At 39.2% G+C, this 72089-nt stretch overlaps 2 protein-coding genes and 1 pseudogene across 3 annotated transcripts in view; 2 read left to right on the forward strand and 1 right to left on the reverse strand.

Moving 5' to 3' along the window:
- The first annotated feature begins 6353 nt into the window (after nucleotides 1–6353).
- Nucleotides 6354–13376, forward strand: LOC127662457 (protein FAM167A-like; annotated as a pseudogene).
- Nucleotides 13377–27843: 14467 nt separating this feature from the next.
- LOC127662441 (XK-related protein 6-like) lies at nucleotides 27844–53254 on the reverse strand. Its single transcript, XM_052153612.1, has 3 exons — nucleotides 52671–53254; nucleotides 31501–31697; nucleotides 27844–28811 (listed from the first exon to the last, which is right to left on the reverse strand). Exons 1-3 carry the CDS (start codon nucleotides 53252–53254, stop codon nucleotides 27844–27846), a joined length of 1749 nt encoding a protein of 582 aa, XP_052009572.1.
- Nucleotides 53255–63594: 10340 nt separating this feature from the next.
- LOC127662451 (L-threonine 3-dehydrogenase, mitochondrial-like) overlaps nucleotides 63595–72089 on the forward strand; it is a 9732-nt gene continuing 1237 nt past the window's right edge. Inside the window, exons 1-9 of one of the 2 annotated variants that reach the window (XM_052153626.1) lie at nucleotides 63595–63731; nucleotides 64995–65179; nucleotides 65384–65426; nucleotides 65575–65645; nucleotides 67675–67824; nucleotides 67939–68111; nucleotides 68804–68894; nucleotides 69009–69278; nucleotides 71680–72089. The exon at nucleotides 71680–72089 is cut by the window's right edge and continues 1237 nt beyond it. In XM_052153626.1, coding sequence (XP_052009586.1) covers nucleotides 65002–65179; nucleotides 65384–65426; nucleotides 65575–65645; nucleotides 67675–67824; nucleotides 67939–68111; nucleotides 68804–68894; nucleotides 69009–69278; nucleotides 71680–71819 — 1116 coding nt within the window. In that variant the 5' untranslated portion in view covers nucleotides 63595–63731; nucleotides 64995–65001 and the 3' untranslated portion in view covers nucleotides 71820–72089. Of the gene's footprint in view, nucleotides 63732–63907; nucleotides 64250–64994; nucleotides 65180–65383; nucleotides 65427–65574; nucleotides 65646–67674; nucleotides 67825–67938; nucleotides 68112–68803; nucleotides 68895–69008; nucleotides 69279–71679 lie in introns of those variants that run through there. The other variant, XM_052153625.1, reaches the window with a different exon arrangement.

Consider the following 72089-nt stretch of genomic DNA (forward strand, 5'->3'; position numbering starts at 1 on the left):
TTCGCTCTCTGAACATTAAATATGGATAATAAGTTTTTAGGGGAGAAAAAACTTTGCGAAGTGCTGTTCTTAAGCAGTATAAATGATCGTTTATAAAGAAATGTTCATATTATTTCCTTTCTAAACAAATCCTGTTGGTTAGTTAGGCTACTCTTTCATCTATTTAGAAAAATAACCATGGTTCAAGTCAGTTAGAGTTGGCAGGTGTGTGTGAAAGCTATTAATTAAAACTATTAATATGATCGTTTCAACGCACTCTCGGCGAAATTGTAAGGATACATACGACTTTTCAAAATTTGGCTAATTCGTATGATATCGTACGACTTTTCGTATGACTACAGCTAATGACGTCACTGGACATCGTTTCCATCTAATATCAATTACTTGCTTCTATCACACACAACTTGGTTGCACCAGCTATATGTAAGTTACAACTTTGCATAGTTGTGGCAGGGGCGAAAATTTCATCAAAATGTTGGGGGGGACAATAAACATAACAATTCTCATGAGCAAATTTTGAAGGGGACACCAAGGTTTTTTTTGTTGTTGCCCCGTTTGTATTTGTATTATTTTATTTCTTAAACAATTATTTTAAGAATATATCATTATATTATTTACAATACACATATTTTAATGATATTTTAGGGGGGACAACCCTCAGATGATGGGGGGGGGTGCAAAACGAACTCAGATGCGATTGCTCTGTTAGTGCAGTTCATTTGAACAAGTGTGAACTGCCATCCTGAACCTTGGTGCCCACCAAACAAGCAGCTCGAGACCACCTGAATCACCTTCCAAATGAACTCTGGTGTGTCAGGATGAAACCGGTGCACTTTCCTGTGTACACCACCCGGTGTCAAGATTCAACATACACAAAATATTTAAGATACACACTCTAATGATTGGTTAAGTTTAGATAAGGGGTTTGGGTAAGGGCATAATATTAATAAGCATGTCCTTAATGCCTTGTGCGTGCATTAGCACGTGATGAAATCGTACGTAATCATACGAAATAGCCAACTCGTAAAATATGTACGTATTTTCATGAGACTGGACTGGATTTTTAGGAGCATTATTTACTTTTATTAGGGCATTAAACTCTGCGTGTCACACTTTTATGTAAAATACATACTTTCTTCCAATTTGGGATGCCCAATTCCCAATGCGCTCTAAATCCTCGTGGTGGCGTAGTGACTCGCCTCAATCAGGATGAATCTCAGTTGCCTCCACGTCTGAGACCGTAAATCCGCTGTTATTATCACGTGGCTTGTTGAGCGCGTTACCGCGGTGACCTAGTGTGTGTGGAAGCTTCACGCTATTCTCCACGGCATCCACGAACAACTCACCACACGCCCAACCGAGAGCGAGAACCACATTATAGGGACCAGTAGGAGGACCCCATGTGGCTCTACCCTCCTTAGCAATTTTAATTTTTTGTTTTTGGCATCATGACAATGGTCTACACACAGATTTAGCATGCGCTCATAAAAGTCATGCCAAAATACAGATGTGTGGCAAACTTTCCACTTTCAGAGACAGCGTCCTGTTGTTCAGTTTGACAGTGGCTTTGCTATGAATCAGGACAACTTAAAAACACAGAGCAGTGGGAAACGTTTTGTGTCCAATCCGTCACTTTTCAACAGTAGACTCTCTTGGTTAGGGCAACTTTTTCACAAGTTGGTCATCCAAATATTTTTTCTTTAAAATGCATAATTTTTTCATTGTAAAATACAATATCCTGAGACAACTATGGCTACATCCACATCAATCCGGATAAACTTGAAAACTGTGTTTTCGTTTTTTTGCTTTTGTTTTTTCTCGAAATGCTCTCTGTTCAACTGGCGTTTTCAGACATTTTCCAAAAGTTGCAACTCCACATTGAAAAATGTCTAAAAACGCTAAAATCCCCTTACTACACATGCAAAAAAAAATAAGAAGCGTGGCTTTGTGTCATTTCCACATATGGTCTAATACAAAACTGTCCTTGTGTTCCCCGCCCCACAGCAATTCCAAGTAAATTTTCCCGTCGCCTTTGAAGGGATGCAATGTGAAATTTGTACAAAGTTACATCTATTTTTTAACAATGCTATCAAAGTGGATAACAACACCGCTACAACATGGGCAGCCATCTTGTTTTGGGTTGAATGGATCACATGTCTGCATACCATAACAACAAATACACAACTGTTTTCGAATATCTCCGTTATCCCTGTCCAAATGTATCCACCTGAGAAAGCACTGGACATAAACACTGTCTCAGGATGGAAGGCCAAAATGTAGTGAAATGAATGTGTTTTCAAACAGCAGGTCAAAGTGAGCCATTTTTTTGATCGACTTTGCCAAAAAGTGTTAACATTGTGGCTCACTGACGATATCAAAACATTGCTCTGTTTGAGCATCCCAGGCAGCCTGAAACATTCGCTTAACTAATGGTGTGAGTTCTAATTGGACAGTCTGTTTTCCCTACAATAATCTGATGGGATTGTTTGGTTGGTTTGAACTGGAATCAGACAATGAGACGGAATGGACTCAAGGGGTTCCCAGATTAGCAGGCAGCTGCTGTCCTAGTTCCACTGCTCAACCTCAACCAAAGCAGACTGTGACCAATTTCACATGTAAACAGTTTGTTTCCACATAAGAATTTCGAATTTTGAGACATTTCATGTTGTGGCAAATGTAAACAATTAAATCATTGTACCTAATTCCCACAAGTGCCACAAGTCAAAGCATCCTAAAGGAATTTCTATCATGATTTTCAACCAATAAAGAGATCAAATAAGAATCTGTTAAAGGTGAAGTGTGTAATTATGTTGGTACAGACCTTCAGACTGTTCTAGAATAGTGTGCTATGTCTTTGCTAACTGATCAGACTTAAAAATCTGAAAAATCTAGGGATGCACCGAAATTTCGGCCGCCGAAAATTTTCGGCCGAAAATGGCACTTTCAGCACTTTCGGTTTTCGGCCGAAAGAGAAAAAAGGCCGAAAATATGAGCCGAAAATATATACCTCCTCGCCCCGCCCCTCAGTGCTCAGATTTCAATCTGGATCGATCTAGCCCTTATCACGGCGCTACCAAACAAAGGCCGATCATGTCAGCGGTGTGGAAATTCTTCAACGTTTCTGATAAGGACATCAAATTTGCGATCTGCAGTGTTTATTCAGCAGAACTTTCAAGATATATATATATATATATACAGAGTACAGCAAGAGATTCTACAGGAAAATGTCACAACTAGCGCAGCTACAACACAATTTGAGACGTATAGCTGAACTACGCCAGAAGCGACAATCCCCTTGACTACGGTCGCATAAACAAACACCGCTTTCCTTTGCTTGCGCGGATTGCGCACAGGTATTTATCTGCCCAAGCACAGAGAGTGAGAAACTGTTCAGTGCAGCATCTCATGTTCTTGATGAGCTTTCTGACAGGAGAGACTGTCAGAAAATTTAGCAACTTTTGTTCTTGAAGAGAAACCTGTCACTTGTACTTAAATAGAAAGCGGTCCAATATGATGTGTAGCAATTACATTACACTTGTTCTTCACTTGAGGATACATCTGTCATTTACAGTTGAGGTTGGATTTAGTTCAATTACTGCTGTTTTGCACAATCATTTTCACTTAAAGTGTACATACGTTTATATAAACAGAATAGAGCACTGATCTATATATATAATTATATATTATAGTTATATATATATAGATCAGTGGAATAGAGACCCTCTGCCATTCTGCCTGTTGTTTTAATTAAAATTACTGTTGCATATTTAAACTTTTTGAAAGATGTTAGCTAAGTTAATTTCTTGACTCTTGTTTTGCATATAATAGTTTTCTAAAACTTTACATTATTTGGATAATCGTTAATAAAATCTGTTTAAAATTAGATTTTTACAGAACTGAAAGAAGAATAATATTAATATAGTTTTAATATATTTTTTTGTCCAATATTGGTGTTACTTTCAATAAAAGTGTGATTTATTTTATTGGTTTGTAGTTTTTCAATTCAGATTAATTAAATTCATGAAATTAATGAAAAAGTATAAAATGAATACAATTATACACAACATTTTTTTTTTTTTTTAAATAGGTAAAAATTTCGGTTTCGGTTTTCGGCCAAGTGCATCCTGGATTTTCGGTTTCGGTTTCGGCCCAGAATTTTCATTTCGGTGCATCCCTAGAAAAATCCCATAGACATTCATTGACGGAATGTTCAAATGGAATGGAATGCTTGTTAATTCAAACTCCAATTGACAAAAATGCAAATGTAAACAAACCTACAGAAGGCCTTTAATCTGCTTTAAATCTATCTGAGAGTTTGTCTGACTATCTATTTGACATTCTGACTATCTAGCTAACTAGCTAGATGGCTGTGTGTCTGACTGTAATGTCTGTAACCATCAATCTTCAAACATTAAAAAATGTGTTTTAACTTTTAGACAAGGCTTTGTCAAGCCAACATCAATGTTTGACTACAAACTTTATCTATTTAGTTCAATATAAAATACCTCCTTCAATCCCAGTATAACATGTAGATAAATAAAAGACTAAAGTTGATTTTCTAAAACGGCAATGAAACATTGCTCTGTTTGTCAGTGCAGCCCCACAAGGAATTTCCAAAATGTAGGATCGCAGGGAGTCATTTATATTCATGAGAAAATAAGTAAGTGATGGGACGATTTTGTATGACTGATAAAGGTGCGTACACACTGCCAGCGACATCGCGCGCGACAGCGACTCAATACCATTCATTTTCAATGCGAGCACAGCGACTTCCGACGACACGAGCTGTCGCAACCGTTGGCGCTAGACGTGGGCGTGTCCAGCGACGCGACAAAGTTGAGAAAAGTTCAACTTTGGAGCGACTAACGGAAGCGACAGTCAATAGGAGAGACGACGGGAGAGCTCACGTGATCCTTCTCTCTCTCTCTCTCAGCTCCTGCAGTAACGGAAAGATGGATGAAAGGCTAATTCTTGCTGTTAGAAATTTTCCAGCGCTCTATGATATGTCTCTTCCCACGTACAAGGACATTTTTAAGAAAAATACTGCGTGGAAAGGTGTATCTGAGATCGCGGGGATTTTATGGACCCAGACAGAACGGCATTTGCATTTTCGCCGCAGATAAACAGCCGCTCTGGCAAACAGCACGCCTGGTTTCTCATTCATCTTTGATATAAAGCATTTTATGTACTGATTCCATTTATATTTAGTCTTTTCCCTCCAAAATGTTTGTTTTTAGTGGCAAGAAAAGCGATTCGCTGTCAACAGCAATGGAATGACATCCGTGAATGTCATTTATAAATGTTACTAGGCAACCAGTCGTGGGAACACCCACTAGCGACTTCACCGCCAGCCACTGGCGACCTGCAGCGATAAAGTCGCTGGCAGTGTGTACACACCTTAAGGACTGTGCTACATGATTGGTCGGAGAAACTATAACCCAACCCTAACAAATCTGCAGCCTAACCAACCAGTTCCATATAGTTTTGGACCAGGCTTTGTTTTTATTTATTTATTGACCAATGGCAATTCTTCCTCAATTCAATTTAGTCTTTTTGCAATTCCATTTGGTGTGAGTAATGGTGCAAAAAAATGACACTTGATCTTTAGGCATCAAATAAGATCCTACTTGATAAAATGACATTCCCATTCATTATACAATCAACTCATTCTCATGCTGTGTCCACGCTAATATGTTTTTCTTTGAAAGTGCACTACATTGTCAGATACTTGGAAAAAGATGTCTTTAGTAAAGGGAAAACTGTGACTTCAAACGGATTAGGATGTGGCCTCAGAATGTCAGTTTTGCAGATTCTTAGAGGATGTATCATTTTTAGGTTGGAGTAAATTCCATTTGCATTTCTTCAAGATTTTTGGACTAAAGTCATACAGTCACCCTAGAGGTATACAGTAATGTATTGTTTGGAAGTGTTGACCACTTTGGTCTAATTGTGATGATTATTGATTGCATGATGGCTTCACATGCATATTGAATAACCCCCCCCCCCCCGTATAAAACAAACAAATTGTTGTCATCACCGTAAAAACACTGTGTGCAGTTATAAGTGTTATTCTCCAGACAGTTTACAATGGATTGGTTTGTCCATTCATACAAAACACATGTTGTATCATGTTACCGATTCTTAAGGTCTCTCCTGGCAAGTCTTGTTGCTTTTGTCCCAGACAACTTAAATACATCCCATTTATGTTTCTTAGATTTATTTACCCCTTTTCATGGTTTCCTTTTTGTTTGCTCTACATGGACATATTAAGCACAAGGATTAGTGCTCGCCATTCCTCAAGAGTCAACTCTTGAGTCAACAAAAGAGTTATGAGGAAGTTGACAATATGAAAGGAGACTAACTTGTAAAACAAGTTGTTGGTGCACTTCTGTGTTGATATAAAAGGTGCCCATTACGGAACAGCACAAGTATGTACAGTTTCCTTTCAAGTAAGATTTGTAGATTTTGTTTGCAAGCCAGTGTAGCAAACTCAAGTTCAATATTTCAATGGGATTTGATATTGTATGTATTTTCTATTGGATTTCAGATGCTTCATTTTGACATTGTTCTCAGAATTTAAACATTGGCTGCAAGTCAATATTTTGGACATCCTCAAGAGAGCTTCAATGGAAAACATCAACAAAACTTCATGGAATCAAAGGGAACTAAATATTACAGAACTGTCTACAATAATACATCATAACTGCTGTTTGTGATACGAACATTGTCTAAACTAGAAGGTCTTCGCATATGCATTAAAACTTGCATATTGGATAGAAAGCTTTCAAGTATTGGGGCTAATGCTGGAGCCGTGCCGCTTTCCTGAACAATTTCCAGTGATGTCAGACTGCCAGGTAATCTCACTTCTCCAAGTTTTCCAGTAAACTCTTTTTAGTTTTCCTGCTAGAAATGTCAATGAAGCCAATGACTTTGTCACATGGAGCTGAAACCTCAAAAAATGAAGAAAGCCTCGCTGCATCTCAGGATGATCTATCCAGTTTGAAGGCTTTGACTGAAAAGCTCAAACTCGAGACCAAAAAGTCGTCTTACCTGGACTGGAGAGCACAGCTGGGGGCGATGCTAGCACAGAGCCACAAAATCTCAGAGGCTTTAGCTGTGCCTAGCGAAGCACAAGAACAAAGAAGCTCAGATCCTCTTAAGCGGGCAAAGCCATCGCTGAGCACTGGGGTGTCCCATGGAGAAACACAGATGGGATTTGAAAATATAGACCAAGCATTGGTGTGGATAAGGAAAGAGCTGGTAGGTTGTGTTTGTCAACTTAGTTTCTGCATAAACTGATGACTAGTGCTCGCTTGGGAAAGTGCTGTGGCAACACGTCAATGAAGCCTGTATGTGGGTGCTTCTTCAACTTCGGGTAACTTAATGTGCCAGGGGTTGATTTTTATTAAAAGTAACGGATTTCAATTTTCACAGATTTTTGTTTTTATAATATGAAGGTCTCATTAAAACTGACCTGGAAACATTTTACCAGGCCTTCGTCATTTATTTTTGGTACTTTTTTCCATCACACCAAACTATTTTGCTCCAAATAAAGTTTATTTTAAAAGTACTTGTTAACCGAGTGGACAAAAGTGTCAGTGAAGAGCATGCTTGAGATGTAATATGAGACAAGTGATGTTTGAATAAAACATGGAAAAATAAAAGTAAATATCACTTGTGAGCAGAATATTTTATTGGGCATCATTTGTTATAGATCATTGTAAATGGATGTAAACAAAAACAAAGGATGTAAAAAAAGACGTATTTCCGGGTCCTTTCAGCAAAGTTTCTTTTTCAAGGTAAGTCAGTCCACTTGGCGGCCGTTTTTGGAAAGTTCTTGGGCAGTTTTGGCAGCTATTTTTTTACATAAAAAAGCAGCATGCCATGAATGTGTAACTTTTATCTACTTGTATGGGAAATTACCGAAATCTCCAAAATGGTTGGTCAAGATTACGATAAAAGAACATATTTCAAATAGGCAGTAAAATCTGACAACATTGTGCAGATTCACTCAAGCGGTCCGGATTCCCTCGGCATTTGAGGGGAATAGCGGCCTGGCATCCTGGCCCATCGGCTGCAATGTGTGCTCCAACTAGCGCTGGTGTTCCGGGGTGTGGGTCCAGCAAAGCATCTAGCTCGCACCGGACCATCTCCAATCCGTTCCTGGTCCTGTAAAGACACCAGCAGGTAGAGACCGGTCTTAAAGGCAGTGGTATTGAGGTTCTTCATTGGGATCAAGCAAACCCCATCAAACCCCATGATCAACGGGAAGGGCGTGTCGTTCCATCACAACTGGTGTAATAAATTATGTTTCTTTACCTAAGATTACTCTAGAAACGCAATTATACCATCTTGTATAGCTAATGCGCATGCATGTTCTTGAGTTGATTGACAGGCAATTTCTGTATCTTAAAGGTGATTTGTTATTTTACCTGTAAATCTGCGTTCACACTGCCAGCGACAAAACAACGTCATCTCATTCATTTTCAATGAGAGCTGGCGACTTCCAGCGACACGAGCAACGGCGACCGTTGGCGACAGGGTGTGGGCGTGTCCAGCGATGCAACAAAGTTGAGAAATGTTTGACTTTATGCAAATGAAGAGCGACTTTCGGGAGCGACTGCCAATACGAGAGAAGATGGTTGAGCTCACGTGATCCTTCTCTCAGTGACGTAAAGGCTAATCCTTGCTGTTAGCAATTCACCAGTGTTATATGACATGTCACTGCCCACGTACAGGGACATATTTAAGAAAAATGATGCGTGGAAATGTGTATCTGAGATAGCGGGGATTCCAAGTAGGTTTAAATCATCAAATTGCCTGTAAAATTAACTATTAAATAATTTGTTTTGAAAATGTATTACATGTTTGACAGCAAACGAACCATATAAATGATCCGATATAGTGAATAAACGTACCATATTAATAACCTTTCAAATATTTTAATAATAATAATATTAATTGTAAAGAAACAGTGCTGTTTAGACTCTCCATACACACCACTAGCGACCTAACCGCCAGCCATTGGCGACATGCAGCGACAAATTAGCTGGCAGTGTGAACGCAGCTTAAGGCGGGTTGACCGTTGGCTGCCATTGGGCGATCACATTTCTCCCATTCATTTTAATATAAGTGGCCTGTCTCTGCTAAATGGTCTCTGTTTTGACAAGCAGGAAATTTTCATGGAGCAATGACGTCCTGTGAAATATTCACATTTATAAGGCCTTTTTCCAAATGATCCAAAACGTGTGAAAATATAATTTAATTGTGTGTATTTATGATACATAAAATGATAGCTATGATATTAGCCTTAGCAAGACAAAGTAGTCAACCAATTATATATATATATAAATGCCATTTACATCATTGTCATTTCCACAAAGAAATTCCATGTTTGGACTTAAATCTCCTGTATTGCATGAACATACACTGTTGGTCACTGTTAATAGACAATTTAAATAAATGATGTGCAAAATGTTTTAATGAGAGATTGCTTTCTAGAAGTCCATTGTTTTAAAAGTGCCTGAAGTTGAAGATACACCCATATGTATAATGCACTAGAAAACTACTAGTTGCGATCCATGATGCTGATTAGTCAATACATTGGGGTGTCTAATCAGTGCTACAATACATAATATATAGTAACAACTATGACGTTAAACACTTTTTACCAACTACTGTACGTATCACTGTACAATAAATCACCTCCACTTGAGGTCATGCTAATGTGTACTTTGAATACATTTTGTTAATGTAATTTGTAGATGTTTAGAAGCATCTTTCTATACCAGTTTAATATGCAGTCAACTTTTAAGTAAGCTATTCGTAGGTTAACTTCCTGATGAGTGTAAACGATGTACAGTAGATCTGTGGTGCTTTCCAAAAATTGCTCTGTTTGTTTAAGTGTCATGTCAACTTATAGCTCAACTTCTTGTTCTACGTTTTGAAATGCTGTTTGTTACCGCTAGTGGTGCAGAAATTACACACTCCACCTTTAAGTATACATTTATAATGCATTATATATTCAGACCTGATGGAAACTGTTGACATTCATAGTACTGCAACTGTTTACTTTCTCTCATTCCTCTGTTGTAGGTCGAGATGCGTTTGCAGGACCAGCAGCTAGCACGGCAGCTAATACGTCTGCGCGGTGACATTAACAATTTGCGAATTGTGCAGACGTGTAACCAACATCGCAAGATGCTAAACGATGCCACGTTTGAGCTGGAGGAGAGGGACAATATGTCCGATTTGTGTGACGTCCCCATGTCTCCTGGATTAGGCCTCTCCACAACGCTCAAGGAGTCACCAAGATGAACATCAACACCCGACGCTTCTCCCTGTGCTAGTAACATGCGCTGATGAACAATGCACAATGACTTTTCCATGAGGTGTTTGTGATTACTGGTTACATATTTAAAACAATTATTTACATTCAGACTTATTTGCTGATGAATCATTTAATCCAATTTGTAAACCATTTTGAGCTCAGTTCTGACTCGAAAGAAGGATTCACGATGGCTTGAGGGCAAGTTTTAGGATATACAAGCGCATTAACTAGCCGATTAGATATTTTTAGAGCAGAGGAAAACTAGAAAAATGTCAATGCGCTATAAAAATCTCCATTACCTTTAGGACTTCATACATTTTTCATTATTTTCACAAAAATCACAATTTAAAAATTCCCTGATATTTCCAGGTTTTCCAGACTGTGGGAACCCTGGAATAAGACCAGGGTCAATTTTGACTTCATGTTTACTTTTAAAATTCACACGTGTACTGAGAAATTTGTCTTTGTCGTTACATGACATTTTGTTATAAGTTGAGAAACCGTCATTTTAAATATTCTGCACAAAAATGTTGTTGTCAGTTTTTAATACTGGACAAATCCTTCTGTAAAAGAACGAACTGTAAATTAAAGCTAATTATGATTACAAATTAAAAGTTAATTAATTAATAAACTATGATAGAATAATTGCATTGCATAGATATAGATTGCGTAGATATAGATGTATGTTATACTAGATATAGTATAACAATATAAATATTAAGATATTTGCATATATAATTTTTTGTTTATTATTATAATTTGTACTATTTACAAGTATTTACATTGATTTGTAGAGCACATGCTAAAAATAGGTACTGTCTCTTTAAGAAAACCAGCAGTTCTGTAAAGAGCGTCTTCTGTAAATGAGCGCATATTTATGAGTGAGTACTTGAATGGCTTCTTTACCTCATCCGTGCTATTAAAATTAAATGTTTATGTATTGTTGTTTTTGGGTATTAAGAGTACATTATTCAATGCAAAATGGGTTGTGTGGATCTCGTCTTTGGACATGCATTACACGGGACGAGTCAATCTAAACTTTTACTCTCAACAAGCAGTGAAAGGATGCTGATCCAAACACTGTTTAGCCCAAGACAGAGCACTTGCATGAAAATTAATTGGAAAAATTAAAATACCCAATATGGCAGATGAAGAAAAATAAGTCCCACCTTACAGGTAAAAAAACCCAATCACCTTTTAGATACAGACGTCAGTCAACTCAGGAACGTGCATGCGCATTAGCTGAACAAGCCTGAAAAAAGCTGGGTTTTTTAGCATGATCAGAGCTAAAGATGCACAATTTATGATACAATTGTTTTTTAATTTTTGGGATTCCCAATGTGCTCTAAGTTCTTGTGGTGGCGTAGTGACTCGCCTCAATCCGGGTGGCGGAGGATGAATCTCAGTTGCCTCCGTGTCGGAGACCATCAATCCGTGCATTTTATCACGTGGTTTGTTGAGCGCGTTACCGTGGAGACCTAGCACGTGTGGAGGCTTCACATTATTCTCCGCGGCATCGAAGCACAACTCACCACGCATCCCACCGAGAGCGAGAACCACATTATAGTGGCCATGAGGAGGTTACCCCATGTGACTCAACCCTCCCTAGCAACTGGCCAATTAGTTGCTTAGGAGACCTGACTGGAGTCACTCAGCACACCCTGGATACAAACTCGTGACTCCAGGTGTGGTAGTCAGCGTCTTTATTTCCATTTTAGTTTTTAAATGATCGTTATCTTGACCAACCTTTTTGGAGATTCATTTATTTTCCCCATTCAAGTAGATAGGAGCCTGGGAGCATTCCAAAGGAGCGGCTGAATGGACTGACTTGCCTTGAAAGAGGCTTTGGCTGAACTGAAACAGTCAGTGAATAACTTTGAGATCTGTTTTAGACAAGTTTTATAACTAACAGAGCGATTTGTGATCGTAACAAAGCTTTACACTTTGATAATTACCTTTGATGAGAGAGACGGCGGCTTCACAATGCAAGTGCCGTAGAACTTCAGATTCGGTATAGTCGTTCTTGCAGACTCGGCTGTAGGAGACTCATCACTTCTGCGTCGCTTTACCAAAGGGACGTTTGATGAATTCAGACAGACTCCTCTGGGAATTTATTTTATATGATCATTTTATCCATGTCCATACGTACTCTGAGGTGCTTAATGTTTATAGTTGATGTTTAATCCAAACTTGCAGATTACAGATTACAAAAGTGGGACAACACACTGTAGATGAATTAGTGGAGACTGGGTTTAGCTGTCACATGGTGATGTCACACGGGCATCTGTGAGATGTTTAGACCTTTTCATCTGAAAAGCATCACATTTTAATGAACATCTGCTAAACATCTTAAAAAGATCCTATTTACAATCTTTCAAAAACATCTGCTGGATGTCTTATTGACATATTTTGCAGATGAGCAAACGATCTAAAAAAATACGTCTTTCAGATGTAAATGCACATTAAAGGAATATTCCGGGTTCAACACAAGTTAAGGTCAATCGACAGCATTTGTGGCAAAATACAGATAACCACCAAAATAAATTTTGACTTGCCCCTCCTTTTCTTTAAAAATAAAAAAGCAAAAATCTTGGTTTCAGTGAGGCACTTACAATGGAAGTGAATGGGGGCCAACACTGTAAAAAATGTCTGTAATTTTAACGTAAAAGACTTTAGAACTGCTACGGTAAAACAACGTAAATTGGATAGCGATTAGTTACATTAAAATTAGGGCTGTCAATAGATTAAAATTCAAATCTGCTGCTGGATGGTTGTTTTGTTCACTGTATAAACTGCACGTTGCAACACAGCTGAAATGTGACTTACTGCCCTCTGGAGTAAACAGGCGGTACTACAAGCTTGCATTTCTCAGGAATCTTCAATATTACGGTCCGGGGGGCATTGCGATTAATTGCGTTAATTTTTATAATGTGTTATTTTTTTGTAAAATTAATCACACTGAATTAAAACGTTAAATTGACAGCCCTAATTCAAATATACGCTAACATTTTTTAGTATATTTAAAAAAACAATATATGTTTTATGGTAAATCATCTTTTCATGTGACAACACTGAAGAAATGACACTTTGCTACAATGTAAAGTAGTGAGTGTACAGCTTGTATAACAGTGTACATTTGCTGTCCCCTCAAAATAACTCAACACACAGACATTAATGTCTAAACCGCTGGCAACAAAAGTGAGTACACCCCTAAGTGAAAATGTCCAAATTGGGCCCAAAGTGTCAATATTTTGTGTGGCCACCATTATTTTCCAGTACTGCTTTAACCCTTTTGGGCATGGAGTTCACCAGAGCTTCACAGGTTGCCACTGGAGTGATTTTCACTTAAGGTGTACTCACTTTTGTTGCCAGCGGTTTAGACATTAATGGCTGTGTGTTGAGTTATTTTGAGGGGGACAGCAAATGTACACTGTTATACAAGCTGTACACTCACTACTTTACATTGTAGCAAAGTGTCATTTCTTCAGTGTTGTCACATGAAAAGATACAATCAAATATTTACACAAATGTGAGGGGTGTACTCACTTTTGTGAGATATATGTATATACATATACATACACATATATATATACACATATGTATATATATATATATATATATATATATATACATATATGTATATAGGATATATATATATATATATATATACACATATATATATATATATATATATATATACATATATACACACACACACACACGAGTCACACACACACACACATACATATATATATATATATATATATATTCAATAACTCACTGTTATTACTTACAATGCTCACTTACTGTTTAAATGTGATACAGTTATTTTACATCCTAAACATATTGTGGACCCCTATTATCTTACAAACTCAGCAGGCACTGTAACATGAAATTATATTCATGTTTTTTTTTAAATAGCACTTTCCTACCATGCTGTTTTCAATTTGAGATATGTAATATATTTGTATTATCTGTCTATACTGTATACAACCCCAATTCCAAAAAAGTTGGGACATTATGGAAAATGCAAATAAAAACAAAAATGAGTGATTGTAAAATTGATTTGGTGTCTGTATGGCAGTATTTATTACTCCAATGTTGCCCTCACAGATGTGCGCATTGACCATGCCTTTGGCACTGACACACCCCCATACCATGACAGACACTGGCTTTTGGACCTGACGCTGAAAACAACTTGGATGATCCTATTCCTTTTTGTCCCGGGGAACACGACGGCTGCTTATTCCAAAAACTATTTGAAATGTGGACTCATCAGACCACAAAACACAATTCCACTGTTCTACTTTCCATCTCAGGTGAGACCGAGCCTAGAGAAGTCGCCGGCTCTTCTGGACAGTGTTGATGTATGGCTTCTCCTTTATTACTTGCATCTGAGGATGCAGAGCTGAATGGCGCTGACCGATACTGAGCCCAAGTCGTGATATCCATTACAAACGAATGACGCTTTTTAAGACAGTGACATCTGAGGGATCGGAGATCACACTCATTCGGAAGTGTTTTTCCAGTAGGACAACGCCAAACCACATACTACCCGGATTACAAATGCATGGCTACGTAAGCAGAGAGTGCGGGCGCTAGGTTGGCCTCCCTGCAGTCCTGACAATCTCAATTGAGAATGTGTGGTGCATTATGAAGCCCAAAATATGGATAAAAAGCCCCGTACAATGGCTCAGCTGAAGACCTGCATAACGGACGAATGGGGGAAATGATGCGTGCTAAACTTAACCAACTTGTGTCTTCAGAGCCCAAACACTGAATAAGTGTTATTAGAAGAAATGGTGATGTTACACAGTGGAAAACACTTCACTTACCCAACTTTTTGGAGAATGTTGCAATCATCTCATTTGAAATGAGCATATATTTTCAAAAAACATAATTACATTCATAAGGTAAAACATCAAATAATTTGTTGTAGTAGTGCTTTCAATATATAACAGGGTGAATAGAATTTACAAATTACTCCTTTTTGTTTTAATTAGCTTTTTCCATACTGTCCCAACTCTTTGGGAATTGGGGTAATATTTTGTGTCAATGAAATTGATGTGACATAACATTGTTTCTCCAGCAAAGACAATGTCTATTCTTTAAAATGAGTGTCTAGCTAACAAAGTATAGGCCCACATGCAACACATAATGAACCGTTTCCACAGTTTTCATTTTAGTCACATTTTATTGTATTAAAATGACAAAGATACAAAATTTAAGCCTTTGTGTACATTTGTATCTTGTTAACCTGTGGAATCTGTACAACACATATATGCTTTGTATCATTTTCACTAACAAAACTTAGCTGTTGCATAACGTTTTAAACATGACAGAACAGAGAAAAAGAGATTATAACAAAAAAATGGCATGTATCTAATATATATATATATATAAAAATAAAATAAAAAAACATTAAAAAATCTCACACATTCCCCAAACAAAGCAAAGAGACAATATAATTATCGTACGTCCCGCTGTGGGACTAATGTAGGATGCATTTTTCCTTGTTTCCCGGAGACAACTGTATTTATACTCTATTAAACAAGTTTAATTATGAGAATCATAACAATAATGAACTCTGTAACACAATTAAAAAACAAAAAATAATGCTGCTGTTTACCCTGAATTGCCCTGTACACATCCTGAACACTGTGTGTACCGGTCAGCGTATGTTTGTCAATTAATGTAGTTATAGGTTATATGGAGAAGCTGCAATGAACAATATTGTACAGACGGTAAATAAAAAACAAAAGCAGAAGAATCAAAAGCAAATCAAAAAAAGAGAGAAACAACAGTTTATTACTCATTTAAAAAACAAAACAAAAACAACAATATTTGACATTTAAATTCAAAATGTTACATAATTGTTTTTGCTGGTGATTATTAAAGAGCAGCCTCATGAAATCTGATACTTTCACTATGAGACAACATATGATGGGATGTATCAAAACAAAAGACAAAAGAACAACAACAAAAAAATGCCAAATCACCTAAAAACAAACACTTGTTCCAACATACATCAAATAAAATAATAATAATAATTCAATTGTAAATATACCCGGATCTTCAGAAAACCTATAACTATGGCACACCCATGCGAAATTACACAGACAATTATTGGGGTTCTCTTTTTTTATACTGTACATACATACAGAGACGTTGCAACGGGGTAGGCAAACCAGGCAATTGCCCGGGGCCCCGAGCTTGAAGGAGGCCCCCTCAAGAAAGGCTGATTACATTGGACCACATCAACGACAACATGGAACCCCCTTAAATGAATTGATGGTACAAGACACTGCAATGACACGTCCAGAACCCCCTAAAGGGGCCCCATGATACAAGCTTGCTGTATGGGGTGGTTCTGGGGGGGGGTCCCTTCTGCCTAGGGCCCCCAGAGTCTCTAGAAACGCCCCTGCATATATATATATATATAAAATGATAAAAGCTACTGAAACACAGACAGTTTTTTAATATTAAAGATACAGCCAAATCGAAACGATTTCTAAAGCATAATATACATTTTCAGATTCCGTACATGTTTAGACAACACCACATAAAATAAAAAAATAATATTCCTAGTTTTCATTATTCCATTTAAACATTCGCATTAACTCAGTAACATGAATACAATCCACAGATCCAATCAAAATAAACTATAATTCGTTTTCACAATAAATAAAAACGTACTTGAGCATAAAAACCCTGACTTGACAACTAATTGGCACCCTTATGAACACATTGATGGGTAAAAACGATCACTCCTTACAAACATCTAATGTGTTATGAATGTACGTATGGAACATTTTGCCTGTAGCGTTGCCAACAAATACTAAAAAAAAAGGTCTGTAGCCATTTGTGGTCTCATACAAGTACGACTTTTTGTCTGTGAAATAATGAACTAATAACTAAAATATCATACACATTATTAGCAGATGGAAGCCCATTTCTGCCACATTGGGGGGAAAAAAATGAATATAAAAAGAATGCCATAATTATGCCATAATGGTAAGCCATAATTAAGAGATACTAAGTATACTAATATAATTAAATAGTCAAAATTATGGGATGGTAAGATGATTTACTATACCATAATTTTGACTTTTTATCTCATAAATATGACTTACTAATTATGAAAGAAAGAACAAAACAGATCGGGCTGAGCTGGCATTTTTCACTTAACAATAACTTTAAACCTCTGGTCATTAGTATATTAGTACTTATGGGTGGGCGATATGACCAAAATCCTATATCACAATACGAGTCATTTTATATCACGATAACGACATACATCATGATAACTTTTTCTGAAAAATCGATAAAATTGTATTAGATATTAAACCATGTCGCAATGTGTAATTTTGAGTAATCCAGTCAGTGTATTAAATACTTCAGAAATGAGAACTATTTTATCGTATATAATTTGCTCTTTATTTTGAACTTGACAAACATAGTCAAAGTAAAACAATAAAAATAAATGCCACATTTCAGTCTGATGACATGCACCAATTTTCTTCTTTTTATTATTATTATTATTATTATTATTATTATTAACTTTCCAAAGCAATGCAACAAACTTAATTATGCTCTTAGCGTTTTTAATAATCTATATAATCTATATAAAGAATACGATATGGATGGATTGTTTCCTGATATCAAACATCATTGGATGTGTTTTGATGTGTATTTTAAACACCCACGTGACACCGACATTGAGAGACCAGAATGAGTAGCGGGTGTGATCTGCACTTTTTCTGTCACAGCAGCACAAATGAAGGGTCTGGGATGACTTCAGTACTCGCGTGCACTCGCGTGTTTCAGATTGCGCGTCCGTGCAACACGCGCACAAAACTCAGCTGCATGTGATTGGATGGGAGGCGTGTTTAGAGCGCGAGATGAATCTCATTATTGTCTGACGGTCGCTCAAGTGATATTTCGGGCTTCAGAAGCGGATTCATTTGTTCTCGTGTTCTAGACGTGCTTTTCATCTAATGACACGTGAAAAACTGACGAGGAGCTCTGAACACTGATATATACACACACACATGGATATTTACATACATCGACACACACAATGTACAAACTTTGTTTTCTGCTCAGGATCACGTTTTCTAAAGACAAACTAATTCCGCACCTCAGAAGACGCACTTTTGACTTAATAATCATCTCTTATGTTCTGTGTAATGTGTACGTGTTAAGTGCTGTACACATTTCTCATGTGGCAGTTTTGAGTTACCGCGATAATGGCGATAATCTGTAAATAATGTATACCGGTTGGCAAATATATATCGGTTTATCGTGTTTACCGGTATATCGCCCATCTCATAATTATGTCTTTTAATCTCATAACTCTGATTTATCTAATAATTTTGAATTTTTATCTCAAAAAGTATGATTTTATATCATAATTTTGATTTAGCATCTCCTAAATTTGACTTTTTAATCTAGTAATTTTTTACTTATTTAATAATTTGTTTATTTTTTCTCATAACTATGATTTAGTTTTATTTATTATTTAGACTTAATTTTTATAATTTTTATTTTGAATCTCCTAATTGAAATGTAGCATCTCATAACTGTGACTTTTTATTTCATGATTATAACATACAAAAGCAATATTTTATTTATTTATGTATTTATTTTGACAAATACTGGCTTTCATAAATTACAACAAAGCATCATTGAAGGAATATTCCCAGTTTAAACATCTAAATCTATATTATTACAGAAAATAATGTTGAGTCATCCATCAGTTAGTAAAAGAGGTGCATGAATGCATTAAAAATAGAAGTCTATGGGGTAATACAGACCCACAGACTTCCACTATAAGTGCATAGTTGTCAACTTTTGTGCATTTATTTTTAAAAACTGAGGTATTGGTCAAAATTAACTTCTTACAGATGCTGTTGATAAAACTGTACACTTTACATCAAGGTTGTGTTTGTTGACATTAGTTAACACACTATGAAATTACACAAAATTACAATGAACAATTGTGCAATGTTATATATATATATAATTAAAAAATGCTAAAATATTGTTCATTGTTAGTTCAGGATACGTAATGCATTTACTAATGTTAACAACTAGAATCTTCCTGTTAAGTGTTAATGCTTAACTTGTTTTATTAACTTGAATATTACTTTAATCTCAATGATTTCCTGATCCTTAGATCCAGAAGCATTCAACAGTCAAACAAGCAAACAAACACAAATATCCATTGAGAAAAACTGATTCCCTGCATTTGATCAGCCGTTTTGCAGTATGTGCTTCACTCTTAGTAAAGACTGTTACACAACAAACACACAAAACATTCAATGTCACATTCCACAAGGAAGCATATAGCAAAATCTAGATTTCTTTTAGCAATGTCTTAAACACATACAACAGAGATCTCTTTTGACGAACCAGACTTTGACCTCGACAGTTCAGACATCTGCTTGGAAAGACGACATACGTTTCACAGAGTTACGTGTGTTTGCGTGACGCCTGCTGAGATTTACACAGTGAAAACATGTGAAAACAAAAGTCCACATATTTCACCAAAGAACCTGGATAACCGTTTGAGGCTATTAGAGAACTAAAAACACATCATATCCAAGCAGAACTGTCTAAAGTACTATTTATCTCTTATGCAAGTCTCATATAATTATCAGACAACCATCAAATCATACTAATAATCTTTCATGCACTACAGTATAAGATAACACAGTCCTGTATTTTGTAGATAAAGCTCTATGTGGGAATGATTTACCTTGTGCTGTAGTTTGCAATCCTTCATAAATGATCGTTATTGTGCTTCACGTTGGTACCATCAGTTAAGACCTAAACTGTATATTCTTTGCTTTTGTAGAAAAGGATCATATTTGTTAATGCATTATATAGATGTGTTGTATTCTTATGGGACACAATGGATCAGATTCAATGGGGGGTGTAGCATTTCAACAATAGACTGATGTAGTATTAACTCTAAGACTCTTTGATATACTGTACAAACATAAATTAAGACTTTATTCTATTGGTGAAATATATTGCACTGTGCTTTTCAGCTTGTACTATATGAAATGTCAATTCAGGATTAGTGCTAAAAAAACATCTTAGCTTGTATTGCATTTAATTTAATGTAATTCCAACAGTCTTAAATAAGATTTGGGTAACAAAGTAAAAGTAAGCATATTATAAATGTTTGCTAGCTGAAGTAGTTTAAAATATGAACGTAATTCTGTCGTAAATTAGCTTGTGTAACATATTTGTTCATGTTCTTCTAGACTGTTCCTGTTCCCAAATTTGTGCTAATAAACTTGTGCTTACTATACACTTGAATACTTGTGTTTTGAGATTGCACAGTCGGAAAATGAGGAAGTTTCATCCTTGTGTACTAATTTCATATTAAGTAGTTTAAAATGTGAACGTCATTCTGTCGTAAATTAGCTTGTGAAACATATTTGTTCATGTTCTTCTACTGTTCCTGTTCCCAAATTTGTGCTAATAAACTTGTGCTTACTATACACTTGAATACTTTTGTTTTGAGATTGCACAGTCGGAAAATGAGGAAGTTTCATCCTTGTGTACTAATTTCATACTATTGTTCAATCTCATTTAAAATGGGAACTTTTCTGTGCAAAATGTACTGAATGTACAGTGACTTGTTTAACCCAATGTATACCATTTTGCAGTTTAATTACTGGAACATAACACTTTTTACGATTTAAATATAACATGTTTTATGAGATGATCGAGGTCTTGTTTTAAACCAGTACATGTAGGGGAAAACACATGTTTTATCCTCTAATATTTCAGCGCCAAGGAGTTTAAAATTCAAAAGTATCCGTTGCTAACTGATAATGTAGCATTACAGGGTTACCAGAAACATTCTATATGTATGCAACATTGTAACGTTGATATTCATCTCATAATCTTCAGGCAGTTTCCACCAAACCACAAAGAAAAAAAATCATTTTCTGTACATAAAAACAAAACTCTATTTCTATCGTCCACTATATACAAGTCATTTCTGTTCAGTCATGTTTAGGAGAAACAGCACAAGGTAAGGCTTTACAAGAACATTTATATATTTAAAACACAATAATATACAAAAGACGGTTACGTTTTAGCACCTTGAAGATATTGTACATTTATATGGTGAGGCAATACTGGACATCAAAACCTTTTAGCCCTAAAGTTTGCCTTTCATAGTGGACTAACAAATACATATTTTCTGTTATTATTTTTTCACTGATATCTAGTATTGCTTCACCATCGTTTACGCTTTATGAGTCCTAAATAGGACCATCTATTCCAATGCAGTTACACCCCAGAACCGCTTCTAGAACCATGCAAACGTTGGAATGTATACTTCTGTATCATTCGGTCATGTTGCAGTTACATCTGTTTACGTAAAGTTCCATATACTGCACTGGCACATTGGACAGGAAATATATATATATATTTATATATATATACACATATAAATATACTGGCATTGTTGTTTGCTGAACTGGTTGCCTTGGCGGTTATAAGCACCGACGTAATAAGGCACCATAGGGTAAAAATAAATGGGTAAAAAAATGGAATAATTGCAAATTAAAATAAAAAATAAAAAAACTACAACATCTTTATGATGTCATCATAACAGATGCTATCTTTCAAGATGTCTACACATGACATTTAACCAGAATGGAAATTATGTATAATTTATCATGGTGGTGTGCATGATCATTAAAACATAATAAATACATTTATTATGATTTAATATAATGAATGCATTAAATATATAATTGTTAATATAATACATTGTAATCATTTTATTTATTATAATGAATGCGTGAAATACATATTTAGCAGAATGCTTCATTATGAAATTTCTTTTTTAATAAATAAAATTATAACAATTATAAAAAATAAAAAAAAACATATTAAAGAATTACGTTAACTAAATATTTTATCCATTCATTGTAATAAATCAAAATAAACTGTCAAAAAAATATATATTTCATGACTTCATAATGATAGATTATAATAAATTGTAATAATTATAATACATTTAAATGATAATTTATCATAATAAATGCATTAAATATGTTAACTGAACACTTCATTATTATTTTTCTAATAAATAATATTATTACAATTCATTGTACTTTATTATAATGAACGCTACTTTATGAAATATATATATATATATATAGTTAACTGAACACTTCATTAATTTTTAAAACTTCCATTTTATATCAAGGAAGCCCTTGCATTGTCTGATGATAGCAAATAAATATTTCAGTTTGAGATATTCAAGTCTGTCAGAAAAAATAGAAATGCCTGAGTTAAAAAAACACTATGCAATAGAAACAAAATGGGTATTTTCCCCCAAAGACATATGCAATCATGCATAATTGCAAAATACTGTTTAACAGCATAACAATAAAGTTCCATGTGTTCTTTGCATGGTGGTTGTATTTCAAAATCCAGTCCTCAGAGAGCAATGGCAGCTCATGAGGCTATTATATCTAAACCTTGGACGCAGCATTTTGGATGTCAACAAGTTGAATGCAGTTATAAGTTCACAGATTGTTAAGGGAAAACGTGCACTCTGTTCAAAATCCTAGAGAGCTACCTCAGTAGGCAGCATTTTTATTAGGCGAACACAATCAATACAGAAACATGTTAACAAAACAGTTTCGTATAATTGAAAATGAACCATTTTACCCAATATGTGTGCTTCTTCTAGTATAGCATTTTTAGCTTAACTATATGCTAATGCAAGATGAATTGAACCTCCCATCGCTGTTGTGTAGAGCATCCCAAATCGGTCCCATTCCTGTTAGAATGCTTCCTTAGAAGGCAACAACTCAAGTATGCAGTAGGAAGCAAGGCATCTCACTAGGTTTTGGAACAGAGTCCATGATTGAAGAAGAACTCATCACAGTGTAATAGCACCCATAGGAGGCCAATTAGTGCCTAATATTTACAACACAGATGTGCATGAGGGACGGCAGATGCACCATTAGGCATATGGCACATATGGTAGGCATCAAAAATAAAATAAACACACAATTTGGCACAACTAAAAATAATATGAAGAGATGCAGGTTTCTCCAGCAAACAACAGTGAACCAGAACACAATGGATGAGTTAAATCAAAGCAAGTCATGGAATGAAATCACACAAATGGTCTATTATTATAGATTTTTCAGAAGGACAAATATATGCACCAGAATACACCTGAGCCACATGTAGATGTGAGAGAAGGGCTAGCAGCAACCAGGGAGGACATTGAGTCCCAGCGTAAAAGAGCTTGTCTTATGTGTTCTAGTCAAGCAATCAAAATTGAACTTTTAGGAAAAGCATGCCAATTAGCATTCAATTCTGCAAGACACACAGTGGCGTTGGACTCTTAAGTCATACTTATAATGTATGAATTCCATTGCAATAGATAACAAATTATCAAATGGCATTGATGGTAAAGAATGCAAAACATTTAACGAAAGGTTGTTCGGTTTGTGGATGTCAAACGTTAGCGGAAAATGTCCATGGTTAATGTGGTGAACTACACCTATATTGGTAGCTACTTCTGGAAATGTAAGCGCAGTGTAGTTCTAGCGGGAAGACTAGCAGCTGTACATCATCACATCATTAGCTGGGTAACTCCTAGCCAATCACGTGTAAGCCATTGCTTTATAAGTCTGCTCACAATCACATTGCTGTTTCAGTGCAATAACACGGCAACCTCCTCCACCCCACCACCACCTGTTGAGTCCCGTCCTGCACGGGGGTAGGCTCCTCGCCCCTGCCTCCTATCTCCGGCAGGATATGACGGTCCGAGTACAACTTCTTCGGACCGCCAAACGGGGCTTACGCCAAAGAGAGAGACATTACATTTCTGTTTTATATTCATAAAATAAATGTAATCTTAAATTTCACTCAAGTCCTCGAGTCTTCCTGATAGAACTATTGTTATAGGATGAATTTTTTTGCCAATAGTTTTCAGTTGTCGGCTTTTCCCACCACCTTAGTTCAGTATCGGCAAAATCCACTATAGGCCAACCACTAGTGTGAACTTGACTTTGTACATCCACCAAAAATCCCCTTCACACCATTTGATTAGAAGTCATTGAGCAAAACGTTTGCAGATGAAATTTGTTTATCTAATGCAACATCATTCAGACATTTTTAAGTATGACTCAAATGTTTAAATACTTTTCTTGGCCACTGTTTAGAGGATAAAGGTATAGTGATTTGAATTCTTAAGCTCTTTTCCCAACCTGGCAAGAACCCTTTTCACCTGCTCTATGCACCTGTATAGCAATTGGATGTTAGGATCATAGCAGGCACGATGGAGCCAAAGACATATGTGATCTCCTACATGTAGTGCACCAAACCAAAACTTTGTTTACATGGGTTTGTTCTTATTTTGAAGCTCAAAACAATACATGATGTTACAAGCCTATCCATTGGCTACAAGATATGAACCCTGGAGACAATATGTGGATGTTAAAGTCAACATTAAAAATGGCATTTGCAACCCTGGAATATTCCACAAGAGAAAAGAAATTGGGTTGGATTTGGTTTAACCCATCAGGAATTGGACTGTGTAAAGTGGGCATTCCACACTAGAATAAAGAAAGTAAATAGGGTACATTTGATTACATGTTGACTTTAATGATTCCACTTTTCATAACAAGATGATCAACTGAAGTTAAATTTAAATGTAGCACCAAAAAAAAACAACAGCATGTGTAATAATCTATAAGAGAAAACATTTTCCCTATAAGCACCAATCAGCAAAGAGGATAGCCTTGACAGGCGGCTGGATGCACCAATAGCAGAAAGTGACTGTTACAGTAGAGGACGTGTTTTGGCTTTGTTTCGCGCTGCGGCCGGCAGCGAGCCCTGTGTGTTGAGGCAACTGACATCCTCTTCACAGACGATCACAAAATCCCTCTACGGTAAGATTTGCTATGGTATCTTGTGTAAATACACTCAGGTATATTCAGGCAAAGACAACCACCATTAGTTTAGCATCTTGTTGCACCTTAGATTAAAATGAAGGTTCAAACAAATGTAAAAATGATGTCAATACAAATAGGAAAAGTTTGTGGCGAGAGTTCTTCGTGGAACTAGCGTCACAATTCTGCACCTCACAAGTTTATTACTTGGTATTTAACTAGGATGAAGAGACGAAACAAACAGATGAGTAATGGCGGTTTACACTAGATGTCCAGGTTATATTTCACCCCAAAATCAAAAAGACAAAAAAATACGAATATATTATATTTTGCATTTTTTTGGACTATTTAAAAGGAATGTTCCAGGTTCGATACAAGTTCAACTCAATCAACAACATGTGTGGTGGTTGTTGATTACCGTTTAAAAAAATAAATAAAATAAAATGAGTAATAATGGTAATAATAAGAAAAACCGCTACAGTAAGGCACTTACAGTGGAAGTGAATGGGGCCAGTGCTTAAACGTTAAAATACACAATTGTTTTTTTAAGTATAGCAACATGTAAACATTATGCATGATATAATATTGGATGTAACTTCAGAAAGAAGGTTAGTAAGTGATTTTATCAAACTAAAATCATGTTAGCATATATAATGTTTACATCTAAAAGTGATATTTTTTCAAATTGAGTCTCTATTGACTTCCATTGTATGTGCGTCACTGTAACAGTCGTTTTTTTATCTTAATGCTCCTAAATATAGTTTTCCATTTTATTTTTGCAAAACATAATTTTCTAGTTATATCTCTTGATTTTGGGATGAAACATGACCCAAAGATTTATTTGTGAAATTCACCCATGTTGTCTAAATGCTCATTAAAGGTTGGAATAATGGAGAGGACCGTTCATCCGACGCCACCTTGTGGAGGGTTTATCTGTGCTTATTTCTGCTGAGATAAAACTGAATGAATTTGAAGCGCAATTCACTTTACAAAACTGTTCCTTTAAACCCGTTATGTGCTTTGATAGAAGCTAAATAATGTTTTATACTCCCACTAAATTATACAGATCTACCATTCTTCTCTGTGCAAGGTACAGCTTCACATTAAACATACGGTTTGTGCAAAGGGCTTAATGCATATAATGCATATGAACTGTGCTATACTGAGTCAACGAGGTATTTCTGTAATAACTTGATAATAAAATCATGACATTTTAAAAGCTAAATACAGATTTTAAGGCCATTGGACAATGAATGCCACATTAAACTATTTGACAGGAAGTAAGATCTTGCATGCACAGGTGAGTGTAAAGGGTCGTTCTATAAGTCACTGTACTGCTTGTTTCTAGTTGGCATTCGTACTCACCAGCAGTGCTCAAATTAAAAAAGGTACTGGGTATTTAAGGTACTGGGGTGGTACCCTCAAGAGGACCTCTAGTAAAAATCTGTTACTCATTTTGGGTATATACTTGTACCCTAAGGACCTATTGTGTGCCTTTAAAGGTTTATTTATACGTTTTGTTCCTTTGGGAACAAATAAAATGTACCTTTTGTCTCCGTAAGCGTACAAATATGTACCAAAAACAAGTGTACCACCCCAGAGATGGCTTTGCACCTAAAACATTTCCTATATTTCAGAGCGTGTATTGGCTGCCTATGCCTATCGTCACTGCTCAACTTTGTCCCATCACCAATGCCACCAATGTCGCTCCTGTCGTTTCAAATCGGCAAATTTAATTGTAAAATCAATGACTTAAAGTCTCTCTGTTGCCGCAAATGATTAAGTGTAAACGTCCCTTAAGCAAAATGGCAAAGCTTTAATTCTAGAGACCACCGCAACACCAGGCCATGGCAGGAGCTCAACTTAAGCGCTCGACTTGAGCGTATCAGTCAATGTAAGTGAGAAATTAAGATTTGTAAAATCGCATCCAAGGTGCATTCAGACGGACCACGTTATTGCGCTAAAAAAAAGCTAGATACAGGACAACTAATAGAACAGAATGCAGGTGTCGCATTTCAACGTGGCGCTCAAACAAAACAGCAAGTCACGGCGCAACAGCTAAAGATGTCCGTCTAGCGCGTGTTTACATATAAAAACTTTCGAAGATCATCGCAGAAGGATACAAACATGAATTTGGAGTGAACTGATAAATACCCTTAGGCCTGATCAATAAGATCAGGAAGTAGAGATTCATAAAAGTTATCATTAAATCATCAAAAACACAAGGCAGTGTTGATGCGGTCAATCCATTTTTCCAACGAAATGGTTTCTGTTGGCTGTAAACACAATGACATATACAGACCCCTTCATAGGGACATGATTACTGTATAAAAAGAGACAGTATGTACATACAAAATAAATACACTTGCAGTTTGTAAAAGAAAAATGTGCAATGTGTGGAGATTACACTTTGTTCATTCATAATTGTTTTACCAGGATTCAAAGGAATGAAACCAAAATGCCATGCTTTTAGAGAAAATCGGCTTCTGAATGACCACAAACAAAATAAAACAAGACGTCAGACATTAAAGAAAATGGAGGAGAGTTGAAAGAGAGAGCCAGCTATCACAGGGACGACTCGTACTGTAGTATCTCGTACAGTAACGGTCCGTCCCTGTACCTGATCCCTACAGCTGTGGGGGTGATAAACTGCAAAATGTTTATTGTCCTTCTCAAGCGCCTGTCTACAAAGTGGGCATCCCAGGCTGGGTAACGTTTCCTGGGCATGTCGATTTTGATCAGAGGCCCTTCTGGCCGGTACCGCCCTAAAGGAGTGGTAGGCTCAGGTGAGCGCACCTGGAACACCGGCATGCAGGTGTCCACAGTGGTGTCGTCCTGCTGGCCATAGACCCCCGTGGAAGCCCGGCTGGGAGTGGGTTGTGGCGCCCGAGGACCAGGGGTGGGTGCAATGGGCTCAGCTTCTGGGGGTAAAGGAAGTCCCCAGAGAAGCTCAGCGCAACAGGAGCTCGCCAGCAGCCTAATTTTGGGTCCCATTGGATGGAGGAACCCATAGTAGACGCCCATGAAAACCACCCCTGAGGCAAACGTAAGATACACTCCACAGAGCACCGGCACTGCATAGGAGTCGGTGGAGACCGGGTCTCTGTATGCATACCACAAGCAAGTAAGCACCGTATTTTCGGCAAGCACCACAAAGTAGTAGATGACCATGCGGAACCTGGTTCGGCCCTCCTTCACGTTGAACCAGCAGAAGATGTAGACGATGCCCACCACCATGTTGAAGAGCACTTCCTCCCATTTGGACATGCAGAAATCGGTGCCTCCGTGCACAATCCAAAACGCCATGGCGCACCAGTGGACGACAACGAAGATGCCAAAGTAGATGTGGAAGATGGAAGCAAAGAGAGCGAAGGAGAGCACCCGTGAGGAGATCGTGAACAGCCTCCAGAAGATGTGGATAAGCGCACCTCTGTAGCTCATGCTCTTTTTGTCATCTCTGGAATCTCGTAAGAGCTTGTGGTACGAGGCGAGGACCCAGGCCAGCGAGAGCAACGAGGCCACGGAGGAGACGCCTGTTGGATGTATATAACGAGAAAGATTTGTAAATGCTAGTTATCTCCTTCACAGCTAGCACACTTGTATGGCAAAGAGGTCTGTTATATAGCAAGCCCTTTCAACATTTAGTCACATGTAGCAAATTAATTATTGATATCTACAATTTTGTTTACTAGTTAAAATGCAGATTCTTGGTATCAGAAAATATATTTGCACTAGTAAAAATGTTCATTCTTGTTATCAAATATGGTCATTACTCACAGAAATACACATTCTTGATGACAAAATGTTTTTTTATCAACTAGTATATAATCATTAATGATATCCGTAATAGAGGTAGACCGATATATCGGTTTTACCGATTAATTGGTGCCGATAGTTGCTTTTTGGAACTATCGGTTATCAGAAAATCTGTTATCACTTATCCCGATTTCATCTTTTCTTCATTTTAAAATAAGAGTTTCCAGTTTGTTTTGCGCTTGTTTATACTTTAAAGTCCAGCTTTATGCACCAAATCTTAATTTCTCTGATTATTATTGGGATATTGGTAGTCCCCATTTTTGACTCTTTGTCTGTGCTCATCATATTAAGGAGCAAATTAGATTTTTTTTACATCCTATAATAAGATTTTAAACAACTATCAGCTGATAAATCGGTTATAGGCCTTTCCCACCACCTCAGTTATCGGTATCGGCAAAATCCACTATCGGTCGACCTAAAATCTGTAACTTAGTAAAATTTTACAATGATCTGTCATTAATTTCTGTTCAAAATGCAATTACAGATATCTATAATTAATTTCTTACTAGTTGAATTTCCAGTTTCAAATATCAGCAATGTACTTTAATTCTTAGTAGTAAAAAATGCAAATTTCTGATATCAATAATTGAATTGAATCGAATCTTATTAAAAATATATATATATATATACAAACAGAATCGAATTGAACTCCCAGTATTTCCCCCTGTCCAACCCCACCCTCAACAAACGTCCTTGTGGTCAAAGCCTAAATGACACAATGCACACGTATAAAGAAAAAAACAATAAAAAAATATTTGAGAAAACAAAACAAAGAGAAAAGAAAGAATTCCACAAAGAACAGAATCCACAATTACTACCACAATTTTGTCTCTCTCCACGTGGTCCTCGCTGAGATCCTTCCAGAAAGGACAAACACCCGTCCCATTTCTTACCAAATGTGTCCAATCTGCCAAACTGTTTCTAAGACGTCTTGTCAAATGCTGCCACCCTGCCCAATTCGGTGAACCATTCTTGAATTGAGGGGGTGCCAACTGACTTCCATCCTCTAAGAATGATCTGTCTGCTGATCATTTCACTAGACCCAGCTTTTTGTATATTTGTCACCTAGTTTAATAACCTCCCATTACCCAATATACATAGATGGGGGCAGAATGTAATTTGAATATCCAAAACCTCACAGATAATATTTTGGGACTGTGAAGAACCACAGAGCACAGGCCATGTCTCCATCCTCCAACTGGCATCGCCAGCAGGTAGGCGTGTCTTTTAGACCAAGCCTAAACAACCTAGAGGGAGTCCAGTAGAAATTATGCGAAATCTTAAACTGAATAAGGCGTACCCTTGCATCCCTAGACATAGTCTTAACATTTTTTCAAATTCTTTCCCACTCCCCATCCTCCAATACCAAGTTCAAATCTTTTTCACACAAACTCTTAAGAGCTGTTAAGTCCCCGTCACCAGGACCCTAAATCAACGCCATTTCCAAGCACCATACAAAGAGTGCCTGCAGCTTTTGGGGGTTATGTACTTCCGTAAAATGTATTTTTTTTTGACAACTAGAAATCTCAAATTGCTGTTATATTTAGAAATGATCTCAAAGCTCTGTTTTCATAAAGGTCACCGAGTGTAGCAACACCCCTCTCCATCCATTCTTTCCAGCAAAAGGGGGACGTGCTAATGCACGATTTGGGGTTCAGCCATATGCTTGTACAGTGTATTTTCCATTGTATACAGTCTTCTTGTTTTGTGTATACTGTATATTAGGTGTATGTAATTCTCATACTACTATGTTGCTTGGAAATGCACCCAAGACTTTTCACCCACTGTTGCACTTGTGTATATAGTTGAGTGACAATAAAGAGATTTGATTTGATTTGATTTGAACTATAGGCATCTCTAATTCATGTCTTGCATGTGATTAAATGTTGAAAGGGTTTGCAATACAGTTAAAAAAGTGCACCATCTGGCCAGCATTGCATCCGTTTCTGACCTTACCTGATAAAAGAAAAGAGTTTAAGGCGTTTATACTCTATGTCCACACACGTTGTTGGCTTATTGAAAACATTGTTCTGTAGATGTGCAAACTGAAACAACTTGGTGATGTCATAGTGACGTCTAAATCAATGAGAAACTCTAAATCATTTTACTTAAATATTTATGAGTGAAATATAAAATTTGATGTGAAAATAAAAATTGTACGGTGGGATTTTTATCATTGACAATTGATTTGATCATGAAAAGTGGACATTACATACCATAATGGAGCATTGTGGTAGGAGGGGTTAAAAAGTGCGCTAATGAATCATACAAAATAAGAACTGCAATTATTGATTAGATGTACTCTAATTTGCAAAAATGGTATGTAGTTAAATATACTCCATTATCGGCAGTAATGTGAAACTGGTATATCCACTTTTGTAAAATAATCACAACAATTTTACTCACACTGCAGTGTCTCGGCCCGGTTCTTCTGGATCATTATACTGAGTTGTAGCACCAGTTGGGGAGCGCTCTCCAGAAACGTCTCCAGGAGGCGAAGCATGTTGACGTCAGCGTACTCATACATCATCGCCCAATAGAAACGCCGTCTGTGTTCCTTCTGTCGTCGACTCTGGATTCCCAGATACATTGTGCGGATATATCTGTTTACAAAACAGAACAAAACTCTATAGCAAAAACTATATTGGTTCTGATTCTGAGTACAGAAGTTATAAATATAAGTGAACTTGGGGCCGGTTGTTGCTCAAGTGGTAGAGCGGGTCGGCCATTAATCGTAGGGTTGGGGGTTCGATTCCCGGCCCCCATGACTCCACATGCCAAAGTGTCCTTGGGCAAGACACTGAGCCTTAAGTTGCTCCCAATGGCAGGCTAGCACCTTGCATGGCAGCTCTGCCGTCATTGGTGTGTGTGTGTGTGAGAGATGGAGCACAGTTACCAGATTTATTTTACCAGAGATGGAGCACAGTTACAAATCATGATGGCCACTGTGGTCCTCAAAGCTATGTCTTTAAAAGTAAATAAACAAATTAATGAATAAACTGTGTGAGGCACTGAGGTAGCCTATTCAAACAACTTTGAAAAAACATTCATGCATAAGCGATTTATAATAAACTGCAATCAAAGCGTGTGCCTATCGTTTGGCTGCCTGAGGCAAGGGAACTGTAGTAGCATCTGTAGCACATCGGATGTGAGTGAATTATTTATGTCTATGAAATGAGCTCATTCACATGGTGGCAGGAGTTCCCCATCAAGAGCAGGTGTATTACATCCATACCATCAGAAATGCTCATACCAGATGGGAAAAAACCAACACTGACAAGAAACATTTCAAATCAACATCTATCCCTTCTAATAGTAGAGCACAGGAAGTCCAATTGAGCTGTAAGCAACAGTACAATTACCCAGCAAACTGACTTTATTCACTTTATGCTGGTGCTTCACGTTCAGACTGAATGAGTCACCACAAGCAGCTTCACCATTCATATTGATCCGGCTGGGAATGTTTGCAGGTTATCATAATGTTCAGTTCCATGTCATCCAAGATGTTTCCCTGTTAATCTATACTGCCTTAAAAGCATGAATACTATCATTTATTTTTAGAAAGACTCGCTACATTGACCTAACGACAGAAATAGGGAGCCATTATGGTCTTATATTCTTATGGCTTTGCATTGTTCATACACTGGCGGACAAAAGTTTGGAATAATGTTCAGATTTTGCTGTTTCGGAAGGAAATTGGTACTTTAATTCACCAGAGTGGCATTCACCTGATCACAAAGTATAGTCAGGACATTACTGATGTAAAACAGCACCATCAATATTTGAAAAAAGTCATTTGTGATCAAATCTAGACAGCAGCATCACTCCAACACCTTATCCTTGACGAATCATGCTAAAATTATCATTTGGGACTAGAAAATCACTTGCCATTATATCAAACACAGCTGAAAGTTATTTGGTTCGTTAAATGAAGCTTAACGTTGTCTTAGTGTTTGTTTTTGAGTTGCCACAGTATGCAATAGACTGGCATGTCTTATGATCAATATTAGGTAAAAAATGGCAAAGAAGCAGCTTTCTCTAGAAACTCAATCATTGTTTTGAGGAATGAAGACGATACAATGCTTGAAATTGCCCAAAAACTGAATATTTCACACAAAGTTGTACACTACAGTCTTCAAAGACAAAGGAGAACTGGCTCTAACAAGGACAGAGATGTGAAAGAGCAGATGTGCAACTAAACAAGAGGATAAGTACATCAGAGTCTCTAGTTTGAGAAATAGACGCCTCACATGTCCTCCGCTGACAGCTTCATTGAATTCTACCCGCTCAACACCAGTTTCATGTACAACAGTAAAGAGAAGACTCAGGAGGACTTATGGGAAGAATTGCAAAGAAAAAGCCACTTTTGAAACAGAAAAACAGAAAGAAAAGATTCGAGTGGGCAAAGAAACACAGACATTGGATAACAGATAATTGGAAAAGAGTGTTATGGATCTGAACCCCATTGAACTTTTGTGGGATCAGCTAGACTGTAAGGTGTGTGAGAAGTGCCCAGACAAGACAGACACATCTATGGCAAGTGCTACAGGAAGTGTGAGGTGAAAGGTCAAGTGCTACAGGAAGTGTGAGGTGAAAGGTCAAGTGCTACAGGAAGTGTGGGGTGAAAGGTCAAGAGCTACAGGAAGTGTGGTGTGAAAAGACAAGAGCTACAGGAAGTGTGGCGTGAAAAGACAAGTGCAACAGGAAGTGTGGGGTGAAAGGTCACCTGAGTATCTGGACAAACTGACCGCTAGAATAACAAGGATCTGTAAAGCTGTCATTGCTGCACATGGACGATTTTTAGATGAGAACTCTTTGAAGTAGTTTAAGAAGTTTTTCTAAATTGTAATAGTGATTTTGCACATTATTAATGTCCTGATTATACATTGTGATCAGTTGAAAGCCACTTTGGTGAATAAAAGTGCCAATTTCTTTCCATAAGAGCAAAATCTGAACATTATTCCAAACTGTTAGCCGCCAGTGTAGAGTAGGTTTAGGAAATAAACCACGCTTGTTTTGTAAACTGGCACTTTTATATTAATTTAACAAAGCATTTGGTGATTTGGAAAAAGTCAGATGAAGACGAATGAGAAACATTGAGTGAAATATCGCAATAATATCATATCATGATTTAAATATCATTATTATATCGTATTGCCAATTATCTTGTGATTTCCACCCCAATAACAGCGCACCAAATTTACACAGTATAAAACTACACTGATCTATTCTCCTCTCAATTTCAGTGAAAATAGAATATGTACAGTGGCATACAATTAAACGATTATGTAGAAACACTGAGCTTTACAAAAATGACCAAGTAAACAGGTGGACACCCATCGTTTCTAACAATAAGTAATTAGACAGTTCATATTGTAAGTAAATGGAGCTCACACATGCCCATTCGCCCAACAACACTTACCACTTTGGCCACTGAGGGCAGTGTTTCTAATTTCAGTGAGCACAGACAGATTTTAGCTAAAGAAAAGTGAACCTATTGTTTCCTATTTCACTGTGAAATCAGTCTAGTTTCACACAGCTAGACTTTTGACTACCTGCAAGAACAAAGCATGAGCAATTATGCAGCTTTTTCTTGCTACGAACTGTCCAATCACAGTTTATTTTGTTTTTGCGTTCCATTTAGTTGTTGGTAAATATTATAATCCTATAAATAATATTTTTTATAATACTATTATAATAGTATCATACTGTATATTGTAATGATAACTTTTACAATAATATTACAATAACAGTGTGGGAACACCTCAAAATATGGAGTGGTGGTGGTGTAGTGGTCTAAAGCACATAACTGGTAATCAGAAGGTCTCTGGTTCAATCCCCACAACCACCACCATTGTGTCCTTGAGCAAGGCACTTAACTCCAGGTTGCTCTGGGGGGGATTGTCCCTGTAATATTTAGTTTTTGCCATTTAGGGGTTGTAAATATTATAATCCTATAAACTGTAAGTCGCTTTGGATAAAAGTGTCCCCCCCCCGGAGCAACCTGGAGTTAAGTGTCTTACTCAAGGACACAATGGTGGTGGCTGTGGGGATCGAACCAGCAACCTTCTGATTACCAGAACTGGATACAGATTACCAGTGAACTATTCCTTTAATAACGTCATGCATCCACAGCACCAACCAATGCACTAAGATGTAACGGCAAGATTTAGAAGCAAGGTACAAAGGAAAATCAAGTGCAATCTTCGATTACTCGATTAATCGATTACTAATAATAAATTGATCAATTGTCACACATTATACATACATTTCTGCATATACATGGTGAAATGTTTTATTTTTCACATATCCCAGCTAAGCTGGGGACAGTGTGCAGGGTCAGCCATGATACGGCGCCCCTGGAGCAGATAGGTTCAAGGGCCTTGCTCCAGGGCCCAACAGTGGTGTCTTGGTGGTGTTGGGGCTTGAACCCCTGACCTTCTGGTCAGTAACCCAGAGCCTTAACCGCTGAGCCACCACTGCCCTCGTGCACATCCCTACCGTAAACATACTGAAATTAATGTTTACAAAAAGAAAATGTATTAGTGTGCTTGTTCATTAAGTACAGATACAGTAAGAACAGATTACAGATTATTTCTGAGTGGTGGTGGCGTAGTGGACTAACACATAACTGGTAATCAGAAGGTTGCTGGTTCGATCCCCACAGCCACCACCATTGTGTCCTTGAGTAAGGCACTTAACTCCAGGTTGCTCCGGGGGGATTGTCCCTGTAATAAGTGCACTGTAAGTCCCTTTGGATAAAAGTGTCTGCCAAATGCATAAATGTAATGAATTAATGAATTTCATAGATGTAACTTAAAAACAAAGTGGAAAATAGTCCTACAATTCAGGTTGTGTACATTACTTGCTATAAAACGCTTCAAACTAACTCAACTCAAACTCAAAAAGTATATAAATTTCAAAGATTAAGCACCACTAAGATGTCAAACTGTAGCCGTGAGTGACTATACTCGCAATGTACTGTAGTATGGGCTATTTTACCCAACTGCTTAATTAAATCACAGATCTACAAAAGCAGAAACTCTTTGGGCAGTTTATCCCAATTATTATATCCTCATAATGGACCAACTCGAGGCTTGAAATAGACAGCAAGACCTCTAGCTAGAGAGACTCTAGAGGAGAGAATACAGATGTGCCTTCCTCATGTAACCTTCAACAATATCGATTTGCAATCTCTCTCTCCTGGGCTCTATAACATGGACAAACAAAAAACCGAGTGTAGATACAGACAAACGGAATTTGAGTGATTTGTTCTCTCTAGAAACCATTGAAAGCATCTCTCTCCACTTTTACTTCCTGGATAAAAGACACACACTTTGGTGAAATCCTCTGAGGAGCTCTGAAGCGTTCCCTCTGAATCCTTCCTGAGGAATACTATTGCTAAAAGTGCTTCCTTTCTTTCATTTAACCGAACAAACATACGGAGAGAAACAACTGCCGAGATGGGAAAACGATCTGAAACATTGTGCGTGTCTGAGATATGCCGAAGCCTTTGATAAATCTAAAAAGGAGAATTTATTTTCATTTTGTCTCAGTTTGCAGCAGTCCCAGAGCACACAAGTTAATTTAAAAATATAAAAGTGTTAAAGCAATATCTCTGCCAGTTGACACATTTTTAAGATTGCGTATACCCCATACTGCAAAATAAATGTTCAAATTAATAGAGACACAACGCTTAGCAGTTTTTCTCAAAATTGAGTTGTGTTCCAGAAGACTCTCTCTCATTTGCCCTCAGCTCTGTGAGCCAGTTAACCTCCCTGTCCCAAATCAAACTGCCGCTAAAGCAAAACAAACAGAACATTTTGGAGTCATGAAATGAGAATGGGGTGAGCGAAAAATAAAGAACAACCAAACTGTAACCAAATTATGAGAAGACATCAAAATGAAAACGGGTAAAATGACTGCAAAAGGGCATAAATCTGGTTTCGAAAGCTGTACAGCTGGAGGTGACTGCAGCGTTTTGGGTTCAAAACAAGTTAATTCGTAAATTTTTGTTGCAGGGTTTTTCTCTTTGTTACAGAGACTAAAAACAAAATGATTTTCATTTCAGTTCGTGCTGAGAACATACTGTATTTTTCGTTGGGCAGAGCTGGGTTGTCTCCTGTTAGATATGCTAAATTATTCAATTGATCAAGGCTTGTTTAGGCAAGATATCAACACAGCTGTGTGGAGCGGGGGGCATGGCAAAGCGCCATGCTGTGGAGATACTGTGGAGAGTGAAGCGGGGGAGATGAGTCACTTAGGGCAGGAAAAGATACTGAACCGTCTAATGGCCCGTATCTATTGGCTGGGCATTCTCGGTGATGTTCACAGATGGTGTGCGCCATGCTGTGAATGTCAGCTCGTAAATCCGCGACCACACCAAGAGCACCTTTGCGCCCGCTTCCATTGATCGAGATCCCTTTCGAAAGAATTGGTATGGACCCATCGGGCCATTAGAGCAGACAGCACACGGCCATCGCTTTGTGTTGGTTCTGGTGGGCTACGCAACGCAATATCTGGAAGCAGTGCCTCTACGCAACCTTTCAGCATGTAGTGTTGCGGAGGCACTCTCCGGAATAATCTCCCGAGTGGGGATTCCAAAATAAATCCGTACTGATCAAGGCATTCATTTAATGTCACTTAAACTACGCGAACTGTATGAATTATTGAGTATTAAATCAATTTGGACAAACGTGTACCACCCGCAAACGGACGGCTTGGTCGAACGGTTTAACCTGTTGATACGCCCCCTTTTTTTGAGCACAAACCATGAACATGACACACCTAAACTTAAATGGTCGTATTTATGGGACCCTTTGGAGTAAGCACACAGTTGTAGTATCTTTTGAAAGAAGACATTTGAAAAGGGCTTTATTTCCCAAACATGAGGTTCCTGTGAGCTTTTATCTCTGTAAAATCGCTGGAAGCGTTCAGAGTAAATTTAAGGCTCTGCCTCTCAAGACGACACTAAATCTGACGGCACTGCTCGACTATTATGAATAAAACAATGCCACATTTTTAAAAATAGACTTTGGAGACGGGCTGGTTTTGTTTATGAGACTCTAATATATCAGATCATAAACAGTTTTACAACATGAATGCTGCTCAGATTGCAGTTTGTTGAAGAACGATGATGAAGGCGAGATCTCATGTAAACAATGGAGAATATATCAATATTTCTCACATTTATTACTCTTATGGACAAAAAGTGCTATTGGATGTTTTTCAATGAACGCTTGTCATGGACGATTGACTCAAGTGTGTTGAACTGGATTCATCTGGCGATCGTTTTTCATAATTAAAGTCCCGTTTTGATATTGCATGTTTTCATTTGTACTCCTGCACAAATGACTTAATTGCTGTTTCTGGAGGATTGCTATCGTGAAACAGATATCGGATATCAATGTTGAATGCTTAAACCTTTGAAAAGATGTATAATTTGTTAACATTCATTACATTTATATATAGTAAATTATATATTAAACGTAAGCAGAGTGATGTCACCACCGCATGCGGGGAATTGCATATCAACAGGTTAATCAAACCTTGAAGAATATGATTCATAAGTTTGTGCACGAAGATGCTCGGAAATGGCATAATAATAATAATAATAATAATAATTAATAATAATTCCTTACATTTTATATAGCGCTTTTCTAGGCACTCAAAGTGTACATAGTATAGGGGGAATCTCCTCAACCACCACCAGTGGCATAAGTGGCTTGAACCCGTTATTCACAGTTCAAGAGGTCCCGTAAGCCTCCATGGAGTTCTCCCCATCTGACATATTGTATGGGTGTAAGCCTCGTGGTGTCTTAGACGTTGTGAGGGAAAATTAAGAGGAGGGACCTCCAACCAGCAAAAACTAAATTTAATACGTTCATGACCTAAGAGCAAAACTCCACACATTTGGGCAGCTATAACAGGAAAATTTGCTGTTCAAGAAAGTCAATCCCAGCTGCATAACAGGGGGAGCTCAGCTACGGGACTTTACACAGGGAAATAAAGTCCTTGTATTACCACCCACGCCAAGCTCTAAATTACTCGCAAAGTGGTAAGGGCACTTTGAGGTCACACGGTCGAGTCGGGAAAGTCCATTGTGAGGTGATGCGTACAGATAGAGGCGGAGCCTATCAGATTTACCACCTTAGAAGTCGCCCAAAACTATGGAGAGAGGTGGTCCCAGAGAGGGAGGAGCTCGGTCAGGAGGGGAGTTTAAAAATCTCTAATTGAGTCAACCCGGTTCCCTGTGTAGACCACCTCTCAACGTCCCAAATCGCAGAAGTATCCAAGTTGCAAGGACAACTTTGAGATGTGTTCTCGCCTCTTCCAGAGCATACAAATCTCTACAGCACCATATCAAAATGTCCCCAGGGGTTGTGGTATGCAGTCCTCTCTACTGTTTACCTGAACACAAAAAAAGTTAGTGCGGGAGGAATTGAGGGCTATGCTTACCATGGGGTAATAGAAGGATCCCACTGTGATTGGGCCAGTCCGGTAGTCTTAGTCCCTAAGGGCGATGGGTCGGTCCAGTTTTGTGTGGATTATTACAAAAATGAACACAGTGTCAAAATTTGATGCGTACCCAATGCCTCGCAGAGACGAACTGCTCGATTGATTGGGTGCGGCTCTTTTTATTCAACATTGGATTTAACAAAGGAATATTGGCATAAAAAATGTCCTTTTCCACTCTGTTCTGCTTACACCAATTCGTTACGCTTCCATTTGGTTTGTTTGGGGACCCGGCGAATTTTCAGCAACTCCTTCGGTCCTTCGCCCACACACTGCGTATCATCTGGATGATATCATTATCTATATACCTAAAAATGGAAAATGTACTTTAACTCACCCTTATAGGGTGGTAGTGGTGGTGTAGTGGGCTAAAGCACATAACTGGTAATCAGAAGGTTGCTGGTTTGATCCCCACAGCCACCACCATTGTCTCCTTGAGTAAGACACTTAACTCCAGGTTGCTCCGGGGGGGATTGTCCCTGTAATAAGGGCTCTGTAAGTCGCTTTGGATAAAAGCGTCTGCCAAATGCATAAATGTAAATGTAATGTGTCTGAATATATGGATTTAACCATTGGAGTCTTATGTTGTTCAAAACCTACATGCTGTTACTTTTTCTTGGAACAAACAATATATATTTTAAGCAGCTCTATTCCATAGAATAACAGTTTACAGTGAGCAGGAGCTGTCGAGCTTCATAAATGAGTGGTGGTGGCGGCGTAGTGGGCTAAAGCACATAACTGGTAATCAGAAGGTTGCTGGTTCGATCCCCGCAGCCACCATCATTGTGTCCTTGAGCATGGCACTTAACTCCAGGTTGCTCCGGGGGGGATTGTCCCTGTAATAAGGGCTCTGTAAGTCGCTTTGGATAAAAGCATCAGCCAAATGCATAAAAAAGAAAAAAAAAAGAAAAATACTATAAAGTACTATTAAAGGTTCAGTATAAAGACATCATAACATCCAAAGCTTTCTGGGGCCACACATCAGCTTTGTGTTGTATGGTCTACTTTTATGGTATATTTATAATGATTATTTTTCTTTGGACCTTGACATTAGTGCTCAATATGAAGTTTATTTGCATGGAAAAGAGCAGCGTTAGGATGCTTGAAGATTCTACAGGGGAAAAAACACAGTGGCACAACTTGATAGCAGTAAATAATTTCAAGTATTTTCTTTTTGCTAGCCAGCCGACACAGTCTTATCACTTTACAGATACATCAGTGATGAAAAGAAATGCCAATTATATTCATCTTTTCAATGCGACAGCACAACAAAAAGAAAGAAAAGATGACTAAATTCGTTCTGTTCTGTTCGTTCTGCATAACGCAGCAGCTCATTTTAGCTTATCGCGGCACATTCGGCACGTTCCGCAGCCGACCCACCGGCCCGCTCAGTTCTCCCAATGTCCATTCCGCACCGATCGGCCCCATTACCCACCGGGAAAATGCCCGGTATGCCAGAATACCATTCCAGCCTGGCCATGCATACAGTGTTTCTTGGGACACACAATTACCTGTTCACCCTCAGTGAAATGAAATATTCCCATCTGAGAAATCTCCCAGCTCTGCCTCACTCATTTATTCTTTCCTTCTTAAACACTCATATAACCCACTCTCCACTGTAACTGTGTTGACTAAGGACATTAATTGTGATATTCAGGATTTTTTCTTTAATCATACATTGGAGATGATTGCTTTGTCCTTGAAAAATCCAAACCACCTGATGATTCACTAGAAACTACTACACAGGATTTATTTTACCCCTTTGACTCCTTCCCCAAATATTGCAATTTATTGTATTTTCTCAGTAATCTTGTGGCATGTTTTTGCACTTCTTTTGGGAATGCCCTGCACTCTCCACATTCTGGACCCAGCTTATTCAGGACATTTGACATTTGCTGGACAAGGATATAGTGTTGACTCCAGAACTAATCTTTCTAAATAATTTCTTCATGACAGATACATTTACTCTTATCATCCTTCACAGCTGCAAAACAATTGCTAGCTAATCATTGGAATCCTTTGCACGTAATATGCAGATGTGTCTGGGCCCTATCACTTCTGGGTATTATTTCATTGGAGCTATCAATTGCTTGTATACATGGAGTAAGAACCAAGACGTTAGCAGCAGGAGTACTGTTTATATATCTATAAATTGGCTATATAGGAATATAATTAATTTGACAGCATCTTATTCCATTTGGCATGGGCAACGTCCTAAAATGACAGTAAGTTGAATACTATAAAAAAAATAACAGTTTCATTTCAGAACAATTGAAAGGGACTTCATTCCTATATTCGGTTAGCACAAATATGGGTTCCAGTGAGACACTTACAATGGAAGTGAATGGGGGCCAATTTTTGCTCACTTCACAAATATTATAACCCAAAGACATGAACAATATGCATGTAAATATGATTTAAGTGCGATAAAATCACTTACTATCCTTTTCTGTGTAAAGTTTTAGCCAATTTTACAACATGGTTGCCATGACGATGTCAACAAACCCTAAAGTGACTGTAAAAAAAATATGATTTAAACAACTTTACAGCTCAAATAATAAATGAGTTTTAACAGAAGAATAAATGTAAGTGATTTTATCAAATTATTAGCTTCAAATTTCTGTCTTTAAACCTTCCAAAAAATTGGCCCCTTTCACTTCCATTGTAAGTGCCTCACTGTAACCTCGAATTTTGTTTTGTTTTTTTTAAGAAAAGTGAGAGTTGAAATACATTTTTGTGGTAAACATTATGCCAAAAATGCTGTCGACTGAGCATAACTTGTATTAAACCCATAATATTCCTTTAAAATAAATAATAATACAAAAATTATGTATTTGATAAATCTTTTATTTTTTATATTTTTTTATTTAAGCTCAGAGTTTATTGACGTTGACTACCACACACTGAGTCGTGACTTCGAATCCAGGGCGTGCTGAGTGACTCCAGCCAGGTCTCCTAAGCAACCAAATTGGCCCGGTTGCTAGGGAGGGTAGAGTCACATGGGGTAACCTCCTCGTGGTCACTATAATGTGGTTCTCACTCTCGGTGGGGTGTGTGGATGCCGCGGAAAATAGCATGAGGTCTCCACACGCACTAGGTCTCTGGTAACGCGCGCAACAAGTCATGTGATAAGATGTGCGGATTGACGGTTTCAGATGCGGAGGCAACTGCGATTCGTCCACCGCCACCCGGATTGAGGCACTACGCCACCACAAGAACTTAGAGTGCATTGGGAATTGGGCATTCCAAATTGGGAAGAAAAGGAGAGAAAAAAAAGGTGAGGCATGGAAAAGAAAAACCAGTGAGACCAGCACAGCAGTCAAAGACGTCATTCCAGCACTTGTTTACAAAGAAAAACAGTTCAGATGGACGCAAAAAAGCTTTTATTGAGCAGCCCCTAAGACATTCATTTTTGGTTGAAGATTCAAAATTAGCTGACTAATTGTGATTCATGCAAGACCATTTCACTAACAGAAAGCAAGATTACTCCTCTATTTGTCCCCTAATAGAAGAGAATGGCGGCTATTTCTTGTAAGTGCATCATGACTCAGAAAGAGAGAGAAGAACCCACTGAGACACGGTAAACTCACGACTGTCTTTTTGTAGAGCTGTTACTGAAACTCCCTCTGGGAGGATGAGCTCAGTTCATGCTTTAGACTTTTACCCTACAAAATTCACAGATTGTGCCTGCAAATAATAACTGAACTCAACCGTAACACTAAACTCGGTGTGCATCTTATATTTTCACAGCAGAAGTCACATTTGAACAGCTTCTATACCTGAACAGCAGTAGCAGTCCTCATGTCTGTTTAACTGTAGAAAATGCAATCCTGAAACATGAGAAAATCGGCAAAGACTTCTTGTTAGCTAGCAGGATATACATTTGAGAATTTATTAAAAAAGTCTAATCATTCATCTATCCATCTTCAACCGCTTATCCGAAGTCGGGTTGCGGTGGCAGCAGCTCCAGCAGGGTGCCCCAAACTTCCCTATCTCAAGTCACATTAACCAGCTCTGACTGGGGGATCCCAAGGCGTTCCCAGGCCAGTGTGGAGATGTAATCTCTCCACCTAATCCTGGGTCTTCCCCAAGGCCTCCTCCCAGCTGGACGTGCCTGAAACACCTCCCTAGGGAGGCGCCCAGGGGACATCCTTACCAGATGCCCAAACCACCTCAACTGACTCCTTTTGACATAAAGGAGCAGCGGCTCTACTCCGAGCTCCTCACGGATGACTGAGCTCCTCACACTATCTTTAAGGGAGAAGCCCAGGATTTTCCATGGCAACTGGCCCAAAAGTTCGCTGCCATTTTCTGCATATCGCAGCGCCATTTTGTGGTTCGTTCTGCTTAACGCAGTGGCTCATTTTAGCTTATCGCGGCACATTCGGCACGTTCCGCAGCCGTCTCACCTACTACGAGCTCCTCACCCTATCTCTAAGGGAGAAGCCCGCCACCCTTCTGAGGAAGCCCATTTTGGCTGTTTGTACTCGCGACCTAGTTCTTTCGGTCATGACCCAGCCTTCATGACCATAGGTGAGGGTAGGAACAAAAATGGACTGGTAGATCGAGAGCTTTGCCTTCCGGCTCAGCTCTCTTTTCGTGACAACTGTGCGATAGAGGGAGTGCATTACCGCCCCCGCTGCCCCGATTCTCCGGCCAACCTCCCACTCCATAAAATTGTATTTAATTAACAGTTCCTTTGCAGTCCCAAATGACGCCAACTAAGCTTTTAAAACGGCTTCTTCCAAACTTTGGCAACTTCCGCCATGGCTGTCCACATGTGCATGTCAACAATGTCAATGCTGGGCAATCAAAAACTTGGCCCGTCCAGTCATGGTAAGGTTATAAGGAGGAAGTAACATAGATAGGTTACAATTATTCCTAAACACCAAAAAGAACTAATAGGTGTGAAATGCTCAAATTGGGTGAAATTTGAGTGAGCCTCCACCAAGAGAACTTGAAGACAGCCATCTTCATCAGTGGGAACGAGTCCTCCACCTGTAGCCTTGATCGGTATTTGCTTTTAAGCAGGTCAAAGCGGGAAAACCTGCACTCACATAAGTAAGTGGAGGTGAAGGGGATGAGGACTTTCATAGCCTTTCGAGAGAGGTGGGGAAACTCAGTCCTATACGTAAAGCAACAAGATATTTACATTTATATTTATGCATTTGGCAGACACTTTTATCCAAAGCAGTGCAATTATTACAGGAACAATCCCCCCGGAACAACCTGGAGTTAAGTGCCTAGCTCAAGGACACAATGGTGGTGGCCGTGGGGTTCGAACCAGCAACCTTCTGATGACCAGTTATGTGCTTTAGCCCACTACGCCACCACCACTCCAGATAAAAAGTATTTATTTTTTACTATAAATTCTCCTCTCTGCCCCGTAGGTGGCAATACGCCAAAAATAAAAGATGAAGAACTCCTAAGAAATAATATGCTTTGGAAAGAGAAAGTGAAGATTTATAATAAACAAATGAATTAAATATTTATCTGTTTCTCACCGACACCTATCATACCGCTTCTGAAGACATGGATTTAACAACTGGAGTCGTATGGATTACTTTTATGCTGCCTTTATGTGCTTTCTGGAGCTTCAAAATGTTGGCACCCATTCACTTGTATTGTATGGACCTACAGAGCTGAAATATTCTACTAAAAATCTTCATTGTGTTCTGCAGAAGAAAGAAAGTCATACACATCTGGAATGACATGAAGGTGAGTAAATGATGAGAGGTGAACTATTGGGTGAACTATCCCTTTAATGGTCATTATTTACTCATCCTCATGTCATTCCAGATATGTATTCCGCAGAACTCAAAAGAAGATGTGTTGGAGGGGTGGTGGCGTAGTGGTCTAAAGCAGTGGTTTTCAAACTTTTTCAAGAGGGACCCTTTTTTTTTCTTTTTTTTTTTTGACGCGACCCATAGGCTTGTGCGCAGAACAAAAAGCCCTTTTTTTAACCACTTTTGATGATGCACGTGCACTTGCTGATCCTTGACGCGATTGGAACGCAAAGTCGATTCTGAAATAATTTGATCAAGCTATAGGCCTACATACAGGAATGTTAACCAATTAATAGCCTATCGTTTGCTGCATGCTTAAAAAATACACAAAACATATTTCACAACAAACTCTTTAAATGTAATATTCATTATATACAGAACAGAACAAGAATTAAAAAAATAATAATAACTTTAAACAAGCCAAAACGAAATAATTTAAAGCGAAAGTAAAAGTAAGGGGCATTATGCTCACGTAACTCTCTCATTAGAATCACGTTGCAATATCTACAGGAATAAAATAATCCTTTTCACATGCGCAAAAATGTGCTTGGAAACATCACGTGGAGCGGTACGTGCTTACGCTGAATAGTAGGCTACGAATTGTAGGCCTACTACTGACTATTTTAACAGAGCAGTGTGATTTTTATATTAGTTGACTATATTATTATCATATTTTGCCAACTTTTCACCGCATATTACGCACATTGGTATTGCTGCATGGACTGCGTCCGAACAGTTGACAAACCCAAACTTCCAAAAATCATCTTTATATGGCCTTACTCCGGGTTTCTGCTTTTTCTTTGCTGGGAAAGTACTGCTACTCTGTTGACATACATCGCCTTCATTATCTTCCCTGCTGATCTCCGCTGTTCGCGGCAGGGTTGACCGCGTTTTCTACTGCTTCATTTAAAGGGGTCTCGGTCTCTGACCCTCTTTTTCTTGTGAAAAAATCATAAATGGTTTTTGACTTTGGTTTGCTCATGTTCAGCATAAAATAAATTCATTACGGGCTACTAATTTCACGGTACCGAATATTTTCATCATCTCATGGGAAAATAAAATAAAATGGCTGCATATCAACAACACTGCGCACAAGGTTTTTTGTTTTGTTTTGTGTTGCCTAGGGCTACGAGTAGGTCGGTCAGCCGGTCAGGTGACATGTGGATTATTTCTTTTGCATGAATTTGAATGTTTTTTTTAGTGTACTTCTAATCAAAGCTATTATTATTAATATTAATATTATTAAAAAACGAAATAATAATTATTATTTTTTTTTTTAAATTTAAATCACTGGCGACCCATTTTTTAATTCTCGCGACCCACCCGAGGGTCGCGACCCAGGGTTTGAAAACCACTGGTCTAAAGCACATAACTGGTAAACTGGTAATCAGAAGGTCGCTGGTTCGAACCCCACAGTCACCTCCATTGTGTCCTTGAGCAAGGCACTTAACTCCAGGTTGCTCTGGTGGGATTGTCCCTGTAATAAGTGCACTGTAAGTCACTTTGGATAAAATCGTCTGCCAAATGCATAAATGTAAATGCAGTCCCGCCAGGATTTCGTGGCACTTTTACTTGATTTTTGCATCCCAAAATGACTGAATTTGCTGCAGCTTTCCTAAAAAAAAAAATTGCAATGCCATTTGCTGCATTTTTTTGTATTTGTGTGTGTGTTTTTGCAGTAAAACGTCACAAAGAGTCATAGTACTTGTGTAATCTGTCAATGACGGTTTAAGCACAATTACCTGTCAATATTTTAGAGTATATTTACTCTATATGCAGTTAGCAAGGGAAAAAAATATAAATACACACAAAAATACCAAACATTTGATTTTCAGCTTTATTTATTTATTAACATTTTCTGCCACAGACAATACAAGTAAACTTTGGTTGAAATAGTAGAACTACAATAAAGCTGTAAACTAAAAACACAGATATTTGAATAATTAGACCTGTTCTGTTTATTACCGCTAGCGATCATTTGATCTAACTGTGATTATTTGAGATAACCAATTATTCAGCACTTTAAATTCTAAACTCGTTTTACACATTTTAAGCAAATACATGAAATGAACGGCATGTTTTAGGTCTTTAGTAAACTCGATAGGATCCTCCTCGAGCGTCTACGCTCAAGACACTAGGCATCCCGGATAGGACGTCATCATTACGGCCAAAATATGGGAGGTCCTGCCTAAAACAGGACAGTTGGCGACCCTGTGTAGATGATAGAATGGCGGCTGTGCAGTGTCAATACACATGTAATTATTCTTAGGTCTACTCTCAAGTTTTAGGGTCTCATTATGATCTACACGTCCCTTTAGCAGTAGAGAGTATCATTTTTCCGATTCTATGAGCCAAAATGACAGAATAACAACTGGCCATTGCAAATGCAAACTGAGTAAATGCAAGCAGTCAAGCTGGGGTCTTACGCTCTTAATACCACAATCAGCCCTCATCAGTGTTAGACCGTTGCCAATGGAAGCATATGTGCAGTCAGAGAGTGTAAGCGGTGCCGACGGGGATCAAATTTTCTGCCTTGCCTGCCAGCTTCTGGTCACCCATGTGCTTGACAGACTATCTTCACTGATGTGACAGTCAACTAATTGTTTTATTCAAGCCTGCAGATATTGCCAACATGTCCTGTCACCATGCTAAAGGAGGAAAATACCATCAGCAATAAGGTATTTCTTATACAGCTCATTATCAATTAGTACACAGGTTACATTGCATTGAGAGGCATTAAGATAATGAACATAATATAATGCAAAAATTGTGGTTTATGATTTGGAAATGCTGTAATATGCCTAAGGTTGTCTGGAAAATCATGCAGCCTAGAACCCGTCTCTATTATCCAGCCTTTAAACTGAAAAAAGCAGTCTGACATCCATGCAATGTTGGTTTACTGTTACACTTTATTTGAAAACTCAATCAAATGCGGTTTCCATTCTGTACCATTGCACCAACAGACTACTGTCTTACAAAAAACAGTCAAGAATTTGGCCAAACTTAATGGAATATTCCGGGTTCAATACCAGTTAAGCTCAGGCCTAGTCCACACTAAAACGTTTTGTTTGAAAACGCATCTTTTTCTCTCCGTTTGGCCTTCCGTCCACACTGAGACATTTACATTTACATTTATGCATTTGGCAGATGTTTTTATCCAAAGCGACTTACAGTGCAATTATTACAGGGACAATCCCCCCCGGAGCAACCTGGAGTTAAGTGCCTTGCTCAAGGACACAATGGTGGTGGCTGTGGGGATCCAACCAGCAACCTTCTGATTACCAGTTTACCAGTTATGTGGTTTAGACCACTACACCACCACTCCATACACCACCACTATGGAGTGGTTGTCCGTTTTTGTCCGTGAAAACTGAGCTTTTTGAAAACGCACTCCAAAGTGGATACATTTGAAAACGCTGTTTTGGCGTTGTAGTGTGGACTGTGAAAACGGACGCTTTGGAAAACGATGACGCATTTTTAGTCATGTGATCTATCCAATCAAAACAATCAAGATGGCGGCCTGTGTTATAGCGGCGCTGTTGTGCCTGATGCTCACTTTGGTAGCGTTGTTAAAAAATAAATGTCACTTTGTACAACCTTCACATTGCATTCCTTCAAACGCGAAGGGACGTTCACTCGGAATTGGTGTCCGGCGACGGAACACGAGGACAATTGCGTTTCAGACCGTACATGCAGCGGGGATTTTCCGCATGCGCAGTGACACGATTTAAGCAGTTTCATACATTTCAATGTTGACGAGCAACTTTTGGAAAACGCTTGAAAACGTTAGTGTGGGCGGAGAGCGTTTTGAAACGAAAACGCCGTTTTCAAATGTATCTGGATTAATGTAGAGGTAGCCTCAGTCAACAGCATTTGTGGCATAATATTGATTACCACAAACATTTATTTCAACTCATCCCTCCTTTTCTTTAAAAATAAGCAAATAAACGATGTTACAGTGAGGCACTTACAATGGAGGTGATTGGCATATAAAATCACTTGCATTAATTATTCTGTTAAAACTTGTTGTAAAGTGATCAATGGAAAGGAGGAGGCGAGAACCGGCTTGACGAAATAAATAATAGTGTTAATGATAAACTCAAAAGACAACATAAACACACACATATGACGGACATGTCCGTAAACGATCTCTCTCTCCCGCACGATCCCCTGCAGTTGACCTTTAACCCTCATGGAGGCATAATTAGCCTAATACGGGACCGGGTGTGTAGGATAACGACCCGGCCCTGCCCTCCGCCCTGCCACACTTGTGTATTATTTGAGCTGTAAATTCGTTGTTTAGCGTTACAGTGTTACGTCATCATGGCAACGAAGTTGTAAAATTGGCTATAACTTTACACAGAAATGGGTAGTAAGCCATTTCATCACACTAAAATCAAGTTAACTAGGGCTGGGCAATATGGCCAAAATTGTTATCACGATAATCTTTTTCATATTGTTCGATATCGATATTTATCACGATAAACATTTACACATTGCACTTTCTTTTTTTATTTCAAAGTTGACGGAAGAAAAAAAAATCATTCTAAACAGTCAAAATAGTCTCTACAAAACGGCACAGGGGGTCCAGAGACGGCCAAAGCAGTGGGGTCTGCGGGATCTTTTACCAAAATATTAAAATATATTTTATAGTTTATCAATTGAAAATGAATGTTAAAAGATCATCTGTTTGTTCTGAGACATAGTGACAGCGGTCCAGTATTTGTTGGAATATTTTTACATTAAAATTAAATATTTTTTATATTTCTTTAGATTCAGATACCCAAGTATGGGGCATAGAAGCCCTTGTGACTGTGGGTTCAGGGGTGTCCCGAGAGCAAATTTTGAAAACGTTTTTTTTTTTTTTTTTACATTTTCATTAAATTGAGAGACTAGTCTACCAACTAGTAATTTTAGTCTTTCCTTATCCATTCCAGACATCTAATTACTTTTCACAAAATTAGAACAGAATCGATTTGTTTATTATTAAAGGTCGTAACATGCTGATTAATAAAGATAAATTTAGAAGGGAAAAACATTTTGGTCTAAAAGGTGCTTTGGATCTATGTTAACTCATGTGTCCGACGTAGCCTAATCGTTAGCAAGGCAGCTAGCATTAGCAAGTTCATCCAGTCTGACCCTACGTTACCACTGGCGCGTTGTGAGCGAAGCTGAGAGCGTTTTCAATTAATTCCTATGAAAGTCGAGCGCCACGATCGCAAGGTGGATCGTAGGATTGGTAGCGTTGTGGCGCGAGCTCTCTCCTAGCGCTGTGAGTGCCTTTGAGCGGATTTCTTCCACTCCGGTGGAAACGCAGCCTGAGAAAGCCGAACTGCTTGTGTTTTAGCGACACGCAGTAAATATCGAGTGTTTTATCGCCCAGCCCTAATGTTAATATGCATATTGTTTACATCTTGTGGCTATACTTTTGAAACAATATTTTAATGTTACGGATTGGCCCCATTGACTTCCATTGTAAATGCAACACTGTAACCCAGATTTTTGCTTTTTTTAAAGAAAAGCCGGAACAAGTCGAAATACATTTTTCTGTTCATCAACATTATGCCACGCAATGCTGTCGATTGAACTTAACTTGCACTGAACCAAGAATGCATCTTTAAATGTCATTAAAAACAAGAATGTCACATTGCAAAATACAGCAATAGTCCTCCAAGTCTTCACAACAAAGCACATTCTTTTATCTTCAGTTTATAACCAGCTATTTGTTCTTGATATTCACAGTTAATGTAACAATGTTACATTAATATGTAAATTATGTTTCAGGAGGAATATACATTTAAGACGCTTCCTGTCTGAAGTAGCATCTGCTAAATAAATATATTTGCAGTGCAAATGTTGGCAATACCAACCCTTGTTTTTATTTATTTTTTGTTTATGTTTTTTGCCCATGTGCATGACAAAATGTTGCTATTCTATCTAAAACAAATAAACAAACAAACAAACAAACATGGATAAGACACAGGGTTCCCATATCAGTTCTTCACAATCAGCATAAAATTTAACCTCGTAAAAAAGACTTCACGATCACTCCCAAACGGACTGAGGTTTGTTTTCCTCAAGTAAATTAATTACAAGCTCTATCGATTTCACACGCTCAAACCAGAAGCAAAGCCTGTCATTGCACTGAAATGAACGAGTGATAAAACACACGAGACCAAAAACAATCATGCAATGAATTTTGTATTCACTCTTACTGACCACACGATCGCCGCATGATACCTAAAGATACAATTGCAAGGCACCATTCGATATTTTGCACCGAGAGCTCCATTTTTAATGCATACATGGATGCATTTCATCCACGCGCATTGATGTGATGTCACGTGCCAGTATCCCAGATGCCAAGATTGAGATGCTGGCCGGACAAAACAACCATAAACCAACAGTTTTACTGTAGATAACACAGAAAGCATATTGTTGTGGTGTAAACAGATAAGTTGAGCATGCACACAATTAGCTGGAGCTGCGCAATTACAACACAACCATAAACAACGTTCATATTTAAAATATTGTGCGTTTGACCAAAAAGCAGGTTGTTTTTGGTTTAGATTACCACAGAATATAGATTGCATGTACACCATAAAGTAAGGTTGTGCAACACAAACCACCTTAATGCATGGTCATATTCCACATTCTGACCAAAAGCAGGTTATATTCTTAGATCAGCACAGAAAATTAAAATTGCACCATGACCAGAACATGCACACCATGAAGTAGCCTATAAAGCTATCCAATTATTAAACCATCATAATTGAAACCTTGTTAAAAATTCAACTTTGCATTTGACCCAAAAAAATGTAATGGCAATTGTACTTCTTTAATAGAAAACATAATTTCACTGGTCTAAACAGATAATCAGAGGATGCACAATGTAATCTAAAGCTGTGCAATTCCAAAACCACCATATATCATGTTCAATCCAAGTTCAAATTCAACCTTTCTTGTACATTTGACCAAAAGGCAGATTATTTTCTCTATAGATCTGCACATAGAACAAGTTGCACCGGTTTAAATGGATGATCAGAGCATGCACACTACTAAGAAAGGCTGTGTGCAATTCTAAAACCAGCATAAAGAATATTCAAAAAACCTTTTCATACCAAAAGAGAAAACAATATGCACTGATCTAAACAGAAGATGCATGCACAATGTAACTAAAGCTGTGCAATTCCTAAAAGCATTGCAGTTGCATTACAGATGCTCAGTGCCTTTAATCATGCGTGTGTGTAATGTTTAAATGGCATCAGGGCTCACCTCCACACTTGCCCCATTTGAAGTACGTGCACAAACGCGTACCATATCCATATAGATATCATGCAGCACCTGTCCCTGCCGTCGATGCGCGAGCTTAAATCCGCCGTGGCTTTCCTACCGAGCCCCTCCACTGCCGCGAGCCCACCGCCGGTGTAATCCTGAACGAACCACCTGAAGCTCAAAATCTGGACCAGAACCGATGGCACCAGCACGAAGAACAGGGTCAGTCCGAACCACAGATAGTCCCGATTGGAATAGTAGTCCAAGGCCAACCACAAGTCCGTCCCGACGTCCCAGAAGAAGATCAGCAGCGCCAGGACGATCCAGAGGCAGTCCAGCCACAAGCGCTCCTCCGGCTGGTGCTGATGCGGCGGCCGCTTCCATCCTCCAGCAGCATCACCGTTGCCCAGCAGCGACTGCAGGCACGCGCTCCGGCAGCCCCAGTAGCACGACGAAGTGTTGCAGCAGTGGCAGATGTGTATGGCCTCGCTGTCCAGGATGTCTTCGTCACCGGTCGCTTCGTCCAGGTTGTGCAGCTGGGCGAAACCGCTAACGACCCCCGCGCCATCGGATTTTGCTGCCATCTTGCTCTCTGAAGCGCTTCATCCGCCCTCCTTCCGGGGTGCGTTGCGTCACTTCCGCAATACCTGTGCTGGTGTGAGAGAGGATGCTTATTTCTTGCATTGAAAATTATTCATAACAACTGAAAATGCTCCCTAATTATAAATATGAAAAGGTGAACTGAGAAAACAAAATGAGCTTGTATTTGATTAAGGATCCCACTACATAAGCATGCATGAATATCACATGAGCGTGCGCTGATGTTTTGAATATCATTTGCATTTACATTTATGCATTTGGCAGACGCTTTTATCCAAAGTGACTTACAGAGCCCTTATTACAGGGACAATCCCCCTGGAGCAACCTGAAGTTAAGTGCCTTGCTCAAGGACACAATGGTGGTGGCTGTGGGGCCAGCGTCCTTCTGATTACCAGATTACCAGTTATGTGCTTAGACCACTACACAACCACCACTTCCAGGCTATCAAAGGCAATACCACAGGTAATAACAGGGCTCAGCCCCCTTTGACACATTTAAGTGGGTCGCACACTGGACGTGTTTGGCGGACCTCACGCATATTTTCCATTTAATTTGACCCAAATCATTATGAAAAGACATAGATTATACTTGAAGGGAAAAAACCTGGGTAACTTTTGCGTACACTTTTTCGTCCGGTGTGCAACCGCCTTTAGATGTGCACATTTTTATTTATTTATTTAATTAATTTTATTTTTTATCCCCTTTTCGGTATGCACAATTCCCACTGCTTACTAAGTCATCGTGGTGGCACAGGTACTCGCCTCAAAAAGTCTCAGTTGCATCTTATCACGTGACTCGTTGTGCATGACACCGCGGAGACTCACTGCATGTGGAGGCTCATGCTACTCTCCACGATCCACACACAACTCACCACACGCCCCATTGAGAGCGAGAACCCCTTATCATGACCACGAGGAGATTACCCCATGTGACTCTACCCTCCCTAGCAACCGAGCCAATTTGGTTGCTTAGGAGACCTGGCTGGAGTCTCTTAGCACACCCTGGATTCCAACTCGCGACTCCAGGTGTGATAGTCAGCGTCTATATTCGCTGTGCTACCCAGGTCCCAAGATGTGCACATTTAATGTATTCCACTCTTTAGCATAGATACTGTTTTGGTAAGTTATTAAAAAAACTGAAACTTTTAAAGAACAATACAAAAACATTTTTTATTTTATTTTACATTTATTAACAAATAAAAAACAATATATGTTTTTACAGAAAATAAATAATTTTTCAACTACTGTAGAATAAACATATACCAAACTCCACAAAAAACTATTATTACAATAAATATTACATTTAGCTTGGTTGATATTTAGTTAAGTGAATTAAATCATGATGTTTCTCTGCATGTGACTCATGATTCGTGTCTTTTAATTTCATTCAAAAGAGTAAATCACTCTGAAAAGAGAATTTAATTTCAATATAATAACCCTGGGAAAAATAAATAAATAAATAAATAAAAATAAAATATATATATATATATATATATATATATATATATATATATATATATATATATATATATATATATATATATATATATATATATATATATATATGATTAGTTCAGATTTGGTCACTGATTCGTTCAGATAACTATTTTTGTAACACACTTGACATGGAAATGTAAGCGCAGCGTAGTTCTAGCGGGATGACTAGCAGCTGTACATCATCACATCATTAGCTGGGTAACTCCCAGCCAATCACATGTACGCATTACTTTGCTGTTTCAGTGCACTTACACGGCAACCTCCTCCACCCCACCACCACCAGTTGAGTCCCGTCCTGCACGGGGGTAGGCTCCTCGCCCCTGCCTTCTATCTCCGGCAGGATATGACGGTTCCGAGTACAACTCCCTCGGACCGCCAGACGGGCCTACGCCAAAGAGAAACATTACTTTTCTGTTTTATATGAATCAAATAAATGTCATCTTAAATCTCACTCAAATCTGCGAGTCTTCCTGATGGAATAACCCTTCTGTTTTGTTAATATATAACATGGTCCACACACATTGCCTTTCTTTATTAATTGTGTCACTAGGGCATAGTTAGGGGGTTGCTAGGCAGTTGCTAGGGTGTTCTGGTTGGTTGCTAGGGTGTTGCTAGGTTACAAATATTTTATTTTGTGGAAAAGGTATTTTCATTTAATAATTCATGCATCAGATGGTTTATATATTATGCTTCAAAATGGGCAATGTATATATATATTTACGTTGCAGCAGTTGGTGGCAACAAATCAACGTCTGATTGATTCAGTAAACCACTGATAAAGCACAGAGAACAAAATAAGTCTAATTATACTTTATTCAAATTAGCATGTCTAATAAAAGACATGGTGAATCTAGGTATAAATATCATAAGCATTTTCCCTGCAAATGACAACAAAGCACATCATCCTCTGAACTGCTGTTGTGCATGAACATCAAGGAATATACAAAAAAAGACAACATAGCCTAAAAATAATTATAGGTTTAATTACGTCCTGATGTCATTGTATTGTCATTACTTTTACTCTTAATTAATCCATCCCCTTTCTCTCCTTGTTAAAGAGCTTACCTAATTAAACAAGCAACATGCCTCCTCTCCATAAATCGGTTAAAAGACGCTGATCTTCTATCGTTCATGAATTTAAGGACTAAATGGGGCGTATTCGTTCAGTGGGTCAAACCAAGGATATGCTCCTTCACAGCTCACACTAACGCTAGTGGCTTGTGCTTTAGTCAGTCTGACAGGCAAGAAAAGCCACCAAAGCGAGTCACTTCAAACAAGTGCAGCATTGCGGCGGCATCTGTTGAAGACACTTACGTGATGATTGCAAAGTCACTGAAGGCTGAAGCCCTCCTAAAAAGGGTCTAGTAAAGCCTATGACTGATTTTGAGGCCAAACAATAAAATTGCGAGTGTGATTTTGCTTTAATAAGTTCAACAAAGAAGTCAAATTAAATTGAACTTATGCTTCAGACACAAAAAGGGGCAGATATTGGGTGCGATCCATTCAGAAGTGATCATCCCTGAGCCCTATTCCCTTTGAAGATTTAACCATCCACTGTGAGAGCTTTGAATGCTAAAGAGAGTGGAGCTCAAAAACAACCGTTATTTGGAAGTAACTTTTATTCGAAATTCTGTTTGGACCTTACAGCATGTCAATTACGACTGTTCTCCCTTCAAAGTGCCCTCCGAAGACATCATTTAGGCCGTTTGGAATGCTGGGAGTTTGTGTATTTCTACTCCGCTGGACTGGGATTCATGGAAGTGGATTGCAGCAACAGAAATTTGCCCTCACTTCTCAATGCGTTCTGTCGCTTGGCTCAAACTCCTGCTTTTCATGCATCAGGCAAAATCAAACAACTCCGCTCTCTGTTGAGGTGCTTTGTTCAATCAGAGTTTTTAAATGAATCTTTGAAGTGAATGAATCGTTCTTGTTCACTTTCATTGTTTCAGTCGCCAAACGCATCTTTAACGAACCGGATGGTTCAAATCACTCACTCGTAACAAATATAAGACGTTTGTTTGTCGCCACCTACTGGCGGAAATTGTCACTTAAGGAATCAGTGAATAAATCTAAGCAAAGTATTTTGGTGAACGGATTCAAGAGACGTGAATCACTGGAATGCTAAAGCATTAAATCACGAGAGATTTGCGTTTTACATGAATTTTATTGTAAATGGTCTGCACTTATATAGCGCCTTTTTAACCTTAGCGGTTTTCAAAGCGCTTTACAATGTGACTCATTCACACACTCATACACCAATGATGGCTGCCGTGCAATGTGCTAGCCTGCCATTGGGAGCAACTTGGGGTTCAGTGTCTTGCCCAAGGACACTTCGGCATGTGGAGTCATGTGGGCCGGGAATCAAACCACAAACCCTGCGATTAGTGGCCGATCCACTCTACCACCGCTGTGTGTGTGTGTGTGTGTAGTGCGTGTGTGCGTGCGCATGTGTGTGTGCGTGTGTGGGGAGCATTGCCACTGGGGAGACAAAGGCGGTCGGGCGTGGTGCTGGCCACCCACCCCCTCGTGTACCGTTCCGGCCTTCATAGGTGCTTGCTAACAGCACTTGCCCCTACAGTCTGTTAAGGCTAAATGGGGGATCTTTGTCTTTGTGCGTGTGTGTGTGTGTGTGTGTGTGAGCGTGTATTTATCACTTTGTGGGGACCAAATGTCCCCATAAGGATAGTAAAACCCAAAATGTTTGACCTTGTGGGGACATTTTGTCGGTCCCCATGAGGAAAACAGCTTATAAATCATACTAAATTTTGTTTTTTGAAAATGTAAAAATGCAGAAAGTTTTCTGTGAGGGTTAGGTTTAGGGGATAGAATATAAAGTTTGTACAGTATAAAAACCATTATGTCTATGGAAAGTCCCCATAAAACATGGAAACACTACAGTGTGTGTGTGTGTGTGTGTGTGTGTGTGTGTGTAAATATGACATTTGACTTTTAGTTGAGGAGAGAATTCCCCAAAATTCTAATTTAAGAGTTATTTGAAATCAACATAAAAAAACACAGCTTGAGAGTAAAAAACAGGTGATTGGGTGGAAAGAATTTTATTTTATTTTTTTATTTAACACCTTTAGTTATATTCAAAACACACACATTTAAGGAAGGAAATGCTAAAATCTTTAAATATTTAAAGACATTTGTACAAGATGTAGACATTGTTTTGTATTACTGACTTCCTGGCAACCATTATATGCAATATTATTCTATTCAAACAGCACCATATTATTGCTCTATTCATATTTAAACTGGGTGTTGTAGTGTCTCCTCGAACACAAACTGTGAGCTCCTCTAAATCCTCTGCAGTTGCTGTCACCACATGGGGAATATCCTTGATTAGCACAGTGCATGAAAAACCCTCTGCCACAAGAATATTACAAAAGCCTTAGGACAGAGAGAGTCCAAATCTTCAAACAGACACTGTGCCACATCTGAAAGAGATGCACTGCGGCTTAATCGCTTTTACTAATTAAACTGTCATCCTAAAACGAGTAGAGTAGATGTCAAATCAGTTTCAGTAACAAGAAGAAAATATATATATTTACATTGCCCATTTTGAAGCATAATATATAAACCTTCTGATGATTGAATTATTAAACCACAAAGTAAAAGTAAATACCTTCATGATTTTTTTTGTTCCAAAAAGATAGAAAATCATTTTCCACAAAATAAAATATTTTAAGAGACTATTTTTAACCTAGCAACACCCTAGAAACCACCCAGAACACCCTAGCCTCACCCTAGCAACCACCCAGAACACCCTAGAAACTACCCAGAACACCCTAGCAACCACCTAACTATGCCCTAGTGACATAATTAATAAGAAATGCAACGTGTGCGGACCAAGTTGTATATTAACAAAACAGAAGGGTTATTCCATGTCAAACCAACCACATTTTAAGACACTTCCTCAGCTGGTATTTTTATTTTGTACATTTTTCTGAAGAACTATAATTACAAGTATAAATGATGATGAAAGTCAAAATATTAAATGCCTTGGATCAATATTTACTGAGTGATTCATTACTAGGTAGAGGGGGTCAAAATGGTAAAAAATGAGTCTATGATTTTGGAGGAACAAATATATAGGTCATAAAAATCACCTTAGAAAGGTGACTGCATCATTATTTTATATTTACACAGAGATAGGTAGGTCTATTACTAAAATCAGTTACCCCACCCCTTGACACATTGAGAGCCCCATATATCTGGGATTTTACCATGTACAGTTGGGCCTTGAAAATGAAGGAAAGTTTGTTCTGAACCAGAATCTACCAGGATATTAAGGGATCTTTAATACTTCTTATAGGCACTCCAACAATAAATTGTCCCCCCCCTCCATTCAGTGCACAAACAGTTCATGCTCATGCACCTTGTTCCTGTGCAGCTCACTGCAGAGGGAATGAACCATACAGAATAGCTACTGAACGCAAAAGTACAAGAGCAAAACATTTGAAAATGTAATGAAAGCTTATGACTGTGGGGATTGAATGGTAGTGAGATTATTGCCTGCAGATCCCTTGAGTTCTGGGTTGCTTTCATGTGCCGCTGTTGAAGCAGACAATTAATGTATATTTTTTTGCATGACTGCATGCATCAAAGCTTCTCATGGCACGAGAACACACCAGTGGACTGATATGCATGAACTATATTGCCGCTGCTTGCTACTGTAACCGGTCCTGCTCGACCCCCTCCGAGTGGGATTTGAACTGGTGTCTGCCGGCATGGGAGGCGGGTGTGCTATCGAGGAGGTTAAAGGCCACAGCCTCTAGTGTCAGTCGCTAGTGCGCATCTTGAGGTCAGGGGAGTGAGGTTTACACATGCCGCACAGCTATCACATACCAGCTGGCTCCTGTTACACTTTTATGTTGGCATCAGTCTGTTTGGTTTCTAACACGTCCTCGCTAAATAATTAAAGTTGAAGTGAATAAAGATTATCAGTGAATAATGTCTTAAATTTTGGTCTGTTCTTCACACAAAGCTATTGTATGACTTTGACGGTGCTTTTTGGCAGTATAAAACACCATTTACTTTCCTTATATGAAAAAGAACTGCTTGGAGATTCTGCCAAACATCTCCTTTTGTGTTTCATGGGAGAGAGAAAATGATTTGGGGTCGTAAATGACATGAGGGAGAGTAAATGATGACAAAATGACTGTTCATTTTTCAGGGGTGAACTATTAAAGGAATATTTTGGGTTCAGTACAATTTGAGCTCCGTCGACAGCATTAGTGGCGTAATGTTGATATTCGTCATGGTAACAGTGAAGCACTTACAATGGGAGTGAACGGGGCCAGTCTATCAACACCTAAATAAAGGATAGCCACAGGATGTAACATTATATGCCTTAATGTGATTTTAGTGTTATAAAATCCTGATCAGTGTAATGTTATAGCCAATATTACAACTTCGTTGCCATAACAACACAACATCAAAAATAACTATGTTATTTAATCACACTAAAATCATGTTTAACATGTATGATGTTTACATCTTGTGGCTATACCTTTAAAGCAATTTGTATTTTGATGTTAATGGACTGGCCATTTTTTCATAAATAATAAATTCCCTCTGTGAAATCTCAATACAAATGAATTATAAATGGCTCAGAATGCCCTCGTCTGTCTGAAATAACTTCCTGTTGCTTCGATCATTTTGAACATTTGAAAAGGATAATTACATTTTTAAAGGTGCTCCAAAAGTCTGAGACTACTATGGAAAATTTAGCTTTTTTTTCTTCTGAATATTAACACTAAATATCCCTTTACATATGAAATATTATACAGTAGTAATGCTCACTGATCATGTTGTTATGCAAGCCAGCAGAGAAACATCACAGTTGTTTGGATGTGAAATGTCATCCCCTTGAAATCAAGTCATACCAGTCCTGCCTGTAACTGATATGCTGCACATGTTCAAGGGTTCAATGAGTTCATCTTCTAATGAGAATAAATATTAAGGTACTACAATACTCTGGGAATACAAATAGAGGAGCATTTCACTGGCTCCTTACGGAGGACTTGGTATTGATTCAATTTAGACTAAATAAATGAGCACAATAGCCAAAGTCTTCTCCGTCAGGAGAGAAATAAAATGAAAACTATTAGTCATTCATTGAGACAATTCTTTGCCTTTATCCTGCTGTAATCTACATGATTCACTTTAAATACAATTAGAGAGCTGCGAAGTGATGAATGCATTATTATATTTGATCTGGCCATTTAAAACAATATTCATGTATAAATATTTAGATAAAGCTGTAGGAAAATGTACAAAACTTTTAGAAACCCTTAACAAACTGTTTTCCTCTCTTGATTTCAATCCAGTTTTATTTCTAAAGCACAACTGACATAAAATAACTGCAAAGAATTTTGTTTCGTTTTATTTCATTTGGGATGAACCAAAATGGGGTAGCATGTCCTCTGGCTGACTACATTGCACATGCTTAAAAATACTTTTTTAAATGACTGTGACAGGGCGGAGGGCGGGTCGCGATGCTACACACCCGACCCCTAATCAGGCTAATCAAGCCTCAGAGAGGGATAAGGGCCGACTGGAGAAGGCAGTGCGACAGAGAGAGAGATTTACGTGCAGCTGTCCGACACCATTGTGTGTTTGTCTTTTTGGTTCAGTTCTTCATTAAACTGTTATTTATATTGTCATGCCGGTTCTCGCCTCCTCCTTTCCATTTATACCTTTACACTGGTGCTGAAACCCGGGAAGGAGGAGGGATGCGCTGTAGTGGAGTTCTCGCCACTACCATCCACCCCAACGGAGCAGGACGGAGGATGGAGGAGCCCGGGCACCTGGAAGCGGAGGAACGGCCACCGACCACGAGGGGAGGAGGGGCTCCCAACTAACCGCCTGGAGCGGTTACCACTGCCAGGGGCGGGGGAGACCCCTACCGTCCACCAAAACCGAGGCGAGCTGCCTCCGTGTCTGAGACCATTTTATCACGTGGCTTGTTGAGCGCGTTGCCACGGAGACATAGCGTGTGTGGAGGCTTCACGCCATCCCCTGCCGCATCCACACTCAACTCTCCACATGCCCCACCGAGAACGAACCACATTATAGCGACCATGAGGAATTTACATTAAGTATGAGCACAGAGCTTTGCAATTGATGTGGGTATGTTATTATTTATTTATTCATTTATTTATCCCCTTTTCTCCCCAAATTTGAATGCCCAATTCCCACTACTTACTAGGTCCTCGTGGTGGCGCGGTTACTCACCTCAATCTGGGTGGTGGAGGACAAGTCTCAGTTGCCTCCGCTTCTGAGACCGTCAATCCGCGCATCTTATCACGTGACTCGCTGTGCATAACACAGTGGAGACTCACAGCATGAGGAGGCTCATGCTACTCTCCACGATCAATGCACAATTTACCACTCGCCCCATTGAGAGCGAGAACCACGAATCGCAACCACGAGGAGTTTACTCCATGTGACTCTACCCTCCCTAGCAACCGGACCAATTTGGTTGCTTAGGAGACATGGCTGGAGTCACTCAGCATGCCCTGGGATTCAAACTAGCGAACTCCAGAGGTGGAGGTCAGCGTCTTTATGAGAAGCCGTTTTTTTTAATACAGAAAGTGAGTCAGCTTCACGGATGGAGTTGGGAAGGTCATTCCACCAACATGGTATGATGACACCGAAAGTCCGGGAAAGTGTTTTGGTACCTCTTTGTGTTCCTTAGCCGACAGAAACAATTTTAGGTATGCTGGAGCAGACCCAGTGACTTTTTTTGTATGCCAGCATCAGAATCTTGAACTTGATAAATGCATCAACCGGCAGCCAGTGGAGAGAGACCAGGAGTGGTGTAACATGTGCTCTCTTTGGTTCATTAAAGACCAGACGTGCTGCTGCATTCTGGATCATTTGCAGGGGTCTAATTGCACATGCAGTGAGTTCTACAATGAGAGCGTTACAGTAGTCCAGTCTAGAGATGACAAGTGACTGAACAAGCAGTTGAGTGGCATGTTCAGAGAGGAAGGGTCTTATTTTCCTGATGTTATAGAGTGTAAATCTACATGATCTACATGATCTACATAACGGGGGCGGCTGTGGCTCAGTTGGTAGAGTGGGTCGGCCACTAATCACAGGGTGTTCAAATCCCGGCCCACACAACTCCACATGCTGAAGTGTCCTTGGGCAAGACACTGAACCCCAAGTTGCTCCCAATGGCAGGCTAGCACCTTGCATAGCAGCTCTGCCACCATTGGTGTATGAATGTGTATGGGTGAATGAGACGCAGTGTAAAGCACTTTGAATACCGTTAAGGCTTAAAAAGGTGCTATATAAGTGCAGACCGTTTACCATTTTGAGATGTGGTCTGTGAAATTTAGCTTGTTATCGATGGTTACCCCTAGATTTCTGATCATTTTGGAAGGTGTTACTGTAGTTGAACCCAGCTGCAAGGTATGCCAATATGATATGCCGATAATTAACTCCCGCTTGTGTGTTCCTCATCTCTAGATTACTAATACAGATCAACATCAATGCTGATAATAAACATGGATAAATGAGCATTGTTGAAAAAGCAACTTTGTAGAAAAGGACGGAGCCGTGTTGATACGACTCTCTGACTGACGGCTTATTGCGTGAGGGTTGTTTCGGCTCATGAAACTCACTTGTGATTGGCTGGATGGTTGCTCAATCAACCAAAAGTAACAAAACGCAAAGTATCCTGTATACAAATCAACCATTTGAACTCGGTTGGGTTTAGCAACCCTAGAAAAGTGCGGGGCACAAAAATCACCTTTTGAAAGTCACTGGGTCGTGTCCCCCACATACCCCGCGGCTGCTACGCCCTTGAAAGACCTGTAGCTGATGCAATACTGATGGTTTCTATTTACTCCAAAACATGTTTCAACGGGATCGCTTTTAATCTTTGTGTTGTTTTGAACAGCGCCGATTTGTTTATAATTGTTTATCTTTGAAGGCGGGAACATAAACGGTGAGTAAACCAAACAGTCATAGAACGGCGTTATTTATTAGGCTACTTGATTACATAATTAATTAATAACCCCATAACAAAGGATTATTTGTTTACAAAAGGAGTGTATTTTGTTTATTAGATCAGAGTGTTTTATTTAATCAGCGCCTTTGATGTATCCGAAGCCTTTGATCGCGCCTCCGCAGAACGGATACATTGTAACGGTTTGAGTTCGTTACATTGACGCACTTTAGTAACAACACAACTGAAAAGTATCGCTGGCTGCGTGTTGTTACAACAAATGCAGTTTGTTTCTAGATAGGTACTGGTGTTGATGGTATACATAGAGATGGCCAGTCTCCTCCCATTATGAGATGTTCATTGTGCACGTTTCCTTCATGGAGGCTCAAACGATTTCTAGCACAGCGATCTGAAAAACTGACCTCAGTATATCTAGTAATAGTATAAACACGTAAAGCAATCGCATGCTTATTGAAGAAGGAGAAATTGTTCTGGGATTTAAACCACTTTTGTCTCAGGTGAGGACAATGGACTAACCGTTGCCTATTGACATTCAGAAGTATATAGCCTATTACTTTTATTATTATTATTTATTTTTATCACAGATTAACTTGATCAGTTAAAATAATGATTTAAGCCATGTTTGACATTTTCAATGCAAGCGTTCTGTGTCTGGATTATTGTGAATTGTATAGCCTCGACCAGAGGATGGCAGCACATTTCACTTAATTATTGACTCTCCTTGTAGTATTTATATTAGCTTGCATGTAATCATTTAATAGATATAGATACAGTGGCATATATTTGTCAAATTAACACTTGCTGAACATATACCACTTATTATTTTATGCAATATTTCCTTCTTTATAAAGAACAACAATGCAACTTGAACAGTGTGTTTCAGTAGCCAAGCTGGCAAAGCATGCCACTAGCAATGCCAAGGTCATGGGTTTCATTCACAGGGAGCACAAAAGGTGATCTAAATGTATACCTTGAAAGTGCTAGCCTATATGTCACTTCAGATAAAAGTGTGCGGTATGTTTAATGCATTGATGTTAATGTAAATGACAGCCGGGAGACTGATTAAAAAGGGGATGGTGACACTTGAGTCTCAAAATGGCCCACGCAGATTCATTAGCCTGTCAGAAATTGGTCCTTACTGAATATTTGAGTTTTGTGATGTGTTTTGGCATATTTATAAACAGTTTATTTGATGTTGCATATCTGTGTATCCATTAATATGTTTCATGTCTTGGTTGGCAGGGAGTAGATGATGCTCTGTGTAAGAGCTGTGAGCAGGTTGGCACAGCGGGCTTTCTTGGCATCAGGCCGTGGCTTTCAACCTCTCACTGTTTCAGAGCGGGACATCGGCCTCTCTCCACGCCAACTCACCTCTGATGCCAGCTTTTACCCGGCGGAGTCTGACTGTCCAAGGATTCTCATTACTGGTAGGAGACGAGTGCTTTTTGCACCATTTATTGTGTCATATATTTCTGGTCACGATTGCTTTTAAGATTTGTGGCCTAAATGAATGATCATCAATACTATTTGCTCATGTTACCCTGTTTACCACATTCTGAAGTACATTAAATGTGGTCTCCATGGAAACACAACACCGATGATGTCTTTTTTTTTTATCACATCCTTCACAGGGGGGTTGGGGCAGCTGGGAGTGGGTCTGGCCAAACTGCTCAGGTAAGACTGAAGCTTGAATGATTGGATGGTTATAAATGCATTGATTAGGATACGACGGTGTATGCTTTGAATTCTTTAATGGAATATTTCAAATGTTCTTTCATTCGGTTTATCAACATTTATAAATGTGTTTCTCTCTGATTTATAGGAAGAGATTTGGCAAATATAATGTCATTCTGTCTGATATCAGGAAACCCCCAAATCGTGTTTTCCAGAGTGGTGAGTTTGAGTATTTAATTTGTACAATGACTGGCTGCATTCTAGAAACTGTGACCTATTGTCACATAATGGTGATTGAGTTTATCTGAATGCATAAATCCCTTGACACGGGTCTTTGCTCCTAATATATTTAGGGTTTGGTTGTATTTGTGGAAGCGATATGGAAACTGATATATTTTTGGCTCAGTTGGTAGAGTGGGTCAGCCACCAATCGTAGGGTTGGTGGTTCGAATCCCGGCCCACCTTGGACCTTGGGCCAGACACTGAATCCCAAGTTGCTCCCAATGGCAGGCTAGCATCTTGCATAGCAGCTCTGCCGTCATTGGTGTGTGAATGTGTGTGTGAATGAATCACAGTGTAAAGTGCTTTGAATACCGTTAAGGTTAAAAAGGCGCTATATAAGTGCAGACCATTTTAATTTAAGGGCATTCACGTTGACATTCACTTCATTTTAACCCGTATCGAAAATTTAAGTGAAATATTGGCCAAAATAAATGCTGTAAATGATGTTGATGTTGTGAGAGAAGATCATCATGGACGTCCTACTTTGAAAGGTAATGCCCACTGTTGTTGAGTGTCATGCTGATAGCAGTAACCCTGAAAATGAAAAGATGCAAAGCTCATTCTAAAATTAAATACAAGAGACATTTATGTATTGATTTAATGATTGATTTAATATTTTTTTAAATGTAATTATGTATGTAAAAGGATAAGATGGGCAAGGAGGCGGCGAGAACTGGCTTGACAATATAAATAATAGTTTAATGAACAACTGAACCAAAAGACACAAACACATACAGCTGCCCGTAAATCTCTCTCTCTGTGGCTCTGTTGGTAGAGCGGGTCGGCCACCATTCGTAGTGTTGGTGGTTCGAATCCCGTCCCACACGACTCCACATGCTGAAGTGTCCTTGGGCAAGACACTGAACCCCAAGTTGCTCCCAATGGCAGGCTAGCACCTTGCATGGCATCTCTGCCATCATTGGTGTATGAATGTGTGTGTGAATGAGTCACAGTATAAAGTGCTTTGAATACCGTTAAGGTTAAAAAGGCGCTATATAAGTGCAGACCATTTTACCATTTACATTCCTCCCCGTTCTTTCAAGTCAGGCGCCCATCTGCCAGCAGGTCATCCCCGTTTACCTGGATCAGGGCATCAACTGCCATCTCCAGTCAGTCCTTTTCCCTCTTGGACTAGGGGACAAGGGGAGGGAAACAAAAAAAAAAAAAACTGTGGCACCTACACGCCATAACGGCGATTGTGCCAAATTAACAAAACATTTAAAAAGAGAGGGATAGGAGAGAGAGAGAGAAAAACACAGAGCAGCAGTGGGAGAGAGAGGTCAGAGAGAGAGAGAAAAAAAACACTTAGTCACTGGTTCTCCGATACACCGTAGCTTGGTCCTCGGCTTCTAATGGATGACTGCCAAGCCTCCCCGGGCGGATCGGAGTCAGACCTCCGGCCCCTGGGGATGGAATGCTCCGCCAAATTTTTGGTGGATGGTAGGGGTCTCCCCTCCTCTGGCAGCTGTAACCGCTCCAACGGCAGTTGGTTGGGAGGCCCTCCTCCCCACGTGGTCGGCAGCCATTCCTCTGCTTCCAGGCAGCCGGGCTCATCCGTCCTCCGGCGGATGGCTGCGGCTGCTTCTTTGGAGTGAATGGTAGCACGCGAGAACTCCACTACGGTGCATCCCTCCTCCTTCCCGTCTTTCGGCACCAGTGTAAAGGGATAAGATGGGCAAGCTAGAGGTGAGAACTGGCTTGGCAATATAAATAATAGTATAATGAAGAACTGAACCAAAATACACAAACACAGGTGTCGGACAGCTGCCCGTAAATCTCTCTCTCTGTCGCACTGCCATCTCCAGTCGGCCCTTATCCCTCTCGGGCTAATCAGCCCGATTGTAAAAGGCCCTCCATCCTTTTTAAATTTTTACATGTACATGTTTACATTTTTTTGAATAATTTGGCCCTTCATAAACTTCTCATACATGAAAACCGGTGTATTTTGGTATTCCCTTTTTTTCAGGTCCTTTTATATATTCTGACATTTTGGACTCCAAGAACTTAAGTGAGATTGTTGTAAACAACCGCATCTCCTGGTTGATTCACTACAGTGCTGTCCAGAGTGCAGCTGGAGAGGCAAACGTGTCCCTCGCTCGTGAAGTCAACATCACTGGTCAGTCACTGAGGATTTGATATTATCTGCATCATGTTTTCTTAAATCAGAAAAGCAACGCTACATTTGGTAAAGAAGATACAACATACCTTTCCCTCGTTTCCTCTTCTTTAGGGTTGCACAACGTTCTTGATGTCGCTACAGAACATGGGCTCCGTCTTTTCGTTCCCAGCACTATTGGAGCATTTGGCCCCAACTCCCCTCGCTACCCCACCACTGATTTGTGCATCCAACGCCCTCGAACCATTTACGGAGTGTCCAAAGTTCATGCTGAGCTAATGGGAGAGGTAAACACACTTTTATGAAAGATGTTGCTTATCCTAAACATTGATTACGATTTTAGTCAATTTTGTGTTTTTTTGTTTGTTTGTTTTTTTTGTATGGTTTGTGGCCTTTAATGTAAATCAGGTTTGAGGGCATCTACATGCTAGCGTACCCCTAAATGTTGACAAAATTAACTTTGAGCCGATTGTCCAATAAAATGGTCTCTAGAATATGAATGTCCATAGGGATGTGAATTGTAGGGGGTCTGGGTAGCTCAGCGAGTATAGACGCTGGCTACCACACCTGGAGTCGCAAGTTCGAATCCAGGGTGTGCTGTGTGACTCCAGCCAGGTCTCCTAAGCAACCGAATTGGTGGAGTCACATGGGGTAACCTCCTCGTGGTCGCTCTAATGTGTGGTTTTCGCTCTCGGTGGAGCGTGTGGCGAGTTGTGCGTGAAGCCTCCACATGCGCTACGTCTCTGCGGTAACACGTTCAACAAGCCACGTGATAAGATGCGCGGATTGATGGTCTCAGACGTGGAGGCAACTGAGATTCATCCTCCGCCACCCGGATTGAGGCGAGTTACTACGCCACCACAAGGACTTAGAGCGCATTGGGAATTGTGCATTCCAAATTGGGGAGAAAAAGTATTTCAGAACTCAGTGCTGAGATGCATTATTTAAATCTCTCTATTTATTTTGTATAAAATTACAGTATTACCATCTCAGGTATGGTCTTGACTTCCGCTGTCTCAGATACCCAGGAATAATTTCAGCAGATTCTCAGCCAGGTGGAGGGTCAACAGGTAATCTTTGCTTTCTTGATCTATAGGTTTCCCCTCTATAAGGTCAATTTCATCTTTATGTGCATCATAAGCATCTGTTCAAACCATTCACCTTAGTGTATAATGTCTCTTCAGACTACGCCGTCCAGATCTTCCACGATGCTGTGAAAACAGGTAAATTTGTGTGCAACTTGAGACCAGACACACGACTGCTAATGATGTTTATTGATGACTCTCTGAGAGCCACGCTGGAAGTTCTAGAAGCTCCTGCTGTGATGCTGGGTATGCGCACGTACAACATCAGTGCCATGAGCTTCACTCCAGAGGAACTGGTCCAAGAAATCAGGAAGCACCTTCCAGACCTGCAGGTCACCTATGAGGTTGATCCAGTTCGACAAACCATTGGTAAGCGTCTTGATCACTATTCAGTGCCTGGGGAAAGTTCACCCAAAAATATAAATCCTGTCATCATTTACTCACCCTCGTGTTTTTTCGAACTCTATTAATTATTGTTGAGATGTTTTGGACAATGTCAGTGACCAATGACCAAAAAAGTACAATGAACACAGTCCATACAACTTGGGTTCTATATTCCAAGTCTTTTAAGCCATACGATATTGAATCATTATTCATTGAAAATCTTACCCTCTGAAAAATTTAACAAATGTAATTTGCGCATGCGTACAATTGACATATGACTGCTTTAGACATGTTGCGTCAAGGTTGACGTCATTGGTGCCAAACAATATATTTACTGTAGAGATACACTCAGTGACCACTTTATTAGAGTGTGTTCACACTTGGCAGGTTTGGTTCAATTAAAACGAACTCAGTGTGAACACAGTCACCCGAACCTTGGTGCGCACCAAACAAGCAAGCCGAGACCACCTGAAAAGTGGGATTGATATATGAATGCAACATGGACCAAAGACGTCTAAACAGACCAAAAACAGAAAGTAATTTGCCTAATACTGACCTCAAGCATACCTGGGTCTTCTCATCATAGGAGCTATGTTGCCCATTAAGGTTCGGGACAGGCGTCGGAACCGCAGTCATCCGGCCTTACAGCATATCTTCATTTGTGTGTGCAACGGAGTAATTCCTGGTGCTGTTTTGACTCCTTTACACATTTCATTTGCTCTTCGTTTGTTCTCAACTGGTAAAAATACCACCATATATACATATATAAATATAACAAGCGCATTTCGCCCAGCAGCAAGCATTGTTTTGGATGTTCGGCAAGTTCCATCAGAAAATATACATATATAAAAGCTGTCCAAGAAGGTTGTGACTTTTTCCTGATACCTTTTGTGTTGTATCATTAGGTTCAGTGTTAAAAATGCCAGTGTGAATGCTTAACGAACCAGGACATAATGTATCATTTTCTTTTTTGGTCCGGACCAAGAGGACCAAGAGAACCGAACTACAAGTGTGAACACACCCTACATGTGTTACACCTCTATACTTACTTATTCGCGTGATTATCTAATCAGCCAATCGAGTTGCATCAGAGCAATGCATAAAATCATGCAGGTCTAGCTATAAAGGTGTTGTGGCGGGGGGGGCGGGCAGAGTCGAGATTCCGCACACCCGGCACCGAATCAGGCTAAACAAGCCTCAGAGAGCGATAAAGGCCGACTGGAAGCTGCAGTGCGACAGAGAGAGAGATTTACGGACAGCTGTCCGACACTTTTGTGTGTTTGTCTTTTTGCCAAGCTGGTTCTCGCCTCCTCCTCTCCATTAATCCCTTTACACTGGTGACAAAATCCGAGGAGGAGGAGGGATTTGCCATAGTGGAGTTCTCGCCACTACCATCCACCACAATGGAGCAACCGCGGCCATCCACCGGAGGACGGAGGAGCCTGGCCGCCTGGAAGCGGAGGAACAGCCGCCGACCGCGAGGGGAGGAGGGGCTCCTAACCAACCTTCTGGAGCGGTTACTGCTGCCAGGGGGCAGGGAGACCCCTACTGTCCACCAAAAACGTGGTGGGGCGTTCCGTCCACCAGGGGCCGGAGGTGTGCCTACCGATCCGTCTGGGGAGGCACGGCTGTCGTCCATTAGAGGGTGCAGAAGTGGCCGAGGACCAAGCTACGGCTTATCGGAGAACCGGAGAGTACGTTTTTTTTTTTCCTCCTCTCTCTCTCTCTCTCTTTCCCTCTCTCTTTTTAAAATGTTTTGTTAATTTGGCACCATCGCTGTTATGGCGTGTAGGTGCCACACTTTTTCTTGTTTCCCCTCCCCTTGTCCCCTCCCTCATCCAGGTAGACGGGGATGACCTGCCAACAGACGGTGCAGCTTTGTTTCAGCTTTATATTAAAACATTATTTATATTGTCAAGCCGGTTCTCGCCGCCTCCTTTCCATTGATCCGTTTACATGTGTATAAGTTATCATTAAAACAGTTCCCCTATTAAGAAATTAAATGTATTTTTTTTTACTTCTGGAACCAAACTGTTGCACTCTATTGGCTCTTACATTTCGTAACGGAAAGTTTCGTGCTGCTTGAAATATACAGAATGGATTTTTAAGATTTTCAATGAATACACAAAGCAAATAAACTTGGAATATAGTGCAAAAAGTAGTTATATAATCGACTACTTTTAAGATACTTCAATTGTGTTTTTTTGTTCATTATTGGAGCTTGACAGCCGTGATAATTACTAACATTCTGGGCCGACATGAGAGTGAGTAGATAATGACCTAGCTTATTATAACTATTCCTTTAAACTTGGGGTAATTTTCTCCTAGTTTCCTGATTTTACTCCCTCAACAGTGTGATATCTGTGTGTCTGTTGTTTCTGGCTAGCTGACAGCTGGCCAACGATCTTCGACGACACCAATGCCCGCAGTGACTGGGGCTGGAAACATGACTATGGCTTGCCAGAATTGGTTCAGACGATGCTGAACTTCACTGGCTCGGACTCCAGAATGGCGCGAGCCAACTAAACACCATCTGCCATACTGTACTTTGAGTTCAGAACGCTGAGCATTTTGGGACCTGATGGACTCTGCAGTCTCACTCTTTAATAAGTCCTTCAAAAGGAGAAACTACATAGTTACAGTGTTCTGCATTTCCATATGCAGCATGTATTTGCACAGGTTTTCTCATTACAGTAAACTGAATATTTACAGGGCTATATTGGATCATTCTTGATTATTCTTCTCAATATCCAGGGACTGTATAATAAGGAAAATAATCACCACAAAAGTGACTTG

This window comes from Xyrauchen texanus, chromosome 22 (genome assembly GCF_025860055.1).
Source record: "Xyrauchen texanus isolate HMW12.3.18 chromosome 22, RBS_HiC_50CHRs, whole genome shotgun sequence".
NCBI lineage: Eukaryota > Metazoa > Chordata > Actinopteri > Cypriniformes > Catostomidae > Xyrauchen > Xyrauchen texanus.

Coding starts and splice junctions, on each gene's coding strand:
- LOC127662441 (XM_052153612.1), bottom strand. CDS start 53,254: ATGGCAGCAAAATCCGATGGCGCGGGGGTCGTTAGCGGTTTCGCCCAG. Junction 31,698..52,670: donor CAAATGGGGCAAGTGTGGAG/GTGAGCCCTGAT, acceptor TTTTGTAAACAG/ATATATCCGCACAATGTATC. Junction 28,812..31,500: donor CCGGGCCGAGACACTGCAGT/GTGAGTAAAATT, acceptor TACATCCAACAG/GCGTCTCCTCCGTGGCCTCG.